The 72,089-nt window shown below is 33.0% G+C and overlaps 4 protein-coding genes and 1 non-coding gene across 5 annotated transcripts; 4 read left to right on the top strand and 1 right to left on the bottom strand.

Annotated features, from left to right (window-relative positions):
• Positions 1–594: 594 nt before the first annotated feature.
• On the top strand, positions 595–2,956 carry LOC131600348 (bidirectional sugar transporter SWEET1-like). Its single transcript, XM_058872524.1, has 6 exons — positions 595–793; positions 882–918; positions 1,096–1,191; positions 1,328–1,607; positions 1,946–2,065; positions 2,391–2,956. The coding sequence occupies exons 1-6, from the start codon at positions 760–762 to the stop codon at positions 2,568–2,570; spliced, it is 747 nt and encodes a 248-aa protein (XP_058728507.1). The 5' UTR covers positions 595–759; the 3' UTR covers positions 2,571–2,956.
• Positions 2,957–29,459: 26,503 nt separating this feature from the next.
• LOC131596027 (transcriptional corepressor SEUSS) lies at positions 29,460–36,854 on the top strand. Its single transcript, XM_058868581.1, has 10 exons — positions 29,460–29,796; positions 30,133–31,457; positions 31,543–31,662; positions 31,908–31,956; positions 32,071–32,285; positions 32,407–32,475; positions 33,188–33,285; positions 33,832–33,925; positions 34,829–34,898; positions 35,499–36,854. Exons 2-10 carry the CDS (start codon positions 30,399–30,401, stop codon positions 36,422–36,424), a joined length of 2,700 nt encoding a protein of 899 aa, XP_058724564.1. The 5' UTR covers positions 29,460–29,796; positions 30,133–30,398; the 3' UTR covers positions 36,425–36,854.
• A 16,797-nt stretch (positions 36,855–53,651) lies between these two features.
• LOC131600845 (small nucleolar RNA R71) lies at positions 53,652–53,758 on the bottom strand. The gene has a single exon (XR_009283450.1). It is a non-coding gene; the product is annotated as a small nucleolar RNA R71 (small nucleolar RNA).
• A 693-nt stretch (positions 53,759–54,451) lies between these two features.
• LOC131598349 (transcriptional corepressor SEUSS-like) lies at positions 54,452–59,849 on the top strand. Its single transcript, XM_058870962.1, has 5 exons — positions 54,452–55,177; positions 55,260–55,366; positions 55,738–55,790; positions 56,920–56,994; positions 58,182–59,849. The coding sequence occupies exons 1-5, from the start codon at positions 54,452–54,454 to the stop codon at positions 59,105–59,107; spliced, it is 1,887 nt and encodes a 628-aa protein (XP_058726945.1). The 3' UTR covers positions 59,108–59,849.
• Positions 59,850–67,058: 7,209 nt separating this feature from the next.
• Positions 67,059–68,312, top strand: LOC131598348 (small RNA degrading nuclease 5-like). Its single transcript, XM_058870961.1, has 6 exons — positions 67,059–67,356; positions 67,440–67,568; positions 67,644–67,705; positions 67,812–67,870; positions 67,974–68,004; positions 68,094–68,312. Exons 1-6 carry the CDS (start codon positions 67,059–67,061, stop codon positions 68,310–68,312), a joined length of 798 nt encoding a protein of 265 aa, XP_058726944.1.
• The last annotated feature ends 3,777 nt before the right edge of the window (positions 68,313–72,089 follow it).

The raw sequence follows: 72,089 nt of genomic DNA, 5'->3' as shown, positions 1-72,089 counted from the left end.
AGTAAAAGTTTTTGTGATTTCAGTTAATATATATGTTGTAAAGGTGATTGTGATTGTCGCGGTACAAATTAATCGCATTAATTCTTTATTATAAAAATAATCTAAATTCATTGATACAGTTTTATCGCGGTCGTTTTCGCGCGTTGTAGTTGCGTAAAAGTTTTTGTGATTTCAATTAGTATAGATATTGTAAAGGTGATTGTGGTCTACGGTATAAATTAATCGCAATTTGTTCTTTATTTTAAAAACGATTGAAATTTATCAATACAGTTTTGTCGTAGTTGTTTTCGCTTGTCGCAATTGCATAAAGATTTTTGTCATTTTGATTATTATAGATATTTTAAAGGTGATTATGCTCGTCGCGGTATAAATTAATCGCAATTCTTTCTTTATTATAAAACAATAGAAATTTATTGATACCGTGATATTAAAACCTTTCCCAATAGCAATTTTTTTTAAATTTAAAGACACACTTCATATCAACCTAATCAAAAAGATTAACCAAAAACCCTTCTCACAAGTTAGTTAGTTACCTTTCAATTCTTCATTTTTTCTGTATAAAATAATCTCCCCATTTTGCTATAAATACTCGCTATTCCAACTGCACATTACCACTCATTACTGTCAGTTTCTCTTCAATCACAAAAACAAGAAACCAATTCATTCTTTCTCAATTCTCCTTCCACTCTCAAAGGATATTTTCTCTAATATCCTTAAACCTTCATCATCATCATCATCATCATCATCATCAACAACATCATGGATATTGCTCATTTCATATTTGGTATATTTGGTAGGTTCATAACAATCCTCTCTCTTGATGTGTTCTTGTTTTTCAGAACTCTGTTTTCTCTGTTTCTCATTTTCTTTATGTTATGCAGGAAACGCTTTTGGCCTTTTCCTCTTCTTGGCTCCAATGTATGATCCATTTCTTTCAACTTTTCCACTCTATGAATCATTTTGCAATAACCCTTTTAATCTTTTTCGTTTCTGATTCTTTATCATGTATAAAAATTTGATCTTTTTCGTTTTGTTTCACATGGTTCAACTTCAAGGTTTGAGTAAGTGAAACTTATGTTGATTTTGCTTTTGCAGAATCACTTTCAAGAGGATTATTGTGAAGAAATCAACAGAGAAATTCTCTGGTGTTCCATACATTATGACACTTCTCAACTGTCTTCTTTCTTCTTGGTAACTAACTTTCTTTCCTTGTTCTTCTTTCTTGATATGATTTTCTTCATTTTTGCGGCGGTTATCTTCATCACTTTTTATTTTCTGCGGCGGTTATGTTATGTTCTGATTTGAGTATTGATTTAACAATTTTCAGGTATGGTTTACCATTTGTGTCACCACACAACATACTAGTAACAATAATCAATGGAACAGGAGCAGTGATTGAAATCATATACGTTTTCATCTTCATCCTATATGCACCAAAAAAGGAGAAGCTGAAAATAAGTGGCTTATTTGCTTTTGTGATAACAGTATTTGCAGCTGTTGTTTTCATTTCACTCTTTGCTTTGCATGGTAATTCAAGGAAAGTGTTTTGTGGTTTTGCTGCTGCAATATTCTCAATCATTATGTATGGTTCACCTCTCTCTATTATGGTAAGTTTTTTGCTCACACTTTTTATGTTAATTATTGCTTTTTTTTTAACTCTTTGAATAAGTCATATAAGTCAAATAAGTCAAAAAAAAGAGTCATTTAATCTGAGTGAGAAAGGTTAGATTAAGTGTTTAGCTAAATTAAGCATCATGCCTAATGCATGAATCTGTTTCTGTTTTTGGTAACTTAGTTTTCCTATTTGTTAATCATTGATTTCATTATTGTACAAACTATGTATGTTCTTTACTTTTATGTACAAAGTTGAATTTACAAATGTGCCCTTTTGTATAATTTGTTTTTGGTAAGTTTCTAATTTAATTTTTGATTTTGATGTGTGCAGAGATTGGTGGTGAAAACAAAAAGTGTGGAGTTCATGCCATTCTTCCTTTCACTATTTGTGTTCCTTTGTGGTACCTCTTGGTTCATCTATGGTGTTCTAGGCCGTGATCCATTTATCGCCGTAAGCACACAATAATCCCTTCGATCATATAAGTTTAGAATGTCTGGTATCTGACGCGTGTTTGTGTCTGATACCAACACATATCAATATCTTAAGTTAGAATATTTGATGTCTGACACAAACGCATGTCAAGATACATTTTCAATCATATTTTCATGAAAGTTAGACTGTATGATATTTGACATGTGTCAGTGTCGTATTTGGATTAGTGTCGTGTCCTTAGTGTCGTGTCTTTGATGTATAGGTTATGAATGATTGTTAGCATTTTTTGCAATGAATTTGGCAAGAAAGTGACAAAGTGATGGGGTAAATTTGTTATTTGTAGGTACCAAATGGTGTAGGGTCATTCTTGGGGACATTGCAACTAATATTGTATTTGATATATCGTGGGAATAAAGGGAATAATGCAAAGACAACAACAGAAGAAGAATCAATGGAAATGGGCACCGCAAAGCCAATGGGAGAAGAGGAACTCAAAGGGGACACGTCTAAGGACACGTGTTAGTTTGAAACATGTAGAACATTAACCTCGGTTATGTTTGTCACACACCAATCAAGTACTGTTTTATTTTGTATTCTAGGATCAATGGTTTGTTTGTATTTTAGTTCTAGAGTATTAGTTGAAAAAACCAGAAATGTATTTGTAATTTTCTAGTATATAGCACATAGTATTGCATAACAAGTTTATGTAACGTTGGTTTTGGTTGAAAAGTGAAAGAATCTAGAAAATTGTATTGTGTTGTAATGAAAGTTTTTGTCGTGAAATTTGAGGATGACATGATCCAAACAAAGGACAAAATGGATTAGATTGGGAAAAGTTTCTGTATATTCTAACCTATCACGTTATGGGTTTTGATTTGGGTATCTTACTCATAACATTTTTAATAGTGACGGTGAAAGAAGGATGTGATCCATAGGATTTGCGTATAGTGATAGATTGTGATTAGCATTGTGTTTATTGTGATGTAGTCTTTGTTGTATAAATTTTGGTTAGGAGATGTTTAAAATACACCATTAAAAAAACACTTACGGTTAAGATTTATTGTTACATAAAAAGTCAACTGAGTTTTGAGATTATAGATTTTGTTTAATGATGAAAATGTTTAAAGAAATATAAACAAAACTGTTTGATGTTTTTGAATGAATGAGGAATTTGTTTCTTATGTTTAATGTTGACTCTAGAAATAGCATTGGTATCAAGGGATTGATTATGCAACTTTGGTTTTTTTCTTTTTAAAAATGATTTTCATAGTGTTATATAATTTTGTAAAAAAAAAATTATAAATTTTTTTTTATAAAAATTTCGAATGAAAATTTTGTTTGAATAGTTATTCTTAAAATGTGATTTTAGGTATCCATCTATTTATGAAAAAAATATATCAAAATTTCAAAAAAATTATTTAATTTTGAAGCTATTTCAAATAAATTTTGAGGTTAAAGGTAGTGCACTGACGGTGTAATCCAATAGAAACAAATCGTTTTGTCATGTCATATAAACTTTTTTAAAATTACAGTTTGATTTATCCTGATACATGGTCGTGATTGGTTGACAGTGTAAAACTTTTTTAAACTGTCAGTGCATCACCTATTTTCTCATAAATTTTTATAAAAATTATTTTTGAAATATAACTTTTTTAAAAAATTGTGATTTTGACTAAATTTTGGTCTTTAATAACGTATGTTTATGTTATAGGATGTTAAAATTAGTGTTTCATTTTAGAAAAAACGAATATAAAAAAACTTGTAATATTTTAAAAAACGATTTTGAAAAATATAAAAAAAAAATCATTTTTTTAAAGCTGAGACGAATAGACTTTTAGTGATGTGAAAATCAATGGTGTAAATGTAAAATTTAGGATTAATGAAAGTTTTGGAAAGTATAGTTTTAATTTAGAAGTAAGAAGTCTTAATTTTCTTAATATCAAGTGTCAATTATAGTTTTATGGGCAATATCAAGGTCCAAAATGAACCTCAAATGAATTATTAGGAGAGTAGGATGATGTAGGATAGCTGTGATTCAATTTTTTTTTTTTTTTGGCTTTATACTACCGGTTTAGTCTGATTCGAGGGCGAGTTCTGACATCAAGTGGTTTCATCCTCCTCCCGATCGCAGTTGCGGCGGATCGAACCGTGGTTCTCCCTACCAAGTCTAACGCCAATCACCACTGGACCAACTAACGATTGGTGCTGTGATTCAATTATTTGAACAAACAAAAAAGCTATGGTTAAGTTAAATCTTTGGAATTAAATAATTACTGGTGCTATTTGTCATTAAGTCAAAAATGAATGTTGAGAATTTCGATTAACACTATAAAGTTTATGGAACAACAAGTATTTAGCTCCCAATTTTGCATTGACTTCTATCAACAAAAAAAAACATTATTAAGACACCTCATGCATGAATAAGGCGGTACTAATACCAGCAGAATGCAAGAAGGAACAAAATCCAGGTTAGGAATACAACCAGACCAAGTTTTGTTACCCTGAGATTTGCCAACACCCACCATATAGGGTGTGCTTGGTAGAGGAGAAAAAGAAGAGAGAGAAGTTGAAGAGAGAGAGAAGTTGAAGAGAAGAGTAGAACTTCTCTTGTTTGGTTTAGGGGTGTTCGCGGTGCGGTTTGGGCGGTTTTGACGAAAAAAATCATCCGAACCGCAAGAGAAAAAATAGTGCGGTTTGATTTGGTTTGGTTGGCTTTTAAAAAAAATCCGAACCAAACCAAACTAATGCGGTTTGGTTCGGTTCGGTTGGTTCGGTTTTTTACAAATATTTTATTGAGTCATACATACACATATAGATGACAACATAATTTTGTATTTAGACAATCATACACTAGCAAATAACAACAAAACTCGTCATATTTTCACAACAATTTTCCATTTAATATATAAAAATTAAATTAGACAAAAGTGGAATATTAAACATAAAATAATAGCATAAAATAATATAAAAATTATTACAATGAAAAAAAATAGAAGAGACGAAAGATTAGTGAAGGTGAAAAAGAAAAATAAAAGGTGTTGAGAGATTAGAGAAGAAGATGTGCGATAAAAACGAAACTGAAATATGGAACATTTACATAAAAATGAGAAGGTGAAAAAGAAATAATATAAGAGAGTAGAGATTATAAAAGAATAGGGAAGATGTATGTGGCAAAGAAGGTGCGATAATGTTATTAGAGATTTGAGAAGATCAGGACTGAAATTATATGTGTAAGGATGAGAAAATTGTTCGTAATCATAAGGCTAATGTATAATAGGTTTAAGTTTGGGTTGAATGTGAGTTAAGTAAAATTTAGGTTGTAACATAATGCGGTTTGATTCGGTTTGGTTCGGTTTACAAAATACAAACCGCAAACGGAATCGAACCGTGCGGTTTTGTTAAAAAATGACCCAAACTAATCCGAACCAAATGCGATTTTTTGCGGTTTCGGTTTGGTTTGGTTTGGTTTGCGGTTTTCTATTGGGTTGGTTTGATTTTGAACACCCCTAGTTTGGTTGAGGTGAGAAAGAGAAGAGAGAGAGCTATAATCAATGGGTCTCACTACTTTTTCAATCTTCTCATAATTTGAGAGAAATGAGAAAGAGTATCCATTTTCCAATTTTATTCAATTATTAAAATATTAACTTTTATCTATTTTTTAAATTCATGGTGTAATAATTTTGTTTAGTAAAGGATATTTTTGTCTTTTCAAAAATAGTTACATTTCTTTCTCTTCTATTTCTCTCATACTTCTCTTATAACAAACAATACACCAAATCTACTCTATTTCTCACATTTTTCTCTCTTCTCTCACTCTCTCTAACCTACTTCTCTCTTCACAACTTCTCTTCAAAACCAAACACACCCATAGTGAGCATCAGAGTTTCAAAATTTGCTAATAAAAGAAATTGAAACATTCTTGAAATTAGCTAACAAGTGTTTGCAGTCAACCACAATGGATTCCAAAATAGCATTAACACATATACCATTGATACAATTAACCACATTGAGTGCGTCTGATTGGAGAATAACGTTATCTAGGTGGAAGGAATGCATCATCGTAAGCGCCCACTTGATGGCTAGAGCTTCAGCCACAATTGGGGTAACCTGTAAAATTTCTCTCTTGCTCGCTGACAGAGAAACAGTAGCAGTCTCCGTCTTGAAAATGCATCCCATGACAACGAAACCATCCTCGAAACAGCATGCATCAACATGAACCAAAGTTACACCAGGAGCTAAAAGAAGCTCCTGCCCATTAACCGATATTTTATGTTTGGCCATGGCCTCTGGATTAGCCATATTGAAGTCCCTAACCACTTCAGCACCTCAAGGGCAATTCTAGCAAGATCAAGAACCTTGTTCTTGAAGACACAATTATTACGAGCAGTCCAAATTCTCCAAAGCGTTGAGCACTACAGTTGGATTGCCAGGATGTCTTAAAAAGCAAACTCTACGCACAAACTCACAGTCAAGGAACAGGTGATGAGCATTTGTAGCCGAGGAGTGACAAAGAGGGAAAGAGGGATCGAGAGTAATACCTTTTTTCTGCAAATTCCACCTCGCAGATAAGATATTCTTAGCCAAACACCACACAAAATTTTGCACCTTCACCTTTATGGGCAATTTCCATATCTTCTTCCAGAATTTTCCATATTGAAAGTTAGAGGGGCCTGCCAAATCCTTTCACTGCTCACATCCAATGAAATGGTAATCACTTTTAATAGAGTAGTCCCCCTTCTGCCTCAAAGTGCCATATAAACGTATCCGCGGTGATTCTCCTAGACAGAGGTATGTTAGTGACCTACACGACGTCCTGCGGATCCAAGGTTTCACTAAGAGCCAGCCTCTCCTAGCAGCCCAGGTCATTATCAATCAGAGAAGAAACTGTCTTGTTAACATCCACATCCCTCCTACGGATTAAAGGTTTGAAATCTGGGCTGGAAGGAATCCAGTTATCCCACCAGATTCTCACTTAGGATCTATCCCTAATCGTCCACCTTGCACCTATAGAAACCAAATCCTTAGCACTTAGTATGCTCCGCCACGCATAGCTAATGAAAAATCCCAGCTTAGCCTCCAACATATCACCTCTAGAAAAATACTCGCCCTTGAAGACTTTAACAAACAGAGAGTTCCCACCTTGAAGCAATCTCCAGCATTATTTACCTAGAAGACTAATGTTAAAATCTCCTATTCGTTCGTTTAGCAACAGAGATATGTTCCGAACTCATCCAATGAACTTTGTTTGATCCATTATTAGCACCCGCCAAAATTATGCGGGCATTGATTCAATCTCTTTACAAATTCCTTTAGGAAGCTTGTAACAACTCATGATATAGCTTGGAATCGCCTGAACCACATCCTTAATCAAGACTTCTTTACCAGCCCTTTTGAGGAATTTATTCTTCCAGCCCTTGATCTTCTTCCAAACATGCTCAACTACCAGGGAAAATATTTCTTTCTTGGATCTTCCAAACACGGTTGGGAGTCCCAAGTATTTATAATGGTTTTCCATGCTCTGAACCCCCAGCATGTTGCACACCGAAGTCTTTGCCTCAACACTCACATTTTTACTAAAAGATACTTTAGATTTGTTCAAGTTCACGACCTGGCCCGAGTCTGCTTGGTACATATGGAGCACCTGCAAAACTTGGTCAACTTATGTAGTTGTGGCCCTAGCAAAAACGAGTTTGTCATCTGCGAAGAAAAGATGGGAGATGATTGGTGCCTTTCTAGCAATCTGAAGCCCATGGAGGTTATGATTCTTATTCTCCTACTTCATCATCCCAGAGAGTACATTTGCACAAATAACAAATAAGTAAGGTGAAAGGGGGTCTCCCTGGCGGAGACCACGCTCAGGAACAAAAAATCTTGATTGGATGACCATTAACAAGGATTTGATACTTCACAAAGAAATGCATCGATCAATGAGTTGCACCATGGATATAGGGAACCGCATAGCAGCAAGTGTGCTGGTGACAAACTCTCACTCTAGTCTATCATAGGCTTTCGACATGTCCAACTTCAAGGCCATCGCCCCTTTTCTTCAACCAATGAAAGCATTCCATCGCCACTAACGCATTGTCTTTGATCAATCTTCCTTTGACAAACACCTCTGTTCTTCATCAACAATATCAGGAAAGATACTCTTTATTCTATTAGCAATTGTCTTCATGACCAACTTTATAGTAACGTTGCACAGGCTAATTGATCTGAAATTCTCCGGGTAGTTTGGCTTCTTCTTCTCCAGAACAAGAGCAGTAAAAGTGTTCTTCAAGGAACTTAGATCCGCCTCATTGTTAAGAATATCCCACCTGTTTACAAACATCACGACCGACGATGTGCTAGAATTGTATGACCAATGGTTTGTTTGTATTTAAGTTCTAGAGTATCAATTGAAAAAACCAGAATTGTATTTCTAATTTTCTAGCATAGCACATAGTATTGCATAACAAGTTTATATAACGTTGGTTTTGGTGGTCAACATGAGAGATCCTTGTGACATTAGTATAGTTGGCTGAAAAGTGAAAAGATGTAACAAATTTAAGCATAAGAATCTGGAAAATTATAGTGTGTTGTAAAGAAAGTTCTTGTTGTGAAATTTGAGGATGACGTGTTCCAAACAAGGACAAAATGGATTAGATTGGGAAAAGTGTATATATATATATATATATATATATATATATATATATATATATATATATATATATATATATATATATATATATATATATATATATATGTTATTTAAAGATAAGCATTAAAAGAGTTTATATAGAGTGACACTTTTCACTTTACCAACCGATTTTGTAAGGATGAGTTAGGTCAAACTCTAAAATGATATCAATGTCTATCGATAATGTTGGACGTGAAGGGTATATTAAGAAGATCCTAAAATTTTAGGTTGTCAGAATCAGGCTTTTAATTTTATAATCCTTATATGATATTGTTAAATGTTATAATTCTATTAAATCACGGTTTAAACCTAATTTATAATAACAATGCACTATCTTTATCCTCATTTAAAAAAAAAAGAGTGAATTATAATCTTGTAACAAGCTTTGATAATTAATTTACAAAACGTCTTTATTAGCTTTATAGTAGAATTTTAGAGTTTTGAAGATCTAGAATCTCTAGTTTTAACAAGTGAAAATGACAATATTAGAAGATCCTTTACAATATAACAAATTTCCTTCTTTTCATACTTTTTATGAGAAGTCCTCCTAAAACTAATTTATCTTAAGTTATGTGTACTAGAACTTCTCATAAATGACTGTCCTTAAAGAGCAAAATATTATTGGTGAATATATCCTCTAATGATTATAAGTCTTTTATCGGAGGTTCTATCTTGGCACCTTAAAATTGAATCTGGCACCCCTTATTCTCAAATTGTTCATGAATAAATTTGAGGGAATTGCAAAAACGAAATTTTCAATAGATTATTTAAAAATTTTGATAACAAATCAAATTTTCAGTAGTTTATTTTCAAATTGCCGGTATAAATTTATAAAAAAAATTAACACTATCAAAAATTTCAAAAAGTGTTATACTTTACCAAAAATTTTGAAAAGTACTGTAAGTGTAAAAAAATATTGGGTCGAATATGAGCTACCGATTTTTTTTTTGAAAATTTTAAAAAATTCCGATAAATGTGAAAAATAAATTTTCTTAAAAAAAATTATAAAGACATAAAAATAATAGCAGCCATTGTGGGAGGTGTTAGGTTCAATTTTGGGGAGGTAGCAAGTTAAAACCTCCTCTATCAATGTAGCTCTTGGGAATTAAATATCATATTAGTTCTAAATTAGTTGGGCCTTTGTCTAAATCGTAACAATTACCATAAAATCGCGTTGGTTGGTTGTGATTATGACGCGATTTGATCATCAACTCAAAAATGTAAACCACAATTGATAATGTTTGATTATTTGAAAATTAAAATAAAAAATCCATTAAACTTAATCTCGCTCTAAGTGGATGAGTAGCTCTCTCCTTTATTTTGTAATAGTTAAATTAAATTTTGAAGTATATAATAGATTTTGATATGTTTAAATTCAATCAAGTTAAATTAACTAATTGTCTTTTTGTAAGATAAAAAAGTAATTGCCTTTAAAGTAATTATAACTCGTTGTTTGAATTTAAAATATTTTTCTCTAAATTAATTTTTAATTTTGAAATATTTCTAAATCCACTTTAACATTTATATATCCAAATTCATGTTACTGCAAGTAAATTAAGTGGCTCGCTTCTGTATCATTTATTTTTTTATAGGCAATGTTAGTTTTATGTGATTTCTTTTCATTTGTTGCAGTTGAAGGTGTTTTTGATAGTTTGTGTGTTTCGGAGAGTATAGTTATAATTTGGGAGTATGATGTCTACTTTTCTTAATATCATGTGTCAATTATAATTTTATGGGCTATATCAAAGTCTAGGCCCAAAATGAACCTCAAATAAAATAGGGGTTACTAATCACACCTTATGTGCTACTCACACACCCTATAAATTTTTAACAAATAACTCTCAATTTCAGATTTTAAAATCCTGACACATTTAAAACACAAATAAAATCTGAAGATTGGAAATAACCCTCAAAGAATATGGTTGAAAAACTTCAGAGATTGAAATTCGAATGCGCCTAAAAGATAACATCCATAATAGAATTAGGACCACATAATTTTCAAACTAGACCGGATTCTAAAGTTCGGATGTAATCCGAAGAATGGACTTCGGGCGCTTCTGTTTAAGTAATCCATGACTTTCCATCTCCCTTCACATTTTCATTTCTATAAAAGAGCAAAAATAGAGAATACGAAAATAGGGTACCCATAAGCGATTACACTACCATTTTTCCTCATTTCCACGCTTTCTCGTAGTTGTTATCCATTGCATTGAAGTTCTACTCCACTAGATTGCACTTATTTGAGCTCCCCCTCATTGCATTGGCATGTTACTGATTCTTTATTCTTTTCTTTTTTTATTTCACATGCATGCATTACTAAAATAGACTATAAGTATGATAGTTTAGGCTTAAATAAAATAGAAATGTTTGTTGTGTTTGTCCTAAACTGCTTTGCATTGTATTTTTTTAGCATTATAGCTTATCGGGTTCATATGCTTTGTTCTATGGAGGCTGGTGTTGATGATGCACAAGTTGCATACCATAAAGCGTGTGCATTGAGGTCATACCTCTTAATTTTGGTCTGCACGTTCATTTTTATGGACAAAAATGTGACATATGTCGATGTTATCTACCTCAAGTATTTTATTCACTTAGAGATGATCATCGAGTATAACTAGGGGCTTCTTATTTTATGTACCTCTACTCAAAACTAACAGAGGGTAGTATGTGGAAGACTCGACAGTTAACTAAAAGCAATTATCTATTTACGATATTAAAAAAAATGCATCTTTACTTGTATTACCGTCATAATACCTATGCTACATTGTTTTGTTACTAAATTTCATCTAAATCATTTCAAGCATGGATACACCAATTTTTTCCATGTCTCGCCAACTGGACATATGTAGATGACTACTCGGAGACCTTGCCACGAGTGTGCTCAATCATCTCGCTCAAAGGGAGCTTGGCGACCATGTCGCTCTGATTTTCTCTTGATCGCATCGTGGAAGATAATATTAATTGGATGTCGTATGATAATCATCGTAAGACACGTCCTTTGGAGATGATAACATTGTACTATGGATGGTTGACATGTGAGTCTCGACTTATGTACCCTCGTCTACCTGAGTGAGTCATGCGTTAGTTTGGATATATCCAAGGTATACCTAGAGACCCCGGTGTTGTTGCTAATGCCATTGTCCTCCCTATGGATGTTGAAGAGGTCTTTGCAGCGTTCTTTGATCATCTGGTGCTAGAGGATGTACAACATGTGTTAGCTCCTCGTCCATGGAGTACGGTATACAGCTATATCCAATAGTTTTATAGAGTTTCACATCTTTTCCTGACCTTGTAGAGGGAGATCCTCTGAGGCTAGCTCATCTAGAGATCTTAGAAGAGGAACAAGTTAGACGAACCATGTCGTTCATGTATTACATGCATGTCACCGTATTATGGCCAATAAGAGATAGGCCATGGCCCTAGGCAAGTTTGTGGAGGGCTCCCCTCAGACAGTAGAGGAGGAACAATGGTGTACGATATACCCAGTAGTGGAATTTTATTTTGTGTATTTTTATATTTTTGTATTATAGTTTGTACTTAGATTGATTATTACAGCGTGACATTTTGAATTTAACATTTTGTCATTTGTATATACATAGTAGTTCTTTTATTTTGAACTTATTATTGAATGAAAAATGTGCTTGGTTTATTGTGAGATTGATTTATAAATGACTTATAATTTTAGTTTATTAAAAAATGTCAAATTTCCTTTATTTTACTGTCAAATGGTGGAAAAGAATTGTCAAAGAGTAAATCCATAAATTGGAATTTTGACCTATGATATGGAGATTGAAATCCAGACCAATATTGTGATAAAAATAGGGTGTCTTGGTCATTATGTGATTTTATTGATTAATGGATGAAATTGCATATCCCTAGGGGGTCTATTGCATGTCCCTAACACATTCGAGGGGAGCACCCCAAATACGATTATTTTGTTACTTGTCTGTTTGCTTTCGTTTATTATCATTTACTAATTCTCCTTCATGATTTCACATTTCTGAATCAAGTTCGAATCGATTCGTTTATTCATTTTAGCATGTATAAATCAATAGTTATATTTGAGCTTGATCATGATGCTTTTGGTCAATTGCATGAATTAGTGGAATAAGAACCATGTGTCCTATTGATTCACGATAGGTGGAAACAAAAAACTCAAAGTATTTTAAAAATAATGAAAAATTGAGATTTTGTGTATTTGATTCAAATCAAGCACATATTCTGACTCCAATCAAATTGAATAGAGGCACAATTTCTTTTTCAAACACTTTGATTCAAATCATAATTTACACCTGACTCGAATCAAGCATTTCTAGGTCACCTCAGTTTGATTTGATTCGAATCAAATTTACACCTGATTCAAATCAGATATTTTTTCCACATTTTTCTTTTGGCTCTGTTTAAATTGATTTGAATAAGGATTTAAACTTGATTCAAATCACGAGGCTTTTGATTTGAATCAGATTTTACACTTGATTCAAATCAGATGAGAATTCGGTAAAAATTCATTTTTTTTCTTATTCCACTTCACTTGCCCATTTGACTCGAATCATGAAATGTTCTTTGATTATAATCTAACTAACTTTTTCCATCCATTTTTGTGCATAATCTCAAGCACACATAAAATCATCTTGTCATCATTTTTTATTATGATTTTATTTGAAACCAACACCCTCTCACTTTTGAAAATTCAAAACCCTTGCAACGAAATTCTTTCATCTTTAACAACTAGTTTGATTTCAAATCTTGATAATGAAAGATTTGTAATTGATTGAGGGAGATGTCATCTTAAAATTAACTATTCTTGAAGATTTGGTTGAGATTTTCAAGTAGCTTGTAAGATTGAGGTTGTTGTCATTGGTGCTCACAAATTCCAGTGAAAAGAAGAAGGTTTTTCTTTCCATATTATCTTGGTAGTGACTGTGTAAAAGGCCAGGGACAATGTGGAGTTCTTATCAAATCTTCTGACCGTTTATCGCTTAGATTCGTTGCCATAGATTTATGTCATCTGGAGTTATTCCATAAGGATCCTTCGGGAATATACTCTCATTGCCATTAAAATGATGCTTCCTAAATAATGATGAATACCCCTGGGAAATATCCTTTTGAAATAACAGTAAACATATATGTTTTGCACATGCTTAAGGAAGCTGTTGAAAGAGTATACTGGAGTACTTTTCGTTTATATCGTATCCACAGGGATTATTGCAATATCACCGCCATTCTATAGCTTATTTTGTCTTGAGTTAAGGTTACTTTGGTTTTGAGTTTGCAAAAGATCATTCAATACTTTAGTAGCAAAGAGTAAATTAATGAAAGTTCTAAGTTAAAGAAAATGTATCAAGATTTGATTTCATCGACCTAACTTCGTATGTCAACCTATAAATATATATATATATATATATATATATATATATATATATATATATATATATATATATATATATATATGAACTTCTTAACGATCAATATAATTACGTATCGACGTCTATACCGTCCGTGTCCGCAACGATATAGTTAGATTTACCGTATTGTTTAACCGCCGATTTCTCCACCGTTTAAACAATACAAATAACGTTTTATAAACCGATACTAAGTAAATATCAAACGCTAAATCCATGTTTGCAATTTATAGTTTGATAGATAATGAAATTAGATCAAGGTACAAATATTGATGTCTCAAACATTTATACCATAGAAAAGCTTTAACAAACAAACTAAACCATTTATATTGATCATAACTTGTTCATACACATATATTCACAAGAAATACATACAAAAGTCAAGGAGGATTACATCTTATCTTGATACAAAAGAGATTTAGCTATCCGTGAAAATGGTAGCTTGCTCAAGAAGGTAAGGATGAAGAACAACAAGCATCTACGACGATTAATCGACGATCAAGGCTTCGATTCTCCAATTCTTCAGTTGCTACAGTAGTTTAGGTTTCTTTGAGCTCTTAAGATCATCCAACTTTGGAAAATATCAGACTTGCTCCTTAAATAGGAATTCTGTTTTCTGTCAAGGGCGCGTCGCGCCCTCTAGCGCGCATCGCGCCAATACACTTGAAAGTTAAACCGCCCAAGCGCGCATCGCGCGCTTCTCTCTACCGGAAGCTTCAGAAAATATCTTGCCCAGGGCTCGACGCGCCCTATTACCGTGCGACGCGCGCTATGCTCTGCCCAGCAGTCTTCAATCAAGGCCAAAACAAGCTCAAAACTTCCCAAAATGAGCTAAGACCTACAAAATCATAACTAAAATACATATTAACATAAAATGAAAGCTAAAAATTATAAACTATAAATAATTATCTAAAACTTCAGGGAATTGTACGAATACTCGATAAAAACGGTCGAAAGGTGCCACTAATTAAACTAAATATTAACACAATTTGGCACCTAACAACTCTCCCCAACTTAAACTCTTGTTTGTCCTCAAACAAAACAATGATAAATTACCGGGAACACAAAATATCTCAAATGAAACAACCAAGTGGAAACAAGAACACTTGAATGGTTCAAATTCCAAAAGTACACAAAGATCAATCCTTACCAATTTCAATCAAAGTACCATGATAACAATGCTAATCCTACATACAAATTCTATGTCAGAAATTCCACAAGCAAAAGAAGTTCAAGAATGAATCACACCTACGCACTTCTCTATTGAGAGAATAAAAATGGAGGATCCTAACACTCACCAGACAATGACACAAACATCCAGAATTGATTATGACTCATCTAAACAAAAGATATATAAAAAGCGTAAAAGCAAGAATCACAAAGACTTTAGGGTTGCAGCTTGGCTTGGTTAACAAGGAAATGTCATTTCTCAAGGCCATTGAAACGAATGTGTCAATACCTAAGAGAGCATTCAATATCACATTTACATCCACACATCCCTATCAACCGATCACACACTTTTATTGCTGAAGAGAAACTAGCTATATACGTTTCTTTTCTTTTCTTTTTCTTTTCTCTCTTGAGCAATCACTTATTTTCTTCTCCACACCAATTCAACCATTTGTTTTTTATTCTCCCCACCTTGAATATTACCACCACATAATCCCGAATGCTCCCTATTCTAAGGCGAAAAGGAATCAATCCTAACCACGTTTCATGGTACTCTTTAAGGTTAAAAGAAAGTCATCAAGATTCAGATCAAAAATCGACAATTATAAACAAGGAAATGATACCGATTGAATCTTGGCAAAGCGGCTCAAAGTGGTTAGCAAATACTCACACACTCACCGGGTAGGTTATATTTGGTAGAGAAGTTATACTCGTAATGCGAAACAAAATGCTTTGGTCACTTTCATGCTTTACACAATTTAATAAAAATGTAAGATTAATCATAAGGAAAACGAGTTAAAACGCACATTGCTGGTATCCAGCACAATTATATATATATACAGTGGAAAGTCTCCTCACAACTAAATCTGTGCTAAAGTGATTCACAATTGAACTAATTTTACCAACAGAAATTAATGACAACTAATTTGTACAATTAAAAGCATCAGAATCAAAGGTACTTGATAAAAAAACGATAAAGGATGTACCTTGCACGTACAGTTTTCAACTTATATCATCACCACTCAAATTGTATTGCATCACCCACTTTCATCGTGACAACAGAAAGTCGTGTTCCAACTAATTAATCATCAGGACAACAATCAAACACCATTATTTCTTCAACATAAACACTAAAATAAAACTACTTAAAATTAAATGCGATAATAAAATAAACTGAACTTATATATATATATATATATATATATATATATATATATATATATATATATATATAAAACCACACCAAACGGTGTTAACTATCCAAAGGCGTAAACTTAGCCTTTCAAAGTACCTCATCCAAAAGGATGGAACAAAATTAAAAACAAAGTACTAAAAATTGTTCTAACATAAAAACTAAAAACAACAAAACATAAAAAACAACAAAAAATCTACTCCTCATCGGAAGTCTCCTGATCATCCTGCTCCATCCCCTCCTCAGGATCTGGCCTGCCCTCAGGCCATGAAGCATAAGCAGACAAATCATCCCTGGAACCAACAGGCTGCTGCAGAGATAACTGCCAGATAGAATCCTGCAAAAACATAAATGCTCTTTGATGCGCCATGTGCATCTGATAGTTCCAATCACTTGCATCACCATATTGAGAACCAGCAGGCGGTGCAGCAGCAACCGGAACAGCTCGAGCAGCATCAGGAAGATCAGGTGCATTAACAGGTACACCATGAGGACGGCCACCAGGAAGACAATACATGTTAGCAAAAATATCATCTATAATGCCATCCATGGGAATCATTGCCCCAGGTGGAAACCGGACTCCAGCTTTCCTGCACAAACCCATAATCAGTCCAGGAAAAATCAATCTACACTTAACCCCATCGCCATGACGAGTCCCATTCAGGGCGACTCTCTTCAGCTCATTCGCCACAATCCTCGACACATCAACATTATCGCCATTTAAGATACACTGAACCAGGCCTGCAATATCAATGGTGATGGAGGAAGTGTAGATTGATTTTTCCTGGACTGATTATGGGTTTGTGTTGGAAAGCTGGAGTCTGGTTTCCACCTGGGGGAATGATTCCCATGGATGGCGTTATAGATGATATTTTTGCTAACAGGTACTATCTGCCTGGTGGCCGTCCTCATGGTGTACCTGTTAATGCACCTGATCTTCCTGATGCTGCTCGAGCTGTTCCGGTTGCTGTTGCACCGCCTGCTGGTTCTCAGTATGGTGATGCAAGTGATTGGAACTATCAGATGCACATGGCGCATCAAAGAGCATTTATGTTTTTGCAGCATTCTATCCGGCAGTTATCTCGGCAGCAGCCTGTTGGTTCCAGGGATGATTTGTCTGCTTATACTTCATGGCCTGAGGGCAGGCCAGATCCTGAGGAGGGGATGGAGCAGGATGATCAGGAGACTTTCGATGAGGAGTAGATTTTTTGTTGGACCGACCTCAAGTCCTTTTGAAGAGACCTTGTGGCCAAGAATTATCCCATCCGTCACCATGAAAGTACACTTCTCCCAGTTGAGAACCAAATTTGTTTCAATACACCACTCCATCACCACATCAAGATTCTTTAAGAACAAGTCAAAAGACGACCCGTACACAGAAAAATCATCTATGAATACCTCGATGCTCTTTTCGATCAAATTCGAGAAAATAGCTTGCATGCACCTTTGAAATGTTGCAGGAGCATTACATAGTCCAAATGGCATTCTTCGGTAAGCAAAAATGCCAAAGGGACATGTAAAAGCAGTTTTCTCATGGTCCGCCGGATTCACAGTTATTTGATTGTATCCTGAATAACCATCTAGGAAGCAATAGAAATTTCTTCCGGCTAACCTCTCTAACATTTGATCCATAAAAGGTAATGGAAAATGGTCCTTTCTTGTGGCTTGGTTCAACCTCCGATAATCAATACACATACGCCACCCGGTCACCGTTCTCGAAGGAATCAATTCGTTCTTTTCATTTCTCACAACTGTCAATCCACCCTTCTTCGGAACTACATGCACCGGACTTACCCATTCGCTATCAGAGATAGGATAAATCATCCCAGCCTCTAATAACTTCACAACCTCTTTTCTAACAACTTCTTTCATGGTTGGATTCAATCGCCTTTGAGGTTGTGCCACGGGCCGAAAATCATCTTCTAACATAATCTTATGCATACAATAGGCCGGACTAATACCCTTTAAATCGGATAAAACCCATCCTATTGCTTCTTGATTTTTTATCAAGATTTCCTTCAATTGATGCTCTTCCTTGCTAGACAAACCACTATTAATGATAACCGGCTTAGTGGAATTGTCATCGAGAAACACGTATTTCAAGTGAGACGGTAACACATTCAACTCCACCTTTGGCTCTTCAACTTTAGGCTCATCTCTCAATTCTTCAATTTGAGTTTCAAATGGATTCATCTCATCACAAGCCTCAAGATTTCTCAAGCAATCTTCAATTTCTTTCTCTTGATCTTTGGTGAGCACTTCAAGAGCTTCCATCAAAGTTTTCTCAAGAGGAATAGACAAGTGCATTTGATTCTCCACTTTCATAATAGCTTTTTCTGTAGCATCGATTCTAAAACAATCATCATCATCACTCGGATGCTTGATGGCTTCAAAGAGATCAAGACATAATTCCTCGTCTTGGTACCGTAATTTCATTAAGCCATCATCAATGTCTATCATCATTCGGCCCGTCTTCATAAAAGGCCTTTCTAAGATCAATGGTATATCAGGATCTTCTTCCATGTCTATGACGGCAAAATCAACAGGAAACCAAAATTTGTCAACCTTAACAAATAAGTCTTTTGCAACTCCATGAGGATGAGCTGTGGACTTATCCGCTAATGATAACGTCATTCTAGTCGGCTTCGAGTCATTAATTCCTAACCTTCTCACCATAGACAATGGGATCAAATTAATGCTTGAACCGGTATCCACCAAACCTTTGCCTATATGAACATTTCCAATAGACACCGACAAGGTTACCCATCCAGGATCATTTGATTTAATCGGTGTAGTGCGTTGAATTAACGGATTGCAACAAGAGCTCACCGTTACTACCTCCGGATCCAAGAATCTTCTCTTTTTGGTAATGATGTCTTTGATAAATTTCGAATACATCGGCATTTGCTCTAATGCCTCGGAAAAAGGAACATTTATTTGCAACTTACTAAAAATGTCCAAGAACCGAGCATAGTGCTTTGCATCTTCTTTCTTTGATGGACCGGGAGGGTAAGGTGATTTTTTTACATGAATTGAGTTCTCTTTCATCTTCCCTTTTTCACTCACACTGAATTTTTTTCTTCCTTTTTCCACTTCTATTTCCGGATTTTCTTTTTCCACTAATTCTTTCTCTTTCTCATTTTCAACTAAATCACCCTCAACATTTTTTTCTACTTCAACCACTCTATCTTTTTCACTTTCAACAATTTCTTCCTCAACTATTTCTCCTACACCCATATCAATATTTCTACCGCTACTAGTTAGAATGGACTTACAATGCTCACGAGGATTCTCTTGAGTAGTGACCGGAAAAGGACCTTTGTTTTGATCTGCAAGTTGTTTTGACAATTGCCCGACTTGAGTTTCAAGATTCTTTATGGCCGCATCCGTGCTCTTTTGGCTTGCAATTTGCAATTGCATGAAATGGCTAAGAGTTTCCTCCACTGAAAGTTTTGTTTGTTGAGGTTGTTGATTATAACCACCTTGATAAGGATTTTGACGATTCGATGGACCCGCATTCGGTCTCCATCCTTGTTGATAACCTTGATCATCTCTTTGTTGGTAACCTTGGTTATTGTTGTAAGGTTGTTGTTGTCGCCCCACATATCCTTGATTAGGATTTGAAACGTAATTCACTTCTTCACCAGGTGAAAGACAAAAGCCAGTTTGATGGTCACCCCTACATAATTCACAACACATCACCTGTTGATTTTTAGAAGGGATCCCATTTATCTCTTTGATTTGTTGAGGGAGTTTTGACATTTGTTGAGTAAGCAATTCTACTTGTTGAGTCGATAACTTGTTTTGAGCAAGAATTGCATCACTAGTATTCAACTCAAGAACTCTCGGTTTTCTTTGCGATGCACTACAGTTGTGTTGCCCTTGATGATCATTCAAAGCCATCCTATCAATGATAGCAATTACTTCTGCAGCAGTTTTTGACATCAACGAACCACCCGCGGTAGCATCTAAGAGTGTTTTTGGTTGAGGTTGGAGTCCATTTCTAAAGATATGGATTTGAGACAATTCATCAAATCCACGCCCTTTGCATTTTCTAACCATAAACTTTAACCTCTCCCATGCTTCATTGAGAGATTCATTCGGACCTTGAGAGAACACCACAATAGAAGTTTTCGCTTCCATGAACCTATTGTGAGGAAAGAACCGATCCAAGCATTTCTCTTCTAACTCGTTCCAATTAGTCATGACATTGTTTGGTTGATCAAGGTACCATTCCTTAGTTTTTCCAATTAAGGAATGAGGAAATAGTCTCTTGAACACCTGTTCTTCTTCGGCCTCCGGAGCACCAATGGTTCCGGCGATCTCATAGAACACTGTTAGATGAGTAAAAGGATCCTTGTGATCTGCTCCTGTGAAAGGATTCTGGTATAATAATTGAAGTAACCCCATTTTCATTTCGGAGTTCCTTCCATTGGCTTGATCACGAGTAAATTGTGCATTCAGACGATGGCTATTAACGCAAGGCCCTCGCGGTGGAACATTAGGATCCGCAGCCATTTCTTCCTCAACTGAGTTTTCAACCGGAGTTGAAGAAGAAGATGCTTCTTGTTGTTGTCTTCTTTCCCTAGCTAGCTGTCTCCGTCTACGAGTTTTGTTATTCTCTCTACACGCAGTCCTTTCAATCTCGGGATCAAAAAGGAGTTGATCTGCAGGTACACGTCCTCGCATAAACTGTAATCTGAAAAACTAACCAAGAAAATTAACAAACACAAGGGATAAGAGCTAAGAAATAAGAGTATTAATTATAAGACTCAATACAAAACAAACTATTGCAATGCTTGCAATATCTATACAAAAGTCCCTGGCAACGACGCCATTTTGTTGAAAGAGTATACTGGAGTACTTTTTGTTTATATCGTATCCACAGGGATTATTGCGATATCACCGTCGTTCTATAGCTTATTTTGTCTTGAGTTAAGGTTACTTTGGTTTTGAGTTTGCAAAAGATCATTCAATACTTTAGTAGCAAAGAGTAAATTAATGAAAGTTCTATGTTAAAGAAAATGTATCAAGATTCGATTTCATCGACCTAACTTCGTATGTCAACCTATAAATATATATATATATATATATATATATGAATTTCTTAACGATCAATATAATTACGTATCGACGTCTATATCGTCTGTGTCCGCAACGATATAGTTAGATTTACCGTATTGTTTAACCGCCGATTTCTCCACCGTTTAAACAATACAAATAACGTTTTATAAACCGATACTAAGTAAATATCAAACGCTAAATCCATGTCTGCAATTTATAGTTTGATAGATGATGAAATTAGATCAAGGTACAAATATTGATGTCTCAAACATTTATACCATAAAAAAGCTTTAACAAACAAACTAAACCATCTATATTGATCATAACTTGTTCATACACATATATTCACAAGAAATACATACAAAAGTCAAGGAGGATTACATCTTATATTGATACAAAAGAGATTTAGCTATCCATGAAAATGGTAGCTTGCTCAAGAAGGTAAGGATGAAGAACAACAAGCATCTACGACGATTAATCGACGATCAAGGCTTCGATTCTCCAATTCTTCAGTTGCTATAGTAGTTTAGGTTTCTTTGAGCTCTTAAGATCATCCAACTTTGGAAAATATTAGACTTGCTCCTTAAATAGCAATTCTGTTTTCTGTCAAGGGCGCGTCGCGCCCTCTAGCGCGCATCGCACCAATACACTTGAAAGTTAAACCGCCCAAGCGTGCATCGCGCGCTTCTCTCTGCTGGAAGCTTCAGAAAATATCTTGCCCAGGGCGCGACGCGCCCTATTATCGTGCGACGCGCGCTATGCTCTGCCCAGCAGTCTTCAATCAAGGCCAAAACAAACTCAAAACTTCCCAAAATGAGCTAAGACCTACAAAATCATAACTAAAACACATATTAACATAAAATGAAAGCTAAAAATTATAAACTATTAATAATTATCTAAAACTTCAGGGAATTGTACGAATACTCGATAAAAACGGTCGAAAGGTGCCACTAATTAAACTAAATATTAACACAATTTGGCACCTAACAGAAGCTCATTTTTCTCTTTTAAAATTAGATAAATGAGGGATATACAGGAACATTTATGACATGGTAGGATATTTCATCGTGAATTTTCTTGCATATAGAGAGAGGGGGAGGAGAGAGAGAGAGAGAGAGAGAGAGAGAGGAAGAGATTGCAAGTATTTCAAGTTGACTACGGTTTATCGTCTCAGGGAAGATCTTATTTTCATACTCCGCCTAAAATTGAGCCTCATGCATTAGTTCAGGCTATAACTCCAACAATGGAAGGATCCTTTTGAAGTGATTTGAAGGCCCCTGGAATGATCCTTCCAAAAAAATTTCCCGCTACTATTTAAAGAAAAATGAAAAGATTCATCAAAGAAAAGAGATATATAGTTGTATTATCTATAATTTTGAACAATGATGTTTATGGTGTCGAAAAATATATTACTTGTTTGCTAAAAATAAATATTTTAAGAAAAATGTAAGATTTTTGTGAAGGTTTGAGATTGAGTGTTGGATTAACATACACACACACAGACAGAACTCACTTACGCGCGCACAATACATCACACACATATCTAACAATCTCTCCCGTGTTAAGCCACAACCACATCCTATTGCAAGGAAATGAAATAGAACTATGTTCAACAAAATTTGTAACCAAAATTAAGCCAATAAAAAAACTTTAAATAAAAATATTTAAGATTAAAAAACTTAAGCCAATAAAAAATACTTTATGAGAATCATGCTACAACTTTTAAACCCTTGCTAAATAAATATCACAGTGCAAGCAAGATACTATATATCCCTATTTTTAATATTAATCTAACTAAGATTTTCTCTTTCGATTATAAATTTCCTTTTTGAATAGTATTATTTTTCTATTTAATTTTAGTATTTTTTAAAATAGTTATACGTTACGGTGTGTTAAAGATAAGTCAGGAGACCAATTAATTTCATCAAGGTCACTTTGTCAAATTGTTCTCTCTTCTTGATGTATGAGGGATGTCTGCGCATATCGAAGGAAAATCCGTGCGTCAAAACGTTTCGATTGTATTTGTGCAAGTTTGGCATCCGATGTCAAAATTACTCGTATTATACCTTTTCGGAAAGGGAATCGGTTCAAGAATTTAACTCACTACTATGCACTAACATATGTATTTTTAAGCCATTTAACTTATCTGACAGGTTTTTCTATTGCAAACTCTGGGTTTTTATTATAGGTTTGACGCTTGCTATTCCTTTAGGGCTTCTGACTGTGTCAGTTGGTATCTGAGCAGGTTTCTTCTGTTCTTTTCGTAATTTGACAACCATAGCGGATCAACCAGCGACCAGAGCAGATCTTGAGGGAATTACCGCGGCTTTTATTGTGACCCTAAATGCTTTGATTGAACAAATGGCGAATTTAGAAAATCAGGTGAAAAACGTCAACATCTACGGGAATCAACGAAGAGACAGGAGAGGAGGACATGTTAGAGGTGGAAAACCTTGGATAATCGAATTTATGTTCTACACCCACCATCCAAAATAGATCAAACAATGCATCAAACAAGGACAATAAAATCATCATGGATTAATCATGAAAAAATTACCACGAATTTGTGTTGTAACCCTTCTTTCACACTCTTAAAGACGATCTTGCTTTTTAATTTAGGAATTCTTAGATTTTAACCATTTCATCTTCCTTTATGAGCACAAGGAAATATTATTATGTTCAAGTGTAGATGTTATAAAGTATGATACGACGACAAAGACAAGTTCATGTCACCATAGGAGTCATTAATTGCAACATAGATTTATGAGTGATGTCACACTGGCTCTGCAACAAGAAGCACCACCATCATAGAAATTTATTTAGTTAGAGGAAAAAATGAGAGTTTTATGCACCATCATTTCATGGTTATGGTTGTTTGTACTTTCCAAGAACAATAAGCGTTCCATTGATACTCACATGACCACGTGGCACACCATTACAACTTGACATTATATACATATCATTTCTTAGTGTAGTCTATGAGAGAACCTATGTTTGTTCATCATTTGTATCGTAAGTCGTCGCCCCTAAAGTTTGACATTAGTCGGCATGGTCAACATGATCAAGATAATCGAGTTGGACTTTGTCTCTTTAAGTTGAATTTTATTTGTTTCGTTCTTGTCTGTTTCATTTATTTCCAAATTTACAAGGTGACCTTAAAGTGATAGTGAACTAGTGCTTTGGTTTCATTATTGTGTGCTTTATTTTATTTAATGTTGATATATTTTAATGAATTTAGATTCAACGGTGAGAGGTGGTTTCTATGACAAATTTAAAATTTTAGTAAATGATTTGTAAATCTTGTGTATAGATTGGTTATTGATAGGCTAAGAATTGGTAATTAGGAGTTTAAAAGTAATAAATTATCTTGATTTAGAAGATAATCATTTTCAAACACACTCACCTGCGCGAATCTTGATCTCATGGACATGAAGTTTTCATTTTTTTCACTCGTCTATGTGAGGTGATAGGTTACATCTAAGGAAAGGAATAATTTTTTTTACCATAATGAAGAATGGGTGCGGGGCAGGGATGGAGTGGCAGAACCCACGCTAAAATCCGCTTTGTTGCCATACCCACTCTGAATGTTGCATCACTTTTCATAGTTTTTCTCCAAATAACTTCTTACCCACACATAGTCAAAACACGTAATATAATTCTTTTCAAAATTACTAAATTTCAATGTTTGCTTCTAAAACTATAAAAAATCCTGAATGATCAAAATACCTTAAAAATACACCAAATTTAATACTAAATGTCCATTAATTTAAGTTTAGTTATACTAAATAAATCTTTATTTTAAGGGTTATCACAAACCAACATGTTAAAACACTTTTTAATATTCTCGAGTTTGAGGTTATTCATACAAATTATATCACGAGGTGTATCACGATCTATAATATGTTACGTTAGTTCATTACTAAATTTTTTTGCGTAATTTGTGTTTCTACAAGGTATTTGGGATGTTATAGAGTTTTTTTAGGGGGTGGAAAATGAGGAGGTTTGTCCTGTTTAAGCTTGTCCACTTAAGCCCGCTGAAGTGCGAGACGAAACGAGTATATTTTATGAATTTATGTGCTTGCAGATACAATTGTCAGCAAATGTTGGATGATTATGAATTCATGATGGGTTTGATGATGACAAAACCTTATGACAAACAAAATTATGTGAAGTCTTCATCTGCCAAGAAAGTTCAACAATCAACATGTTTTATGTAATATCAAAACTTTTTTTGTGAAATCAAATATCAAGCCATAACAACACCTTATGTCAAATAGTGTTCAGTAAAGACTTTGATAATCTCTGGTCGAACAACCTTTGATGAGGGAGTATGATCAAATAAATTATCTCAAGCTTCATCAGCTAGAAAAGTCAAGTTTCAGATAAAGTACTAAGTCAATGTAGAATAAGTAAAGGAACTATAAGCTTCAAGGTTGTGAATAACATGAAGTGTGAAAACTTGTCTGGTCCCTTAATTAACGTGTGTCTGAGTGATAAGTTTAGTATAAACGTATACGAGTAATTATCTAGATGCTTAGGATGCTCTCATACACACTTAAATATATTTTGAAGTACCCCTCATTTGATATAACACGTGGAAAATATTTTTATATGTGCTCTTGATTGAATACTGACTTGCTTAAACAATTAGGAGTGCTTTTTACATTGGTTAATCGATTAGCATAGTAAGGTTAATTAATTAACGCATTTGTAATGCCTCCAAATTGATTGAGGAAGCCATTAAACAATTAATGACGACGTAATTAAAAAATCTTCCTCATTTAGCTTATCTAATCGATTAACAACTATGGTTTATAGACTAAAACATTAAAAAAACATGGATCTTTTTCCTTTTAGGCAAATTCTTTTCCTATAAATAGATGGCTCATCTTTATTTTACTACACATAAGTAATCAAATTTAGAACTATTCTTTCTTACTTCATACTCTATTCTACTTCATCTTTTTCCTATTCCTCACCGAAGACCTTAATGCTTTGAGAATGAGAAATATATGTGAGAGTTTTGTTGTACTAGTTTTGTGATTATCTTGTGCTTTACTCAAGAGGGTGTTGTCTTTTGTGTAATATCTTTAATATGAGGTGTTGTCTGGTTCTTGAGATTAACCAGTTAAAATTTTTGTTTGGTTCTTAAACTCAACCTATAAAATGCTCTGTTTGATTTGGAGATTAGTCAGTCTCTTATTTAATTTGGAGTTTGGCTCGGTAAAATATCTTGTTTGGTTTGGAGATCAACATGTTAAAATCTCTTACGTGGTTTGTGAGATCGACTAGTTAAAAAGTCAAAGTTTAATTGCAAGGTTTGCAGGCATAACATGTGAAAACTCACATCTCTAGTGCAATTGTCAAGAGAAAACTCCTAGGGACGGGAATAGGCCAAGTGGACAGGCAAAATTGTATAAATTTATGGTGCATGTTCTCTTTCCCTTATCTATTTATTTTCCATTGTTTTATTTTTTTTACGCCTTATTTCTCTATCTCTACCTCTTATTCATTATTTCTTTCACTTAATCTACTGCTTATTGTTTATTTGTTTTATAAAATTTACTTAACCGTTTTTTATAAACCAAATTTTTATAATTGGACATCATTTTTCAACCAACCCAATTCACCCCTCTGATCTTGTGTTTGAAGTAACTTGATCAACAAGTGACATTCGAACGTAACTCTTGTTATAAGACTAATTATTCTAGGAGGGAGCATAAATGCTTTAAACACTTCTTCTTTTTACAAGACTTTTCATGAATACACCTCCATCATTTGATGAAGGTAATTGAAACATTTTTTGATTCAATTGATTGTGGTTTTTGGAGTTTCGTTTTAAACGATCCTTTTGCCCTTATTCATTTTATAAGTAATGAAGCAATAGATAAACCAAATTATTTGTGCACTACAGAGAAAAAGAGAAAAGTGCAACTTGGTTTCAAACGAAGTACTTGATGATAAATGCATTAAACACTAAAGAGTTCTTTCATGCTATTGAGCGTAACACGTCCAAAAAAGTGTGAGACACCCTTAAAAAAATCCATGAACTTTCAACTAAGATAGAAAGGGTGAACACACGTGTTCAAGAAAATGAGATATCAAAGACCAAAAAAGATGATTCTCATATTGAATTTAATCTTTAAAAATTTGCTTATAATATATATATATATATATATATATATATATATATATATATATATATATATATATATATATATATATATATATATATATATATATATATATATATATATATATATATATATATATATATATATTCAAAAAGAAGTATTAGAAGGAAATCTTCATGAAGCTTAGAGAATTAATACAAATGCTTTAGGATGAGAAACTTAACTCAAATACATCTAAAGGATTTTCATCATCCAAAGAAGAAGAAGAAAGTTTTAAAAGATCATTACCAAAAGTATCATGCAAAAGAAGAATCACTATACATGAAGGATCTTCTAAAGAGCCATCATCAAAAAAAGTCTTATGAAGAACCAATATATTAAAAGTTCAATCCAACATATAAATTTTTTGAAAAAATTGAGACAACATATAAAAAAAAACAACTGGAGAAACTTCTAAAAATTTCCACAAAGAATCGCGTAAAGATTCATTCAACACCTCATCAAAAGATTTTCACGAAACATCTTCGAGAAGATTACATTAAATTTTTAAAAATAGTTATGAAATGTTTGAAAATAAATTAATTAATATTAGAAAACAATCATTAACAAAGAAAATTTAGATTTCATTTTTTTTTATCAAAAACACAATTATACCATTCCATTAAAAATTAAAAAAAATCAATGCAACTTAGGGTACATAAAATATTCTTGAATTTATAAATAGTCACCTTAACAAGATTACACTAGTGGACTTTAACCAAACAGTCAAGATGAGTGAGTCCACATGTTTTTGGATTTAATACGTTACCAATGTCAACCATAGGTCTACAACCTGACTCACATTTTTCAATCCAATGAAACACTAATTTCATTTTCTTTTTGGTTTTTATTCAATCCAAGGTAAAGTAAGCTACCCATTACCTCAATGCACACCATGCATTAATGTAGATATGTCTAGGCTTATATAATGCTTGCGCGGCTTAACATTTTCTGGAAAAGGACAGCATCGACATTTCACTTAAGAAAATTAACATTTTACTATGTTTTAGTAAAGTAACTACTCCTCCTAATACTTTGCCTTATTCCTATTTATTTAAGAGTTAATAAAAAAATTTCCTTAAAAAGAAAATAATATAACTTTTTTTTTTTACGTAAATTAACTCAGACTGTTGATTTAGACTGTTGATTTTGTTGATAACAAATTAATTCGCACGCCAATAAATTATTAGTTTAATTTTTCGTTTCTGATATTAAAATCTCTTTAAAAGTTAAATATTTTTATAAATATTTTATGATTTTTATAAATATTTTATGAGTCTTAAAATATGCTTTAATTATGATGATTTTTTTGGAGTCCAACTCCTTTTAACTTTTTCTTATAAAAAATTAAATTTAATAATAATTTTAAAATATTATTTAATTTTTTATGTTAATTCTTCAATTTTAAAAAGTTTATGATATTTATATATTTGTTACCCGTTTTATTCGGGTCTCATATTTCACGTATCTTAATGATATTATAAACATCAAATGACCCATACAATATAAACCATACATGCCACATAGGCATATGATGCATGTATGCTGTATGGTTGAATGCAAGCATGGTAGTAATGATTAATGATGACTATGCATGTTACCTTTTTAATCATGAGCATCAAATGACCCATACATAATGAATGGTGATGCATGATGTATGATGGATGGTATGGCATGATACATGTCCAAAAGACAGACAGGCCACAAAGAAGAATAAGATTTGACTTGTTTTCAGAAGACAGAGTGTGTGCAAGTGTTACATTAACAACAAAACAAGACGAAGAAGAAGAAGAAAGAGAAAGCGAAAAAAAAAAGCAAAAAATCAATCAGATCCAATTCTATTTTCAAGTCCGCTACACATAACTTTCTCTCTCTATCTCTCTCTACTTTCTCTCTCTAGAAAAATAATCTCTGCGAGATAACAGAACCATAGGGTCCCTCATCTTCACTAGTAAGAAGAAGAACAAAAATAACAAACCCTAGATAAACTCGTTACTCGTGAACTCGGAAACTCGAACTCATTCTTCTTCAACTCAATTCAATTTTTTTTTTCTCTTCAATTTCAACTTCTGGTAAGTATTCTTCGGTTCAACTCGTTTGAGTCATGGATCGTTGAATTTTACTCGTCTAGAACTCGATCTTTAGCTACTATTTTTGTTTATCTGTTTTGATTTTACGAACTCAACAGTTTTTTTTTTTAATTTATTGTTTTTTTTTCATGTTTTTTTTTCTTCAATTGAGCTTAAACTCGGTTGAGAAATAGAAGCTGATTTTTAAAGTAGTAGTAGCTGATTTGGTATTATCTTGAAAGAAACTTTTAAAGTTTTGGTTTTTGGTAATTATGTATATAGTGACTTTGTGGTATTTGGTTGATGATTTGGATCTGTATTTTCGTTTGTTTTATGCAGAGATTCATTTTGAAGTTGTTTGAAGATTGAAGATTGAGCATTTTACTGGCTGAGATAGTGTAATTTTGGATTTAGCTTTATTTTGGAGGCACAATAAGGCTTGGATTTTGGGTTTAACTTTTTTTTTTTTGTTATTGTAATTTTTGTGTGTACGTGTTTGGTTATCAAGAGTTTGGTGTGATTTGTTACTTGGGTGAACTCATGTATAGTTTACTTGGGTATTTTTTGTGTGGTTAGTGTTGTTGAGTGATTGTTGTTTGTGAAGAATGGTGCCTCCGGGGCCACCTACTCCGATTGGTGGTGCCCAATCTGGGACTCCTTCACTTATGAGATCGAATTCGGGGATGATGGGGGGTCAAGGTGGACAAGCTTCGTTTCCTTCGTTGGTTTCTCAGCGAAATCAGTATAATAACATGAACATGTTAGGGAACATGTCTAATGTTGCTTCTATGATGAATCAGTCTTTTTCCAATGGGATTCCAAACTCGGGACTTGGTGGATTGGGAAATAGTCAACGGGGTGGTATGGAGGCTGGGGCTGAACAGGACCCTTTGTCTGGTGTTGGCAATGGAATGGGATTTGGTAATCCTTCGTCGTCGTTTGGGCAATCAAATATGGCTAACCCTGGTTCATCTGGTCAAGGACAAGGTCAAGGTCAGGGTCAGCAATTTTCTAACCCTTCTGGTAACCAGTTGTTGTCGGATCAACAGCATTCCCAACAACATGATGTTCAGAATTTCCAACATGGTCAGCAGCAGTCAGGGCAGCAGTTTTCGGCTCCAATGAACTCTCAACAACAACAACAACATCAGCAGCAGCAACATTTTCAATCAATGCGAGGAGGTATAGGTGGTATTGGACCTGTGAAGATGGAGCCTCAAGGAAACAACGATCAGTTTGGGCAGCAGTTGCCATCACCGAGGAATCTTGCTCAGGTGAAATTGGAACCACAACAACTTCAATCAATGAGAGGTATGGCACCTATTAAAATGGAGCCCCAGCATAGTGATCAACCATTTTTGCATCAACAGCAACAACAGCAACAACAACAGCAGCAGCAACAACTCCTCCATATGTCAAGGCAAACCTCTCAAGCTACTGCTGCACAGATGAATCTTTTACAACAACAGAGACTAATGCAATATCAACAACATCAGCAGCAGCAACTCTTAAAGTCAATGCCTCAGCAGCAACGGTCCCAGCTACCCCAACAGTTTCAACAGCAGAATATGCCTATAAGGTCTCCTGTAAAACCAGCATATGAACCTGGGATGTGTGCTAGGCGGCTGACACATTACATGTATCAGCAACAACATAGACCTGAAGTAATAATTATTCTTACTACTTTTTGCTCTTCTAAATATGTATACTATATTATATTAATATACATTTGCACTTGATTTTTTGTAGGATAACAACATTGATTTCTGGAGGAAATTTGTCGCCGAGTACTTTGCTCCTAATGCCAAAAAGAAGTGGTGCGTTTCCATGTATGGAAGTGGCAGACAAACAACTGGAGTTTTCCCTCAGGTCTGCTGCAAGACTAAACCATATTTAGCGTCATCTAAGTTAGTGTCTTGATTATTAAATGATGTCCATAGTCCGATCTCCTCTGTACTGTACTCATTTATTAACGTCTTCATTTTATTATAATGGCCATAATGTTATATCTCAAGCCACTATTGTTTCAAATATTCTATTAAGGTGCGGTAATGTTAAGTTCAGAAAACAAGCATTTATTCAAGCTAACCTATTGATTTTTGAGATATTTTCAGGATATATGGCACTGTGAAATATGTAATCGTAAACCTGGTCGCGGGTTTGGTAAGTTCTTTCTGTTATTTTATCTACTTTTGGTGTTATAAATGTTCAAACTTGTTGGTAGGTTTAACTCATGAACTAATGTATTAACCTATTTCTGAAATTTTGTATTTTCAGAGGCTACTGCTGAAGTTCTTCCCAGGCTTTTCAAAATTAAGTATGAAAGTGGTACTTTAGAAGAGCTCTTGTATGTTGACATGCCTCGTGAATATCATAATTCCTCTGGCCAGATTGTTCTAGATTATGCCAAAGCAATACAAGAAAGTGTTTTTGAACAACTCCGCGTTGTCCGGGATGGCCAACTTCGAATAGTTTTCTCCCCAGATCTGAAGGTTATGGATATGAAAGATTATTTTGAGCTTTTAATCGAATCTGAGCTTACATTGTTATCGATGTTTTAAAAATATTATATCCGACAGGATTTTTAGTTGACATTCTTTTGCTCATTTGCAGATATGCTCTTGGGAATTTTGTGCTCGGCGTCATGAAGAGCTCATCCCCAGAAGATTGTTAATTCCTCAGGTTGCTGATTAAATACTTTCTGTTTATCTTGATTTTGTATCAAATATCAATATCAATACATGCTCACTAAATATTATGCGGTGATGGCTGCTATGTTATCAATCTCGGAAAGCGGCACGGCATGGCCATCTCTTAAAATGGAACAGAACGGGAGCGGGAAGCAGAACGGCCGATATTTAAGTGATGCGGATACTAATATAGTTAATATCAATAAACTCATAATTCATCAAAATTCCTGAAGTATTCATATTTAAAAATAAAATAACCTTGTTATCTTTAAAAATTTAAGAGTAATATCATTTACGACTGACGCGGCATCGTTCTGAATCCAATCCCATTATCGTGCTCATTCCAACCGAGTCACCCATATGTGATGGAACGGCACGGCCTGATGCAGTTTTCTTTATTTTGCTGTTCCGTGCAGAGATAACGGCCGGAGCGGCCGAGTTTAACAAATGGCTGACATATTTTATTTTGAGTTAACCAAGTTTTATATTTTTGTATCATATGGCACTAGCATATTTTCATACAGTAATATATATGCCAACCACCACCCGTACAATCTATATATCCTTATTTGACAGTTATATCATTTGCCAGTAATGACTTATAGTGGTTTTAACAAATTAGTACTTTTGGAATTAAATTGTTGTTTCCAATGAAGTGTGTTATACATTATGCTTATATATGCTTTTATTAATTCTTGTATCAGGTTAGTCAGCTTGGAGCAGTTGCTCAAAAATATCAGGCATGTACACAAAATGCAGCACCCAATCTATCCATTCCAGAGTTGCAAAATAATTGCAATTTGTGAGTCCCTTTTTTCATATATTTATATACTTATTTCTGATCTGGCGTTTTTTTCCTAAATTATTTAATTGTGAAACTTTTATGATAGCCAAATGCCACTTTTTAAAAGTTGAAAGTTTTGTTTGTTAATTCTCTTGTGATTTCTTTTTCCGGGATGATGGAATAGCCCTAGGTTAATTTTCCCTTTAAGTAGGGATTTCATATGTTAAATTTCAATTTACCTACCAATCTCTTAAATTTTAAATCTGCAATCTGTTTTGTTCTCTTTTAACTTTTAGTCTGCAATCCGTTTTGTTCTCTTTTCAACCCTTCTTTTTGGCTTGATCTTCTTGGATATACATCTCATAGTGATGCTTCATAGTAGTTTCTGATGAAATCTTATTTTTAATTTGTTTATCACTTAATGAGTTGCATGCTCTGATGCCGTCATTTCTCATTTATTGTACCGCTTTCATGATCTGTGTGTATTCTAAATTATTTTTATTTGTTTCAGAATTCTTTCTTTTTCGTTTCCTAATTTTATTTGCTGCATTGCTGCTTTTCCAGGTTTGTTGCATCAGCCCGTCAGCTGGCAAAAGCCTTAGAAGTTCCATTGGTTAATGATTTAGGATACACAAAGAGATATGTGCGGTGCCTACAAGTAAGCTCTAATTATTGAAACCTGTTCTTTAGCACTTTCTTTCTCCATATTATATAGTGTCAAATTTCCACATTACGCGGTGTAATTATAAAACCTTGTACGACATGTAATACGAGACAGACGGAGTAATTACTAATTAGTAGTTGAATGCTATTGTGACTCTACTGAAACTAAATAGACTGGCAGGTTTTACTTAGATGTGTCACAAATATTTCCACATTACGCGGTGTGTCACAAATATTTTAATGTCTGTTGTGCAGCATCAATTTGCAAAATGATTTATGCCGGGTTAAAACTCTAATCTCAATTATATAAATTTTTGTACCAATAGTTCCTGAACCTATTATTAAGAGTTTTTTTTTTTTAAATTTTTTTTTCCTAAATATTCCTGCAATTCTGATTCATGTAGTTTTAGCACATGGATAGATTAATAGGGAATAGGCTATTCTTTTATTCCACCTTTTTAAGGGGACCAAAATGTACTACTATTAAGACTTGTGTCCTTTTCTGTTTTTGAAATGCACCAAACATAAATCAGAACACATGTTTTGTCCGGCTCTACCAAGCCCTGCCTTCTAGATTCTAACCTAGTTCTTCAAATAAGATTTGTTGAGTAGTTTGTTTGGTAAGTGTATTTAGTATAAATGTAACGTCCAAGTTCGTACTCTGTAACTTCCAGTAGGTAGCTATAGTCCCACCCAGTTAGCTAGTTACCCCATTAGTTGGTACGATGAAATTAGCTATATTTAAATAGTTGGATAATGATGACAGTGTATATAAATAAAATTGAAAGATAGTTAACTTTAAAGTTTTTAATTTCTTTAAGTATGATATCCGTTATTTTTTAAAGTAGGGTCTGCTGAGCTTAACTTGACAAGTTATTTTTTCTTCTTTATGTTGCAGATATCAGAAGTGGTAAATAGTATGAAAGACTTGATAGATTATAGCAGAGAAACAGGAACTGGACCTATGGGTAAGTTGATCTGTTTACTTTTTTATACATATTTGTGAATGGATATGAGCTTAACTTCACTGTTATTATCTGTTTATGTTAAACTTTAGGGTAAATTACTTATAGTCCCTATAATTTCATTCTAAATAAAAATTCTGTTTTGCCCTGCAACTTAAACCGATTAACAGATTCTTTAGTTTCCAATCTATAAATAGTTCTTGCTGTCAGATTTCATTCCGTCAGATGTTAAGTTGATAATTACACTGTCGTTTAAATGTAAAATATCATCAAATGATGATACAGTTGTCAAACATAATAAGTAGTTTTAATGACAGCGGTGGAAAAAGTGTCCCTTCCCGTCCATGAGTCATTTGTGATCATTGATTGGATTATTTTTTCATGAATGCCAAGGTGAACTGGCATATTGTATAACTCTTTGCCACGAAGTACTAAAATGTTGTTTTCCACGTGGTATTGCTGTTTGCTTATTATTTTCCATGTATACACTTTGGTTTGCACTCAATCAAACTATTTACAGTTTCAGTCAACTTAATATTGTTATCTATTTGATTGTAATGATTTGCTAATAATGGAATGTTCATTTTTCTTGCATTCTCTCAGACAGCTTGTCCAAATTCCCTCGGAGAACAAATAATTCATCTGCACTTCATAGTCAGGCGCAACAGTCTGAAGATCAATTACAGCAGCAACAACAGCATATGGCGTCCCATAACTCAAATGGTGATCAGAACTCTGTGCAAGCTGCTGCCATGCAAATTCCTTCCAACAATGGTGTGGCAAGTGTAAATAACAATGTCAATTCAGCATCTGCTTCGACTACCACAAGCACCATTGTTGGACTTCTCCATCAGAACTCTATGAATGCTAGGCAGCAAAATTCAATGAACAATGCAAGCAGTCCATATGGAGGTAATTCTTCCCATGTTCCATCCCCAGGTTCATGCAATAACACAGTGCCACAAGGGCAACCAAACTCGTCCCCTTTTCATTCACCTACACCGTCCTCATCTAACAATCCTCAAAATTCTCATCCGGGTATACCATCTGCAAATCACATGGGTGCAGCAAGCTCACCAGCTAATATTTCCTTGCAACAACAACAAACATCTATTTCCGGTGAAGCCGACCCAAGTAACGATGCTCAGAACTCGGTCCAGAAAATCATTCATGAGATGATGATGTCCTCTCAGATGAACGGAACAGGTGGAATGGTAGGTGCTAATTCTCTTGGAAATGACATGAAGAATGTAAATGGTATCCTACCAGGGAGTACTAATACTGGCCTAAACGGTGGCAATGGCATGATGGGTAATGGAGGCGTGAACAATAATCCTGGTGTTGGGGTTGGTGGTTATGGCACAATGGGTCTTGGTCCATCTGGTTTACCCAATGGAATGAGGCCAGGAATGGGAAATAATTCAGTCATGAATGGAAGAGTAGGAATGTCATCGATAACTCGGGAACAGGCTATGAATCATCAACAGGATTTGTCAAGCCAACTGCTTAGTGGGTTTCAATTTGATTAGAGCGTTTACAATGCCAGTTTGTGATCACATAACCGAGCCTTCACTCGCCACTGAAATTTCTTGCTTCTGAAAAACTACAGTAAAAATGCCTACGGACGCTGGATTAAGTATCGCAACGTGCGTCCAAACTTAAGCAGTATCTTTTGGATAGAGAGTGGTTCTTAGGCAGCTTCCTGTGCAGCATGAGGAAGCTAGATTTGCTTTCAGAACCCTCCTGATGATGGCAGAATGCAGTCGGGTAGTCATAGGTCTTTGTACTAATCTGTTTTTTTTCTCTTCTTTTACATATATAATATATATAAGAAAATGAAAATTTGTTGGCTGGTTGTTTGGCTGATGGGGCTGATTTTCCTGTTGTATTCAGTTGTAACTTTTACTTTTTTGTATTTTTAAAATACGTTTATGACATACACAACCTTATCAGTTGATATTTTGGGGTGCAAACTGCAACTGTTTGGGAGCATATGTTGGGACACATCAATGGTGGATAAGTCTTGCATAGGGCTGATTTTAAAGCAAGAGTATTTGATGGGTGAATGATGGAAGAACAAGCAGTGTCGAAGAAAAGTGGAACTGAATAGTTTCCAGTTCCCTCATCAGGAATTTACACAATGTAATCTTTACAAGTTTACATGTTGAGAAAAGTATCAAAAAGGTTTGAAAATTTCTAAAAAAATTTAATTTTGCCTAAATATCGGAATATATTTTTACTACATATTTAAAAATGTGAAAATTTTTATTAGTTATATAAAAAGTGTTCATTTAGTTATGGTTCAGCTATGATTAAATATTTTAATTAACAAAACTTTTGAAGCCGGAACTCTGTGCATTAGTTAGAAGTTTCAGCTATTATACATCATGTTTGGGTGGCATCAGCTATTAACAATTTCAGGATTTTCCTTTTGTGGGAAAAGAACAATTTTTTATTTTATCTAAATGCAGAATATTATTGCAAATGTAGAAATTATTTTTTAAAATTCGGGATAAATGTTTGTATTGTGTTTTTTAACAATTTATTAAAAGTGATGAATTTTGAAACTTTTAAAATATTTGGAATGGAAAGTACATACGTATAAGTGGCAGATATATTGCTTACGTCATCATTACACATGTATACAAGTATATTTTCGATGTACAATTGAATCTCTGAAAAACTCTTAAATACACTCAATACACAGTAAATATCCAATATTTTTCTCAAAATATACCAAACGAATATTAATATTCAAATACACTATTTAACATAAAACAAATATTTTTTGAGTTAAATGGTAGTGCACTGACGGTGTAAAAAATCTTTACACTGTCATCCAATAGAAACATTTTATTTTGCCATATCATATCAGTAACTTAAAATTTACAGTATGACTTGGCGCTTAACAAGGTCGTGATTGGTTGACAGTGTAAAATATTTTTACACTGTCAGTGCATCACCCCTTTTCTCATATTTTTTTCCTCTCCATTCAGTAATATTTGAAATCAAAAGAGTAAATAGCACATACATGGTTAAGAAACAGACTTTGCTTGAAAACTAGTCAAGATCTTTTAACTTCTACTCAAACTAATTTCTTTAATCAATTTTGGTCTTTTATTTCTCACATTTGAAAAATATTCAGTAAGTTTCACATCTTCATTCTTATGATTATAATGCATGCACTTTCTTCCTAATTTTTAATTAAATTACATTATATTCCATCTATTGTCAATGTTCTATTATTTTTTGTTCAAGTTCGTTTTTGTTTAAGTCTGATAAATTTGGAGGTTAGGGTTTATGCATGGTATGAAGTCTGGTGCAAATTATACTGATATCAAACATAGAGATCAAAGTCGGAATAAGTTATATAAAGTTAATCAATGGAAGACAAGACAAAATGACAAGAAACAACTATGTATTTAAGGTAATTTACATATATGTTAATTATTAATTTAATAGTACTTGTACTTTTATATTTATGTATTTATAATCCTATGTCGTGTGCTTAAAAATGATGTTTGTCATGTGCTTCAAAATTATTTTGTTTAGGTTCTAATTCATGTGATTGCCTTTTGATATGCTTACTTATGTTGACTATTTTGTTTTATGATTATAGAAAAACGACTCACGAACAACCGAGGTGCTGACGTGGTCGGTTATCTTATCATGCTTCAATGCACAAAGAGAAAGTTAAATTTTCCTATATAGTTAGATAATCATCTGGGGTTGCTGAGGGATCGTCATATGATCACAAATATATGGCTCATGACGATACATTTGCTGCTGCCATACATACTTTTGACGTACATCCTCATGCTAAACCTGCTGCTGGCACACTTCAGGGTTTTTCTGGAGGCTCTGATGATATGTCACTAATCCACCGATGTGTAAACCGTGTCGCTACTCACATGTGGAAATAGATGCAGGAATTTTTATTTATTATGCTTTTAAACTTCTATTTTATGATAATTATACTAATTGAACCGTCTCACATTGATGTATTTATGTTTGTAGCATCATGAGACCCTGAAGTCTATAAACAATGGTAGGAAGATGTCAAAACTGCCATAGTCTGATGAACTATAGTTTTGGGAAGTATTAGAAGCATTTGGACTATAAGCCTTTTGTAGGAGGTATATGGTTACATTGACCATGGTCTTCTGCCGACCTTTGTTGAAAGATGAAACTCAAAGACGACATCATTTCATCTTCCATTGGTGAGATGAGTATTACTCATTATGATGTATCGTGCATCTTCTATCTCCCAATCATAGGAAGAATGTTGAATCACTTTTCAATTTAGAGATTTGAGGCACTAGACTTAATGGTGACATAATTAAGAGTTGATCCAGATGATGTCTACAAGGAAATTCTAGATACTTGAGGAGCACGTACCGATTTTCATATCTAAAGAATAATTACATAAACCAATTAACTGTCACTATATATATATATATATATATATATATATATATATATATATATATATATATAGTTGGCCCCCATGTTTGTGGAGAAAATCTATGTCTGCGTTGTCTATATTAACGACTACTTCATAGACTTAGAGAAGATTCATGAGTATAAATGGGGGATATCTTGTTTAGTTTACCTGTACTCTAAGTTATAAGAAGTTAGTCAATGAATGACAAGACAAAATGACAAGAAACAACTATGTATTTAAGGTAATTTACATACATGTGAATTATTAATTTCATAGTACTAGTAATTTTAGATTACTAATTTTTATTTGAACCATTTTCAGGACATGGATTCTCTAACATTTCCTGGTATCAGCAGATGGCAGTATGCTCGACTACATTGAGAAGTTAACACATGCGTTCTCGATTATCGCACTCAGGAGGAATTCGACGACTAAGCTTTATTAACATGCTCTTGACTGCATTCGCGAGGATGATATTTGTGTCACACCATATAGTGACCATCGTGAGACAATTCCATTAGAGGTGATATGGTGGTACTTTAGATTGATGGCTTACATATCTTGAGATATATACCCACATTTACCTAAGCTAATGCTAAGAGAGTAAGAGTGTTTGGGTATATGTAGGATATATTTTGGGACCCTACATTGGATTCCTTTTCTATGGTCTTCTTTAGAGATGTTGATGCGCTATTTGCATATTACCATGAGCATTTGGTATCAAAGGATGTACGTAATGTGTCACGTCCCAGTCGGAGTCGGAGTGCAATATATGGTTTCATTCAATGATTTTATAGAATTTCACATCCTTATTTAAAACAAATGCCAACATGAGATCCTCAAGCCCATATCATCAGGAAATATTAGAGGATGAATAGGAAAGAGCACACCATGTCGTGGATGTTTTACCTAAATATCATTGTATCATCACTATTGGAGAAGGTGCCGTAAGTAGAGGAAAGTCTTAGGAAGTCAGCGCCAATGCGCCAGTTGGACACCTTATAGGCGATATTAATAGATGCACAAGACACACTCAAGTATAGGAGGTCGAGGAGAAACAGGATTGTGTAGCATATCCAATAGTTGTATTTTATGTAAATATTTTGAGTTTTAATTTATGTCACTTATGTATGACTGATAGTTTAATATATACAATTTTATTTTGTGTTGAAATATTGAGTATTTTCAAATATAAACTTAAAAAAATTGAAATGAGGAAGAAGAATAGTTCCGACTTATATACCAACACAACCATTAGAAGAAGAGTTCTGATTTCCATTGTGAAGTCTCGGCCACGACTCTCCCTATCGAGCTTTTCCCTATCTCTCGTCGAAGATGATGATTCTATGCCTAACAACAAATGTACCAATTTTTGATTGCGTAAAACTTCACTTCTATTCATGTTTTTTCTCCTGTCATATATTTTATGTTTTCTGTTATGTACCTGGTGACGTAGAGATGCCATTTTAAGGAATCAATAAATTTAAGCTCCAAAAAGAACAAAAATAATTAAGAATAATGATCTAAAATTTGTAGGCCCTAAAATTTAAAAGGGACCATAAGACCCAAGTTAATAATTTTTAATAAAAAGACTTAATTTAAAAAATAAGATTCTAAAACAAAATTTTAAAAAAAATTTCTATTAAAAAAAAATCCTTTCTCCCAAAGTCACCTTAATAGTTTAAAATTTAAATATGTGCATAAAATTCAATATTATCATTCATCTCAAACTGCATAACCTATAATCAAACTCAAAAAATAATTTTATTCATTTGACGAGAAATTCATATCTAAGTCATAATTATAAATATTTCATTCCATGCAATCAATACAATATTAAATATGAATTTCACATTATTGATATACATATTTTTTTCTTAAAATGCACTGTACTTTCCACATTTGCATGAAATACATATTTTCAATGGAATAAGATGAATCTAAAATCAAATTTGTAATATCATTAAACAGTCTAAAAACTCACAAATTCTTTTCCCCTTTCTCATTCCTCATTAGATGAACACCGAGTTTGTAATAGCTCATATCTGTCGTCCTATAAAACTCAAAAGCTTTTCTATATTTGCAAGACACTTTTAAGCAGCAAATATGTGTTATTCAATCTAGTAGACACCTCAAATCTTATACTACTATTTACACTTATCCATGCATCATCAACATAATCTTTAAACTTAAGCATCCTTCCATCAAATCTTTTAACATGCTTATACTCTATCTAATTTTATGGAGGGACTTTTTTGACAATTTTTAAACCCTTTTGGACAATTAAGTTGAGTACGTGCCAAACATCTAATATGAAAAAATTTACCATCACACATTAAATTGCCTTGTACTCGAAGACGAGTATTCAAATAATCTTGCATGATATCTGACAGAGGCATTATCCAAGATAACAGTACATATGTGGTTTCATTAGAAGAAAGTTAAGAACACGTACAAGGCCGGCTAAGAAGCTGTGCAAACAGACCAGTTGCACAGGGCCTCACCTTTATTGGGGCCTCAATTTTTCAATTCTTTTTTGTAATCTTCTATTAATTATTAATTAATAATGATAGTAATATTATTAGAATCACATCCTCACATATATTTAATAATGATAACGTTACTACTTTTATTTTATTTTTGTTATTAATGGATTTTTAAGGCAAATGAGCAAATGCTATTATAACCACTTTAAATATAATTTCCATATACAGTTCTAAAATCTAAAATTAAGTTAATAGCTATTCTCTAAATATAAGATACTTTTTAAATTTTCATTATTATTTAATGTATATTAAATTTCTTTAAAATTGTTTATGATACTCACTATTTTTTATAAAATGTTTTTAATAATTATATATATAAAATTATAAATTTATTTTCTTTATTTTGAAAATTGGTGTGAGCATTACAAAGGATAAAATAATAAAATAGTGTGATTAATAGTTAAAGAAACATTTTTAGAGAAATGATGTACACTATTCTTATATTTTATTATTATTAATTAAATTAAAAAAAATTGTTTATTAAATATTAACAACTCTTTTTAATTCTCATACAATTCTTTGTTATAATGAGTATACAAAATTTTATGTACCATTTAATTAATCTAAAATTCTAAAAGGTTTTAAAAATTTAATGTTTTTTGACCTAATTAAAATCTAATTATCATATAATTAAAAAATGTATATTTAATTATGTTTGTGACACTTTTCTCTTACTTGATCGATTAGTTAGAATAGTACTTTTTTAAATAGTTAGAAGATTAAATTAGCTTAAACTTATATTTTTATGTCATTTATAAGATTATATGTTTTTTTTTTATATTATTGATGGCATTTATAAGTTTTTATTTATATAACTTAAATAAAAAATAAATTTATTTTTTCAATTTTTGTGTTCTTTTATTAAGTCCAAACTTTAACATTAGAACAGGGCCTCCAAACATCTTGAGACGACCCTGAACACGTATTTTCATCAACAAAATAAATTGTTAAACAAATATAGCTCACTAGTAGATATTGTCCAAACAACCGAAGTTAGAGAAATTTGGCTTCTCCAATTTTTATGTAATGGGAAATGAACATGTACTTGAACCCCATATTAGAGGGTTCGATTCTCACGAAAGGCAAAAATTTTATTAAAGAGGGGTAAAGAAAATCGTGAGGCCAAATAAAGCATGCTGCGTGATTTGGTTGATTGAGATTAGGCTAAATAATTCGTCCAAACTACAAAGACTCAAGTAGAAACTTTTATAAATAAATACATGACGACTTAGATGCAAAGTTCTATAATTTTAACAAGACTTGGAATTTTTTCCGATGGTAAAATCCGTGCTTCAAAAATTGCACACAGCTCTTTCAATGCCATTTTCATCTTTGCCGATTTTAGTAAAATTATTCTAACGTATTGAAAATATTTTCTTACGAGTTTCATCTTGATCTTGTGCATCCAAACTCATAACTATTGGATTCCACAAAGCAGAGTCTTTTCTTTATTTTTTGGCCTGAAGTTAACCACTTTATCTTTAGTTTCTTTTTGACAGATCCGAGAAAGAAATTATGCAGACAGTAAATAACTCCTAGATTTGCTAAAATAAATAATCTTAATTTGCTTTTTTTTTTTATAAAAAACTCCATACCAAAAGTAATTAAAGCTTCATGAATTTACTTGAATGAACCCTTCCTGTGTTATACTATCTCTTTGAGTAATTTCCCTATTTAGCTCTATGTATATTTTGCATGTAAATTTGTAACATATGTGAAGGATACAACATGATATAGAAAGTTTCCCACTGATACTGTACAATAGCTTAGCCCTATAACTAACTGCAACTAACTGTTGGAATATTAATATTTGTTTTGAATTAATATTTGTTTTTAGTCAGTTAATAAAACTCCTATTCAAAAGGAGTATCTAGGTTAAGACCTATTCTTTAGCATAGTGTGCTGAAAAATAGGAAGTTCAGTTTATGTAAGACTACTTATGCAGCCAGCCCGTCTTTCTGTTTTTAATATGGGTTTTTCTAACCTATGCAACATTGCATAGGATAAGAGACCATTAATACACCACTTTTTAAATATAAATTACCATATTAATTATTATTTATGCTGATCCATTAATTGGGTGAGAGAGAGAAACTATACCACATTACTTTTCAAAAGAAAAATAATTAATATGATACTTTATATGGAAAGAAATAATATAGTAATTGTCTTTATCCTATGCAAGGTTGCATAGGTTAGAAAAACCCTTTTAATATTAAGCAAAGTACAATTTCAATTACTTGCATTCTTACCTTGTTCAACACTAACTGTCTAAAACCGTTAGAAGCAGTTATAACAAGTCTAACTAATTGTAACAAACTGACTGACATCTGTCACCCAGTCTCAGCATTACCTGCTATAGCAAGTCATCAAAAGGATCTATAAATTGATCCAATGCAGTGTAATCATTAACTATTTCAACAGATTCAGTCTCATAGAATCCAAAAAATTCATGACTAATATTCAAGATTCTAACCTCTCATCATTTGCTGAATAAAGCTCTTATTCACAAAATGGTTATGCTCTATATGCCAGGCCTCGATGCAGCATTGTACTTGTCACCGTTCACAGTACTTCCTAATTTGAAAAATTCATGTGGCAAACCAAGACCAGTAGTCCTTGCTCTCAGGTTTGTTGAAAATGCTTTCAGTTATTTCTTCCTTCACAATGTTGCATCTCAGCACTCGATTCTTTTTTTTCTTTTGGTTAGCCGTGTATCGGATGGTATGCAGACAATAGATGAGCTACTAACATGCAATCAGAAAAGAAAAAGGGATCAAAACGGTTCATTTACTCTGAATTCTCAATCAGGTCTGCAGAATAACTTTTTTGCATCAGTTTCATTTTATCAGTTACATTTTAAAGCACTTAACACAATTTTCATCTTTGTGCAGAAGATGACTGGGATGGCACACTCAATCTATCATTCACGGAGCTTACAAAAGACATACGTTTCCCTGTGAGAGACTATACACTAACCGATACAGAGCTGGATGAGAATAAATATCCTGTTGATAAGCCAGGTGATTTTAGTTCTTTTACCAATTTTATGTTAATCTTTATGACCATTTTGCTTACTTAAAAGTTTTTTTTCTTAGCCAATTTTGTACCGGTTTTGAGTCTACATTTCCTTACGACTCGGGCGTCCTTTTCATTGAATGTTAGCAATTGATTGAGAGATGGTATTTTATAGTAATAGTATTAATGTAATCTTTGTTTGTTCTCTTTTTTGCATGGTTTTTGACTTATCCTATTTTTCTGCATAGTGCATAACAAGAAAGGGGTTTGAACTGACTAGAGTCACTTTGTGGATCTCCAAGGACAGGTTGTGTTAGATAAATTAGTCGTATAATTAATTACAAAACAAGGTAATTTGTCGAGTTTTTTCTTTTATTTGATCAAAATATTGATGTCGCGCAGATTTAGTGGAACAACGGCTGAAATATTTCAGGTTGTGCGTTTTTTACAATGCTAAGTTATTTCATATGAAATTATATACTCATTTTTGTTGACACAACTTCAACTCTTTCTCTTGTTTAGGACGAATTTGTGAAACTTGTCAAGAAAGAATGTTGGACACTCCTTGGAACATGATTTATCATCGTTGAATATACCACATGACTTGGTCATTGACATGGCGGTATTATACAAATACCCCGAGGGTCTTCTCATAAATCTGCTCGGTGGTCCAAATCTGCTGGGTCTTCGCGTAAACATTCTCTACGGTATCTTGCTAAAAGATTTCTTTTAAGGGAGATACAGCAACCGCTTACACTTGAATAATCAAAACATTCATAGAAACATCATAAGCAGTGTAGGATAGTCGAGTAGTTAGACGTCGAAAAAGATCAAGGAAAACTCAGTTAAACCATCAAGAAAGGTTTCAATTTAAATATTATATTGATTCATGAAAGGACATTTTAGCAAGTCATTTGATCAATGAAACAAATCTTTGCTGTTTGCTTCTTTCATTTTTTTTCTTTATTTTTGGAATAAAATGGTGAAAGCCTAAAAAGAACTACAAATCTTTAACAATTAGAAATATTAACTTATATCCGTCTAGTCTTTGGAAGTAATATTTTTATACAAATGAAATATTATTGAGATTATATATATATATATATATATATATATATATATATATATATATATATATATATATATATATATATATATATATATATATATATATATATATATATATATATATATATATATATATAGGGTTGTCTCAAAATGTTTGGAGTGTTAAAGTTTGGACTTAATAAAAGAACATAAAAATTGAAAAAATAAATTTATTTTTTATTTAAGTTACATAAATAAAAACTTATAAATGCCATCAATAATATAAAAAAAAAATACATATAATCTTATAAATGACATAAAAATATAAGTTTAAGCTAATTTAATCTTCTAACTAATAACATAATTAAATATACATTTTTTAATTATATGATAATTAGATTTTAATTAGGTCAAAAAACATTAAATTTTTAAAACCTTTTAGAATTTTAGATTAATTAAATGGTACATAAAATTTTGTATACTCATTATAACAAAGAATTGTATGAGAATTAAAAAGAGTTGTTAATATTTAATAAACAATTTTTTTTAATTTAATTAATAATAATAAAATATAAGAATAGTGTACATCATTTCTCTAAAAATGTTTCTTTAACTATTAATCACACTATTTTATTATTTTATCCTTTGTAATGCTCACACCAATTTTCAAAATAAAGAAAATAAATTTATAATTTTATATATAAAATTATTAAAAACATTTTATAAAAAATAGTGAGTATCATAAACAATTTTAAAGAAATTTAATATACATAAAATAATAATGAAAATTTAAAAAGTATCTTATATTTAGAGAATAACTATTAACTTAATTTTAGATTTTAGAACTGTATATGGAAAATATATTTAAAGTGGTTGTAATAGCATTTGCTCATTTGCCTTAAAAATCCATTAATAACAAAAATAAAATAAAAGTAGTAACGTTATCCTTAGAAAATTCAGTAGCCTCTATTTAATGATTAAATATATGTGAGGATGTGATTCTAATAATATTACTATCATTATTAATTAATAATTAATAGAAGATTACAAAAAAAAAATGAAAAATTGAGGCCCCAATAAAGGTGAGGCCCTGTGCAACTGGTCTGTTTGCACAGCTTCTTAGTTGGCCTTGTATATATATAAATTTTTTTATTTTTAAATATCATATTACTTTCATAAAATTATAAGGATAAAATTATAGTTGATTAATAAAATCGCTCCCCTCCCCATTTGAATCAAACATATTTTTAATTAAAATTTTCCCCATCCCATCTCTTTTCCCCATCCCATCTCTTTTGATTCAAATACATATTTGATTAAAAAAAAATTCTCACCTCCCATTTTTTCCCTCCATTAAAAATCCTCTACTCCACCCCTCTCCTCTCATTTGAATCATAATGACCTTAAATATTAATATTATTATTGTTAAATAAAATATGAGAAAATGCTAACGAGTACTCCATATACATTCTTTAAATAAGTGATAAATTTTTTAAAAAACCAGTAATAAACCCGTGCGTTCGCACGGGTTCTGGTACGAGACGCGCATTTGTTTCAAATGTATATTTTTTAATAGAAAAATATCTGGTATCTGTGAAAAAATAATAATTGAATGTATACAAAAATGTTTGGTACCTGTAAAAAAATAATAATTGAATGCATAGAAAAAATAATAATTGAATGTTTAGAAAAATGTCTGGTACTTGTGAAAAAATAATAATTGAATGTATAGAAAAATGTTTGGTACCTGTAAAAAAATAATAATTGAATGCATAGAAAAAATAATAATTGAATGTTTAGAAAAATGTCTGGTACTTGTGAAAAAATAATAATTGAATGTATAGAAAAATGTTTGGTACCTGTAAAAAAAATAATAATTGAATGCATAGAAAAAATTTCGGTACCTGTGAAAAAATAATAATTGAATGTTTAGAAAAATGTCTGGTACCCGTGAAAAAAATAATAGTTGAATGTTTAAAAAAATGTGTGGTACCCGTGAAAAAATAATAATTGAATGTATAGAAAAATGTCCGGTACCCGTGAAAAAAATAATAATTGAATGTTTAGAAAAATGTCTAGAACTCATGAAAAAATAATAATTGAATATATAGAAAAATGTTCGGTACCCGTGAAAAAATAATAATTGAATGTTTAGAAAAATGTCTGATACCCGTGAAAAAATAAAAATCTAAATATATAGAAAAATGTCTGATACCCGTAAAAAAATAATAATTAAATGTATAAAAAAATGTCAGGTACTCGTAAAAAAATTTAAATCAATAAGATTTTTTAATACAAAATACAATTTTATTATAAAATATGTGAATAATAGAAGCTAAAAAAATGTAATAAAAAATAGAAGAAAGCAAATATTAGAAGCAAATAGAAACTAAATATTTGCCTTTTTAAGATGGAAGATTTTTAGTATTTTAGATTATATTTGTCTTTCCAAGAAAAGAATAAAAAAATATTTGGCAAGTATTGATATTATATTTTCAAACATTCAGACTTTATCGTCATACTACCATTTTTATTTATTACTATTAATTAAAAAATAATAATTTGAAATTATTGTTTCTTTTTTTTTTGAATACAAAAAGGGCCTAAGCCCAAAGAAAGGAGACACTACAAAACAGACACACGAGAGATAGCTTCTCCCAACAAGTCATTAGATAACAAGGAAAGAATACTATCGCTACAAACTTGAAAGACACGAGGTCTAGGGTCGTGTATGGAACTTAACTTGGCCATAGCGCCAGCACATCTATTAGCCTCACGGAAAATATGAGTGAAACTCACTCTAACCTCGTCTGTGATAAGAACCTTTATGTTTCTCAGCAGTCCATTGGCTGCTCCACTTTGACTACTTAAACCATTAAGCTTCACAACGATGTTTTTGTTGTCTGATTGAAGCTCAATACGATTGAAACCCTTCCCAATTTCTAGCTTGATACCTTCTAACATTGCCCACAATTCTGCCACTTCAATACTATAGAGGCCAATGTATTTAGAGAAATCCCTACCCAACAGCCCTTGTCATCACTGATAATACCTCCACACGAAGCAGACAGATTTTTCGTGACAGCTCCATCAACATTAACACCAATCCAACCAGGGGCAGGAGGTTTCCACCTGATGTCGATGGTAACAGATTGCTGAGTTGTGAAAATCTGATGCATCACTTCACTAACACCATACTCTTTGGCTTTCGCAAGTACCTGCTTATGAAGATTATTTGGCATCACAAAGGCCATCATGGATCCTCTTGTTCCTCCAATACCAAAGAAAATGACATGTTGTTGCCCAAATGTCACACCAGCTAAGGTCATCAAACTTATTATACTCCTTCGACATATTGGCTTGAATCTACCCCTGCAAGTTTAAAGCAACAAATTCCTGCCAATGATCCAGGCTAACCAGGTGTCTCCAAACATTAGAAGCAGGTTCGCAATCCCTCCGCACATGGATAATGTCTTCAAATTGATTATGACACAGCTCACACCAAGGTGCCCCAATTGTCAATATGTGCAGATAAACATTAGTAGGTTCGCAATCCCTTTGAATTGTGAGAATTCCTCAAAATGCAAATGTCTTCTCCAATCTCCTCATTAGGTGGATGAATCGCCTAAATTTCATTAACTGTTCGCTGATTGAACATGCTGCTAATAAGCGCCAGATTCCAATCGTTATCATCACCAACCAAATCCACTACATTCTGCATGAGTATTCCCATTGTACCTGCTGCTGGTAGCTTGGATCAAGCCCGAATTAAGCTAACAATCATTCCAAATATTAACTCGCCTATCATTTTCAATATCCCATCCTCTGCTCGCATACAGCATTGGCCACAACTTGACGATATTCTTCCACAGGCTCGAATCAGACTCCTTGGCAATCACATTGACACGAAAATCCATCCCTCTCTCATATTTGCTCAGCACTACTTGGCACCACAAATCATTATTACCTTCCATCAGCTTCCACCCTAGCTTTGAGAGACAAGCCTGGTTCATATGCCACAGATTCCTAAGGCCCAAGCCTCCCAAGGACTTTGGTCGGAGAATTGTGCTCCATCTAACCGCATGAATGTGCCTTTTGTCCTCACTATCTCCCCAAATGAAATTCCTTTGGATTTTGTGAATTTCTTTGATGCAATCCTTTGGTAGCGCACATGTCATCATCGTGTAGGTCGGGATAGCTTCAATAACAGATTTCGCCAGCGTCGTTCTACCTGCAAAAGATAAAATTTTAGCTTTCCAGCTCGTTAGTTTTAACTTAATGTTGTCAATGATGTGGTCGAAGTCCTTCTTCTTTGGGCTCCTCCCTGTGATAACGACCCCCAAGTATTTACCCAAATCCTTGGTTGAACACAGATAAATGGAAAAGCTCGCATCTCGTGTGTCTCGGGGTATTGGTGGAAAAGAGGACCCTTGTCTTCTCGTTACTCACTCTTTATCCTAACATATCATAGAAAGTATCTAGCGCATCTTTAACACATAGCATTTGATTTGCAGTTGCCTTACCAAATAAGAGCAAATAGTCGGCAAACATCAGATGAGATATAGCATGACATTTCCTCCCCGCCTTGATCCCTATTCAATTTCCACTATCAACTGCATCCATAATCAAGTGAGAGAGTTTGTCCATACAAAGAACAAAAAGGTAAGGAGAGATTGGATCTCCTTGCCTAATTCCTTTTGCAGAGTCAAAGTAAGCCATTTGCTTCCCGTTCCAGTTGATACTCATAGACACAAATGTAATGGCTTGCATAATTACATGAATGGGCTTTTGCGGTAGGCCAATTTCTAGCAAAACTCTCTGAACAAACTGCCAGCTCAAGTTATCGTAAGCCTTTGTCAAGTGATAACACGTAATTATATCGTATATTTGGCTCGATTATAATATAAATCATTTCGTTATTTTATTATAATTATATTTTATTACGGTATTATGCTGGTATTTTCATTGTTTCAGGTATTACGTTCATGCGAGAATTATTTAACAAAAGGAGAAGAAATTGATTCTAAAATTAAAAGAAATACAAATAGCAAGATGGGAGGTAAGAAGAAGAAAAGAAATAAAGATATTGGAAGAAACAAAGCCCAATCCATGAAAATAGAGGGAGATGCCCATCTCCAAACGGAGACGCCCATCTCCAAACGGAGACGCCCGTCTCCAAACGGAGACCCCCGTCTCCAAACGGAGACCCCCGTCTCAAAAGTTGAGATGCCCATCTCCAAAGTTGGAGGACCCCGTCTCCAAAGGCCCAAAGCCCACGTCAAAAATGGAGACGCCCGTCTCACCACTTGAGACCCCCGTCTCAAGACTCCTTCAAACGTTCAAATTGAAGACCCACGTCTCCGTTTTATTTGCCGCACGTTACACTCCACGAACCAAGTCAAAAGAATTTAACCTTCCTATATTTGTGGAGAAAAAGGAGGAACGAGGGGGAACTCAGTAAAAGGGGCAGTTACACAAGACATTATAAAATGAACATGAGAGACCAACGAAAAGGGGGTTAGTGATTGCACTGAATCGCACTATGTTTCTGACTCAAATATCACATGCTTTCCTTAGTTTTTATTATCATTTTCCTGTATTATGCTTCTATTTCTTTTGTTTTCTGGATTCTTGACCTTTCAGAGCCTTCGGTGAAGAAACGAGCCAAAACGCCTAGAAAATAGTTTTTCAAGAAGATTTGCACTTATGGTGTCCAGCACCGCGCCGGCTAGAGGGGACGCTATGAGGTGGCCCACTTCACCCAGGGGCCAACTTCCACGTTCCCAAGATCTCCTCCATTTGCACACATTGCGCCCGCGGTGAGGCTGTCGCGCCTGCGGCCTTCACAAACCTCTTCGCGCTCAGAAGGAGTTGAGGGGCACTCCTGTCTTTACGCACCTCTAGAATCCTCTATAAATAGATTTCGTTTTTCATTTTGCAGTTTCATCCAAGCTTAGTACAATCTTAAGCCATATACTATCAGTTTCTGTAAAGTAGTAATCTCTTCACATCGGGGAGTTATTACGGTGTAGATTGAGTTGTAATCAAGTCTTGGAGCACTTTGGTTGAAGTTCATCATACCGCTTTTACATTTCCGCAATTTGTACCCGAATCAAAGCCTCCTCTTGGAGCAGGTTCTATTCAATTGCATTTCTTTATTTATAATTGCTCTTACCATAGTCTACACGTTTTATAGACTTTAAATGCTCTTACCATAGTCTACACGTATTATAGACTTTAAATGCTCTTACCATAGTCTACACATTTTATAGACTCGCATCTTTTTACTTACTCGCTCTTACCATAGTCTACATGTGTTATAGAATCGCACTTATTATGTGTGGATAAATTATAAAGGTTTGGATGTAATGATTGTCATCATGATCGTGTTCGGATTATCATGCTAGTGAGAACACTTTGGGGATGTTTTGTTTTAACTTAAGTCAATTATGTTTAAATGTTTATTGGGTAAGATCGAAAGCCGTCCATACTAATGATATGACTTGATTATTATTTAACCAAACAAAAAGAGCGAAAGCAGTTTGGTTGGTCAAATAGGAATCATTAACGCTTTTTAGAAAACGATTTTGAAACTATTTTCGGACGCGTTTGTAGATTTGAAATCCGACTCTTGGTCAAAAGCCGAAAGTCTCTTTAAGTTAATGTTTCCAAGTCAAAATTACTTTTCTGTTAAGTCAAAACTATCAATTTCTTAAAAATAGGTTTACCTCTTTAACGCGGAAGGCACCCTTTATATGTGACAATAAAAGAATTTAATTTAAAGAGTAAACTCGGATCTTAGTAGCAAAAGCTACAAGTTCCCGTTAAATTGGTTCTTTGCTATAGATAGAAAATACTGCCCCATAAGCGATTTCATTTATGCATGACTGGACCATAGTTTGATTTCATGATTTATATTCCAACCTGTTGCTTAAACTGTTACTTACTTCGCTTACTTACTTTGTTGCACTGCACTCGCATCAATATTCTTGTTCACCTTAGATAAGCACCTTAGCAATAGAGTTGATAGATTGACGATTGGTCTCTGTGGTTCGATAATCTTATATATTACTTCGATAGGTTGTGCACTTGCAGTTCTATATTTAGGCTATACGTAAATAACCCATCAAGTTTTTGGCACCGTTGTCGGGGACCAACTTCGTCAAATTTCGTACCCTATTGTTATCCCGTTTAGACTAAGGCTATTCTAGCCGGTAGATGCATAGAAATCGTAGCACCGGTAACCTAGTGAACCCTTTAATGGAACCCGAACGTTACGCCCGAGCACGTCTATTTATCCTTAAGTTAAGGAAAGCTATGACCGAAGATCGTAACCAAAGACCGCTTAAAGAGTTTGCTCAACCATCTAATGAGGAGCCTAGTTCTAGTATAGTAAACCCCGCTATAACAACCAACAATTTCGAACTTAATCCCTCACGATTACAACTAGTACAACAAAACCAATTCGCTGGTCTCGCTACCGAGAACCCGAATCAACATCTAAAGGTATTTATCCAGTTGGCTGACACGCTTAAGGCAAATGAAGCCACACCCGAAGCCATCCGCTTAAGATTGTTTCCTTTTTCCATTAGAGGTAAAGCCCATGACTGGTTAGACGCCCTTCCAACCAACTCAATAACGACTTGGGAAGCCCTTAGGAGAGCATTTATTGCCAGATATTTCCCACCGAGTAAGACCGCTGTCCTTAGGAACCTGATCACTAGTTTCACTCAAAACCAAGGCGAATCACTTTTTGATGCCTGGGAAAGATATAAAGAACTTTTGAGAGCTTGTCCACACCATGGCCTGGAGCAATGGTTAATCATACACACCTTCTATAATGGACACCATTACAACACAAAGATGTCCATAGATGCTGCCGCTGGCGGAGCATTGATGAACAAACCTTACCCTGACGCTTGTGCCCTGATAGAGGACATGACCCAAAACCACGCCCAGTGGGGAATAGAACGAGCGAAAGTTGAGAAAAAGGAAAGCCATGGAGGAAAGCATGAGATAAGTTGCATGGACATGATGAATGCCAAGATGGATGCCCTGGCCTTGAGAGTTGAGAACATGTCTCAAAACCCTACCACAGTGGCAGCAATCCAATCGGAGTGCGAACTCTGTGAAACTCAAGGACATCAAACAGTTGACTGTAATCTTTTGAACGAATCTAGCTCGACCAAGTTAACTATACCCAAGGAAACCCTTTCTCGAACACGTACAATCCTGGATGGAGGAACCACCCAAATTTCTCTTACAAAAACAATAACCCCATCCAAAATCCCGGATCCTCGAGACCCTGAGGATTCCAAACGCAAAAACAAAACCAACCTATGCAAGTTGTGCCACCAAGACCAAACCTTAAAGAAACCATAGACACCTTTATTCAGACTCAAACTCAGCAAAAAAAGGAGTTTATGAATCAACACATTCACACAAACGAACTAGTTACTCAACTGGCAACCAAGTTTGACAAGATGATGACCCACACCAAAATGCTTGAGACCCAGATTTCCCAAGTGGCACAAACCACCTCTGCACAAGTTGTACCTGGAGGACAATTCCTTGGACAAACTCAACCCAATCCCAAAGGCCAAGCAAATTCTATCACCTTAATAAGTGGAACCGCTTATGAAGGGCCTAAAAACCGTAACCTAAGCACACCAGAAAAACCTAAGGAAGATGCTGCACCCAAAGACCAGGTAGAGGAACCAGAGAAACCTAAAAAGCAATCAAAACCAGAAGTAGGGAATCACACACAACAACCTTACAAACCACCTATTCCGTTCCCACAAAGGTTGAAAAACACCAAAACAGAAAACCAATCAATGAGAGGTATGGCACCTGTTAAAATGGAGCCCCAGCATAGTGATCAACCACTTTTGCATCAACAGCAACAACAGCAACAACAGCAGCAGCAGCAGCAACAACTCCTCCATATGTCAAGGCAAACTTCTCAAGCTACTGCTGCACAGATGAATCTTTTACAACAACAGAGACTAATGCAATATCAACAACATCAGCAGCAGCAACTCTTAAAGTCAATGCCTCAGCAGCAGCAACTCTTAAAGTCAATGCCTCAGCAGCAACGATCCCAGCTACCCCAACAGTTTCAACAGCAGAATATGCCTATAAGGTCTCCTGTGAAACCAGCATATGAATCTGGGATGTGTGCCAGGCGGCTGACACATTACATGTATCAGCAACAACATAGACCCGAAGTAATAACTATTCTTACTATTTGCTCTTCTAAATATGTATACTATATTATATTAATATACATTTGCACTTGATTTTTTGTAGGATAACAACATTGATTTCTGGAGGAAATTTGTCGCCGAGTACTTTGCTCCTAATGCCAAAAAGAAGTGGTGCGTTTCCATGTATGGAAGTGGCAGAGAAACAGAACGGCATGGCTGCTATGTTATCAATCTTGGATAGCGGCACGGCATGGCCATCTCTTAAAATGGAACAGAACGGGAGCGGGAAGCAGAACGGCCGATATTTAAGTGATGCGGATACTAATATAGTTAATATCAATAAACTAATATAGTTAAATTTTAGTCTGCAATCCGTTTTGTTATCTTTTCAACCCTTCTTTTTGGCTTGATCTTCTTGGATATACATCTAATAGTGATGCTTCATAGTAGTTTCTGATGAAATCTTATTTTTAATTTGTTTATCACTTAAATGAGTTGCATGCTCTGATGCCGTCATTTCTCATTTATTGTGCCGCTTTTCATGATCTGTGTGTATTCTAAATTATTTTCACTTGTTTCAGAATTCTTTCTTTTTCTTTTCCTAATTTTATTTGCTGCATTGCTGCTTTTCTAGGTTTGTTGCATCAGCCCGTCAGCTGGCAAAAGCCTTAGAAGTTCCATTGGTTAATGATTTAGGATACACAAAGAGATATGTGCGGTGCCTACAAGTAAGCTCTAATTATTGAGACATGTTCTTTAGTACTTTTTTTCTCCATATCATATAAAGTGTCACATTTAGAATGATTGTATGTCTTATATTAATTGTTATCAATGAAACATTAGTAACTGTTTCCACTAACACCCTTATTTATATTACCTCAATCCACTTAGTTACTCCACTAATTACTTTAATTAATAAGGCTATTTTAGTTATTGAAGCTCATTTTATCATGGAAAAAAGAACACTCAATTTTTTTCCAAGTGTAAGTAAGTATAAAACCTCGTACGACATGTAATATGAGACAGATGGAGTAATTACTAATTAGTAGTTGAATGCTATTGTGACTCTACTGAAACTAAATAGACTGGCAGGTTTTACTTAGATGTGTCACAAGTATTTCCACATTATGCGGTGTGTCACAAATATTTTAATGTCTGTTGTGAAGCATCAATTTGCAAAATGATTTATGCCGGGTTAAAACTCTAATCTCAATTATATAAATTTTTGTACCAATAGTTCCTGAACCTATTATTAAGAGTTTTTTTTTTTTTAATATTTTTTATTTCCTAAATATTCCTGCAATTCTGATTCATGTAGTTTTAGCACATGGATGGATTAATAGGGAATAGGCTATTCTTTTATTCCACCTTTTTAAGGGGACCAAAATGTACTACTATTAAGACTTGTGTCCTTTTCTGTTTTTGAAATGCACCAAACATAAATCAAAGCACATGTTTTGTCCGGCTCTACCAAGCCCTGCCTTCTAGATTCTAACCTAGTTCTTCAAATAAGATTTGTTGAGTAGTTTGTTTGGTAAGTGTATTTAGTATAAATGAAACGTCCAAGTTCGTACTATGTAACTTCCAGTAGGTAGCTATAGCCCCATCCAGTTAGCTAGTTACCCCATTAGTTGGTACGATGAAATTAGGTATATTTAAATAGTTGGATAATGATGACAGTGTATATAAATAAAATTGAAAGATAGTTAACTTGAAAGTTTTTAATTTCTTTAAGTATGATATCCGTTATTTTTTTTAAGTAGGGTCTGCTGAGCTTAGCTTGACAAGTTATTTCTTCTTCTTTAAATATACCAGAGAAACAGGAACTGGACCTATGGGTAAGTTGATCTGTGTACTTTTTTTTAACATTTGTGAATGGATATGAGCTTAACTGCACTGTTATTATCCGTTTATGTAAAAATTTAGGGTAAATTACTTATTAGTCCCTATAATTTCATTCTAAATAAAAATTCTGTTTTGCTCTGCAACTTAAACTGATTAAACAGATTCTTTAGTTTCCAAAAGCTATAAATAGTTCTTGCTGTCAGATTTCTTTCTATACATGTTAAGTTGATAATTAAATTGTCGTTTAAATTAAAAATATCATCAAATGATAATACAGTGGCAAATATAATACGTAGTCTTAATGACAGTGGTGGAAAAATGTCCCTTGCTAGTCCATGAATCACTTGTGTTCATTGATTGGATTATTTTTTCACGAATGCCAAGGTGAACTGGCATATTGCATATTGCTGTTTGCTTACTTATCATTTTCCATGTTTACTTATCATTTTCCATGTATACACTATTGGTTTGCACTCAATGAAAATTTAAAAAAAATTAAGGGGAAATTATTATTAATAATGGTGGCACTAATGAGCCATTTTAAAGCTGTCTCTCTCATGAGAATTGAGATATAAACTCTGTTGAGAATAGTATGATTTATTTGAGTGCATAGTTAACGACCACAAATAGCCGTATAGCAATTGACCTAAAAAACTATAGTAAGATATCTAAATGCTGACGAACTAAAGTGATACTCAATATTCATGAAAGATGAGGTATGACTCTTAAGAAAAAGATAGAAGTAACAACCTTAGTAAGTCAATAAAACAAACAAGTTTAAGCATCTACGACTTAAAGTTACTGAACGTTAAAATTCAAATTAAAAATATAGCTAATTAAACAAGGATTTTCTGAAGCATTAGCTGCTATGAATAACTGTGATTTTGAAGCAGCAATAGCAAATCAGCAACCGGTAATGCGCTGTTGGTAATGCTAATGCTGTGTATTTTCATTGTAAAAGCTGAGGGATAAAACTGTGCATCTCTTTTTTCACATTTGACTTGGTTTTAAGAGGTCGAACTATTTACAGTGTCCTGTCCCTTAAATTGAGGAAAGTTTTATTCTTTGAAATCACTTGAGTCGGACATTGTCACTGTGTTCTCAGTCAACTTAATATTGCTATCTATTTGATTGTAATGATTTGCTAATATTGGTGTTTATTTTTCTTGCATTCTCTCAGACAGCTTGTCCAAATTTCCTCGGAGAACAAGTAATTCATCTGCACTTCATAGTCAGGCGCAACAGTCTGAAGATCAATTACAGCAGCAACAACAGCATATGGCGTCCCATAACTCAAATGGTGATCAGAACTCTGTGCAAGCTGCTTCCATGCAAATTCCTTCTAACAATGGTGTGGCAAGTGTAAATAACAACGTCAATTCAGCATCTGCTTCGACTACCACCAGCACCATTGTTGGACTTCTCCACCAGAACTCTACGAATGCTAGGCAGCAAAATTCAATGAACAATGCAAGCAGTCCATATGGAGGTAATTCTTCCCATGTTCCATCCCCAGGTTCATGCAATAACACAGTGCCACAAGGGCAACCAAACTCGTCCCCTTTTCATTCACCGACACCGTCCTCATCTAACAATCCTCAAAATTCTCATCCGGGTATACCATCCGCAAATCACATGGGTGCAGCAAGCTCACCAGCTAATATTTCCTTGCAACAACAACAAACATCTATTTCCGGTGAAGCCGACCCAAGTAACGATGCTCAGAACTCGGTCCAGAAAATCATTCATGAGATGATGATGTCCTCTCAGATGAACGGAACAGGTGGAATGGTAGGTGCTAATTCTCTTGGAAATGACATGAAGAATGTAAATGGTATCCTACCAGGGAGTACTAATACTGGCCTAAACGGTGGCAATGGCATGATGGGTAATGGAGGCGTGAACAATAATCCTGGTGTTGGGGTTGGTGGTTATGGCACAATGGGTCTTGGTCCATCTGGTTTACCCAATGGAATGAGGCCAGGAATGGGAAATAATTCAGTCATGAATGGAAGAGTAGGAATGTCATCGATAACTCGGGAACAGGCTATGAATCATCAACAGGATTTGTCAAGCCAACTGCTTAGTGGGTTTCAATTTGATTAGAGCGTTTACAATGCCTGTTTGTGATCACATAACCGAGCCTTCACTCGCCACTGAAATTTCTTGCTTCTGAAAAACTACAGTAAAAATGCCTACGGACGCTGGATTAAGTATCGCAACGTGCGTCCAAACTTAAGCAGTATCTTTTGGATAGAGAGTGGTTCTTAGGCAGCTTCCTGTGCAGCATGAGGAAGCTAGATTTGCTTTCAGAACCCTCCTGATGATGGCAGAATGCAGTCGGGTAGTCATAGGTCTTTGTACTAATCTGTTTTTTTTCTCTTCTTTTACAAATATAATATATATAAGAAAATGAAAATTTGTTGGCTGGTTGTTTGGCTGATGGGGCTGATTTTCCTGTTGTATTCAGTTGTAACTTTTACTTTTTTGTATTTTTAAAATACGTTTATGACATACACAACCTTATCAGTTGATATTTTGGGGTGCAAACTGCAACTGTTTGGGAGCATATGTTGGTACACATCAATGGTGGATAAGTCTTGCATAGGGCTGATTTTAAAGCAAGAGTATTTGATGGGTGAATGATGGAAGAACAAGCAGTGTCGAAGAAAAGTGGAACTGAATAGTTTCCAGTTCCTTCATCAGGAATTTACACAATGTAATCTTTACAAGTTTACATGTTGAGAAAAGTATCAAAAAGGTTTGAAAATTTCTAAAAAAATTTAATTTTGCCTAAATATCGGAATATATTTTTACTACATATTTAAAAATGTGAAAATTTTTATTAGTTATATAAAAAGTGTTCATTTAGTTATGGTTCAGCTATGATTAAATATTTTAATTAACAAAACTTTTGAAGCCGGAACTCTGTGCATTAGAAGTTTCAGCTATTATACATCATGTTTGGGTGGCATCAGCTATTAACAATTTCAGGATTTTCCTTTTGTGGGAAAAGAACAATTTTTTATTTTATCTAAATGCAGAATATTATTGCAAATGTAGAAATTATTTTTTAAAATTCGGGATAAATGTTTGTATTGTGTTTTTTAACAATTTATTAAAAGTGATGAATTTTGAAACTTTTAAAATATTTGGAATGGAAAGTACATACGTATAAGTGGCAGATATATTGCTTACGTCATCATTACACATGTATACAAGTATATTTTCGATGTACAATTGAATCTCTGAAAAACTCTTAAATACACTCAATACACAGTAAATATCCAATATTTTTCTCAAAATATACCAAACGAATATTAATATTCAAATACACTATTTAACATAAAACAAATCTTTTTTGAGTTAAAAGGTAGTGCACTGACGGTGTAAAAAATCTTTACACTGTCATCCAATAGAAACATTTTATTTTGCCATATCATATCAGTAACTTAAAATTTACAGTATGACTTGGCGCTTAACAAGGTCGTGATTGGTTGACAGTGTAAAATATTTTTACATTGTCAGTGCATCACCCCTTTTCTCATATTTTTTTCCTCTCCATTCAGTAATATTTGAAATCAAAAGAGTAAATAGCACATACATGGTTAAGAAACAGACTTTGCTTGAAAACTAGTCAAGATCTTTTAACTTCTACTCAAACTAATTTCTTTAATCAATTTTGGTGTTTTATTTCTCACATTTGAAAAATATTCAGTAAGTTTCACATCTTCATTCTTATGATTATAATGCATGCACTTTCTTCCTAATTTTTAATTAAATTACATTATATTCCATCTATTGTCAATGTTCTATTATTTTTTGTTCAAGTTCGTTTTTGTTTAAGTCTGATAAATTTGGAGGTTAGGGTTTATGCATGGTATGAAGTCTGGTGCAAATTATACTGATATCAAACATAGAGATCAAAGTCGGAATAAGTTATATAAAGTTAATCAATGGAAGACAAGACAAAATGACAAGAAACAACTATGTATTTAAGGTAATTTACATATATGTTAATTATTAATTTAATAGTACTTGTACTTTTATATTTATGTATTTATAATCCTATGTCATGTGCTTAAAAATGATGTTTGTCATGTGCTTCAAAATTATTTTGTTTAGGTTCTAATTCATGTGATTGCCTTTTGATATGCTTACTTATGTTGACTATTTTGTTTTATGATTATAGAAAAACGACTCACGAACAACCGAGGTGCTGACGTGGTCGGTTATCTTATCATGCTTCAATGCATAAAGAGAAAGTTAAATTTTCCTATATAGTTAGATAATCATCTGGGGTTGCTGAGGGATCGTCATATGATCACAAATATATGGCTCATGACGATACATTTGCTGCTGCCATACATACTTTTGATGTACATCCTCATGCTAAACCTGCTGCTGGCACACTTCAGGGTTTTTCTGGAGGCTCTGATGATATGTCACTAATCCACCGATGTGTAAACCGTGTCACTACTCACATGTGGAAATAGATGCAGGAATTTTTATTTATTATGCTTTTAAACCTCTATTTTATGATAATTATACTAATTGAACCGTCTCACATTGATGTATTTATGTTTGTAGCATCATGAGACCCTGAAGTGTATAAACAATGGTAGGAAGATGTCAAAACTGCCATAGTCTGATGAACTATAGTTTTGGGAAGTATTAGAAGCATTTGGACTATAAGCCTTTTGTAGGAGGTATATGGTTACATTGACCATGGTCTTCTGCCGACCTTTGTTGAAAGATGAAACTCAAAGACGACATCATTTCATCTTCCATTGGTGAGATAAGTATTACTCATTATGATGTATCGTGCATCTTCTATCTCCCAATCATAGGAAGAATGTTGAATCACTTTTCAATTTAGAGATTTGAGGCACTAGACTTAATGGTGACATAATTAAGAGTTGATCCAGATGATGTCTACAAGGAAATTCTAGATACCTGAGGAGCACGTACCGATTTTCATATCTAAAGAATAATTACATAAACCAATTAACTGTCACTATATATATATATATATATATATATATATATATATATATATATATATATATAGTTGGCCCCCATGTTTGTGGAGAAAATCTATGTCTGCGTTGTCTATATTAACGACTACTTCATAGACTTAGAGAAGTATGGGGGATATCTTGTTTAGTTTACCTGTACTCTAAGTTATAAGAAGTTAGTCAATGAATGACAAGACAAAATGACAAGAAACAACTATGTATTTAAGGTAATTTACATACATGTGAATTATTAATTTCATAGTACTAGTAATTTTAGATTACTAATTTTTATTTGAACCATTTTCAGGACATGGATTCTCTAACATTTCCTGGTATCAGCAGATGGCAGTATGCTCGACTACATTGAGAAGTTAACACATGCGTTCTCGATTATCGCACTCAGGAGGAATTCGACGACTAAGCTTTATTAACATGCTCTTGACTGCATTCGCGAGGATGATATTTGTGTCACACCATATAGTGACCATCGTGAGACACTTCCATTAGAGGTGATATGGTGGTACTTTAGATTGATGGCTTACATATCTTGAGATATATACCCACATTTACCTAAGCTAATGCTAAGAGAGTAAGAGTGTTTGGGTATATGTAGGATATATTTTGGGACCCTACATTGGATTCCTTTTCTATGGTCTTCTTTAGAGATGTTGATGCGCTATTTGCATATTACCATGAGCATTTGGTATCAAAGGATGTACGTAATGTGTCACGTCCCAGTCGGAGTCGGAGTGCAATATATGGTTTCATTCAATGATTTTATAGAATTTCACATCCTTATTTAAAACAAATGCCAACATGAGATCCTCAAGCCCATATCATCAGGAAATATTAGAGGATGAATAGGAAAGAGCACACCATGTCGTGGATGTTTTACCTAAATATCATTGTATCATCACTATTGGAGAAGGTGCCGTAAGTAGAGGAAAGTCTTAGGAAGTCAGCGCCAATGCGCCAGTTGGACACCTTATAGGCGATATTAATAGATGCACAAGACACACTCAAGTATAGGAGGTCGAGGAGAAACAGGATTGTGTAGCATATCCAATAGTTGTATTTTATGTAAATATTTTGAGTTTTAATTTATGTCACTTATGTATGACTGATAGTTTAATATATACAATTTTATTTTGTGTTGAAATATTGAGTATTTTCAAATATAAACTTAAAAAAATTGAAATGAGGAAGAAGAATAGTTCCGACTTATATACCAACACAACCATTAGAAGAAGAGTTCTGATTTCCATTGTGAAGTCTCGGCCACGACTCTCCCTATCGAGCTTTTCCCTATCTCTCGTCGAAGATGATGATTCTATGCCTAACAACAAATGTACCAAATTTTGATTGCGTAAAACTTCACTTCTATTCATGTTTTTTCTCCTGTCATATATTTTATGTTTTCTGTTATGTACCTGGTGACGTAGAGATGCCATTTTAAGGAATCAATAAATTTAAGCTCCAAAAAGAACAAAAATAATTAAGAATAATGATCTAAAATTTGTAGGCCCTAAAATTTAAAAGGGACCATAAGACCCAAGTTAATAATTTTTAATAAAAAGACTTAATTTAAAAAATAAGATTCTAAAACAAAATTTTTAAAAAAATTTCTATTAAAAAAAAATCCTTTCTCCCAAAGTCACCTTAATAGTTTAAAATTTAAATATGTGCATAAAATTCAATATTATCATTCATCTCAAACTGCATAACCTATAATCAAACTCAAAAAAAAATTTTATTCATTTGACGAGAAATTCATATCTAAGTCATAATTATAAATATTTCATTCCATGCAATCAATACAATATTAAATATGAATTTCACATTATTGATATACATATTTTTTTCTTAAAATGCACTGTACTTTCCACATTTGCATGAAATACATATTTTCAATGGAATAAGATGAATCTAAAATCAAATTTGTAATATCATTAAACAGTCTAAAAACTCACAAATTCTTTTCCCCTTTCTCATTAGATGAACACCGAGTTTGTAATAGCTCATATCTGTCGTCCTATAAAACTCAAAAGCTTTTCTATATTTGCAAGGCACTTTTAAGCAGCAAATATGTGTTATTCAATCTAGTAGACACCTCAAATCTTATACCACTGTTTACACTTATCCATGCATCATCAACATAATCTTTAAACTATAGCATCCTTCCATCAAATCTTTTAACATGCTTATACTCTATCTAATTTTATGGAGGGACTTTTTTGACAATTTTTAAACCCTTTTGGACAATTAAGTTGAGTACGTGCCAAACATCTAATATGAAAAAATTTACCATCACACATTAAATTGCCTTGTACTCGAAGACGAGTATTCAAATAATCTTGCATGATATCTGACAGAGGCATTATCCAAGATAACAGTACATATGTGGTTTCATTAGAAGAAAGTTAAGAACACGTACAAGGCCGGCTAAGAAGCTGTGCAAATAGACCAGTTGCACAGGGCCTCACCTTTATTGGGGCCTCAATTTTTCAATTTTTTTTTTGTAATCTTCTATTAATTATTAATTAATAATGATAGTAATATTATTAGAATCACATCCTCACATATATTTAATAATGATAACGTTACTACTTTTATTTTATTTTTGTTATTAATGGATTTTTAAGGCAAATGAGCAAATGCTATTACAACCACTTTAAATATAATTTCCATATACAGTTCTAAAATCTAAAATTAAGTTAATAGCTATTCTCTAAATATAAGATACTTTTAAATTTTCATTATTATTTAATGTATATTAAATTTCTTTAAAATTGTTTATGATACTCACTATTTTTTATAAAATGTTTTTAATAATTATATATATAAAATTATAAATTTATTTTCTTTATTTTGAAAATTGGTGTGAGCCTTACAAAGGATAAAATAATAAAATAGTGTGATTAATAGTTAAAGAAACATTTTTAGAGAAATGATGTACACTATTCTTATATTTTATTATTATTAATTAAATTAAAAAAATTGTTTATTAAATATTAACAACTCTTTTTAATTCTCATACAATTCTTTGTTATAATGAGTATACAAAATTTTATGTACCATTTAATTAATCTAAAATTCTAAAAGGTTTTAAAAATTTAATGTTTTTTGACCTAATTAAAATCTAATTATCATATAATTAAAAAATGTATATTTAATTTTGTTTGTGACACTTTTCTCTTACTTGATCGATTAGTTAGAATAGTACTTTTTTAAATAGTTAGAAGATTAAATTAGCTTAAACTTATATTTTTATGTCATTTATAAGATTATATGTTTTTTTTTTATATTATTGATGGCATTTATAAGTTTTTATTTATATAACTTAAATAAAAAATAAATTTATTTTTTCAATTTTTGTGTTCTTTTATTAAGTCCAAACTTTAACATTAGAACAGGGCCTCCAAACATCTTGAGACGGCCCTGAACACGTATTTTCATCAACAAAATAAATTGTTAAACAAAAATAGCTCACTAGTAGATATTGTCCAAACAACCGAAGTTAGAGAAATTTGGCTTCTCCAATTTTTATGTAATGGGAAATGAACATGTACTTGAACCCCATATTAGAGGGTTCGATTCTCACGAAAGGCAAAATTTTTATTAAAGAGGGGTAAAGAAAATCGTGAGGCCAAATAAAGCATGCTGCGTGATTTGGTTGATTGAGATTAGGCTAAATAATTCGTCCAAACTACAAAGACTCAAGTAGAAACTTTTATAAATAAATACATGACGACTTAGATGCAAAGTTCTATAATTTTAACAAGACTTGGAATTTTTTCCGATGGTAAAATCCGTGCTTCAAAAATTGCACACAGCTCTTTCAATGCCATTTTCATCTTTGCCGATTTTAGTAAAATTATTCTAACGTATTGAAAATATTTTCTTACGAGTTTCATCTTGATCTTGTGCATCCAAACTCATAACTATTGGATTCCACAAAGCAGAGTCTTTTCTTTATTTTTTGGCCTGAAGTTAACCACTTTATCTTTAGTTTCTTTTTGACAGATCCGAGAAAGAAATTATGCAGACAGTAAATAACTCCTAGATTTGCTAAAATAAATAATCTTAATTTGCTTTTTTTTTTTATAAAAAACTCCATACCAAAAGTAATTAAAGCTTCATGAATTTACTTGAATGAACCCTTCCTGTGTTATACTATCTCTTTGAGTAATTTCCCTATTTAGCTCTATGTATATTTTGCATGTAAATTTGTAACATATGTGAAGGATACAACATGATATAGAAAGTTTCCCACTGATACTGTACAATAGCTTAGCCCTATAACTAACTGCAACTAACTGTTGGAATATTAATATTTGTTTTGAATTAATATTTGTTTTTAGTCAGTTAATAAAACTCCTATTCAAAAGGAGTATCTAGGTTAAGACCTATTCTTTAGCATAGTGTGCTGAAAAATAGGAAGTTCAGTTTATGTAAGACTACTTATGCAGCCAGCCCGTCTTTCTGTTTTTAATATGGGTTTTTCTAACCTATGCAACATTGCATAGGATAAGAGACCATTAATACACCACTTTTTAAATATAAATTACCATATTAATTATTATTTATGCTGATCCATTAATTGGGTGGGAGAGAGAAACTATACAACATTACTTTTCAAAAGAAAAATAATTAATATGATACTTTATATGGAAGGAAATAATATAGTAATTGTCTTTATCCTATGCAAGGTTGCATAGGTTAGAAAAACCCTTTTAATATTAAGCAAAGTTTACAATTTCAATTACTTGCATTCTTACCTTGTTCAACACTAACTGTCTAAAACCGTTAGAAGCAGTTATAACAAGTCTAACTAATTGTAACAAACTGACTGACATCTGTCACCCAGTCTCAGCATTACCTGCTATAGCAAGTCATCAAAAGGATCTATAAATTGATCCAATGCAGTGTAATCATTAACTATTTCAACAGATTCAGTCTCATAGAATCCAAAAAATTCATGACTAATATTCAAGATTCTAACCTCTCATCATTTGCTGAATAAAGCTCTTATTCACAAAATGGTTATGCTCTATATGCCAGGCCTCGATGCAGCATTGTACTTGTCACCGTTCACAGTACTTCCTAATTTGAAAAATTCATGTGGCAAACCAAGACCAGTAGTCCTTGCTCTCAGGTTTGTTGAAAATGCTTTCAGTTATTTCTTCCTTCACAATGTTGCATCTCAGCACTCGATTCTTTTTCTTCTTTTGGTTAGCCGTGTATCGGATGGTATGCAGACAATAGATGAGCTACTAACATGCAATCAGAAAAGAAAAAGGGATCAAAACGGTTCATTTACTCCGAATTCTCAATCAGGTCTGCAGAATAACTTTTTTGCATCAGTTTCATTTTATCAGTTACATTTTAAAGCACTTAACACAATTTTCATCTTTGTGCAGAAGATGACTGGGATGGCACACTCAATCTATCATTCACGGAGCTTACAAAAGACATACGTTTCCCTGTGAGAGACTATACACTAACCGATACAGAGCTGGATGAGAATAAATATCCTGTTGATAAGCCAGGTGATTTTAGTTCTTTTACCAATTTTATGTTAATCTTTATGACCATTTTGCTTACTTAAAAGTTTTTTTTCTTAGCCAATTTTGTACCGGTTTTGAGTCTACATTTCCTTACGACTCGGGCGTCCTTTTCATTGAATGTTAGCAATTGATTGAGAGATGGTATTTTATAGTAATAGTATTAATGTAATCTTTGTTTGTTCTCTTTTTTGCATGGTTTTTGACTTATCCTATTTTTCTGCATAGTGCATAACAAGAAAGGGGTTTGAACTGACTAGAGTCACTTTGTGGATCTCCAAGGACAGGTTAGATAAATTAGTTAAACGTTCAAGTCGTATAATTAATTACAAAACAAGGTAATTTGTCGAGTTTTTTCTTTTATTTGATCAAAATATTGATGTCGCGCAGATTTAGTGGAACAACGGCTGAAATATTTCAGGTTGTGCGTTTTTTACAATGCTAAGTTATTTCATATGAAATTATATACTCATTTTTGTTGACACAACTTCAACTCTTTCTCTTGTTTAGGACGAATTTGTGAAACTTGTCAAGAAAGAAACCATTCTTGTTGGACACTCCTTGGAACATGATTTATCATCGTTGAATATATCACATGACTTGGTCATTGACATGGCGGTATTATACAAATACCCCGAGGGTCTTCTCATAAATCTGCTCGGTGGTCCAAATCTGCTGGGTCTTCGCGTAAACATTCTCTACGGTATCTTGCTAAAAGATTTCTTTTAAGGGAGATACAGCAACCGCTTACACTTGAATAATCAAAACATTTATAGAAACATCATAAGCAGTGTAGGATAGTCGAGTAGTTAGACGTCGAAAAAGATCAAGGAAAACTCAGTTAAACCATCAAGAAAGGTTTCAATTTAAATATTATATTGATTCATGAAAGGACATTTTAGCAAGTCATTTGATCAATGAAACAAATCTTTGCTGTTTGCTTCTTTCATTTTTTTTTCTTTATTTCTGGAATAAAATGGTGAAAGCCTAAAAAGAACTACAAATCTTTAACAATTAGAAATATTAACTTATATCCGTCTAGTCTTTGGAAGTAATATTTTTATACAAATGAAATATTATTGAGATTATATATATATATATATATATATATATATATATATATATATATATATATATATATATATATATATATATATATATATATATATATATATATATATATATATATATATATATATATAGGGCTGTCTCAAGATGTTTGGAGTGTTAAAGTTTGGACTTAATAAAAGAACATAAAAATTGAAAAAATAAATTTATTTTTTATTTAAGTTATATAAATAAAAACTTATAAATGCCATCAATAATATAAAAAAAAAATACATATAATCTTATAAATGACATAAAAATATAAGTTTAAGCTAATTTAATCTTCTAACTAATAACATAATTAAATATACATTTTTTAATTATATGATAATTAGATTTTAATTAGGTCAAAAAACATTAAATTTTTAAAACCTTTTAGAATTTTAGATTAATTAAATGGTACATAAAATTTTGTATACTCATTATAACAAAGAATTGTATGAGAATTAAAAAGAGTTGTTAATATTTAATAAACAATTTTTTTTAATTTAATTAATAATAATAAAATATAAGAATAGTGTACATCATTTCTCTAAAAATGTTTCTTTAACTATTAATCACACTATTTTATTATTTTACCCTTTGTAATGCTCACACCAATTTTCAAAATAAAGAAAATAAATTTATAATTTTATATATAAAATTATTAAAAACATTTTATAAAAAATAGTGAGTATCATAAACAATTTTAAAGAAATTTAATATACATAAAATAATAATGAAAATTTAAAAAGTATCTTATATTTAGAGAATAACTATTAACTTAATTTTAGATTTTAGAACTGTATATGGAAAATATATTTAAAGTGGTTGTAATAGCATTTGCTCATTTGTCTTAAAAATTCATTAATAACAAAAATAAAATAAAAGTAGTAACGTTATCCTTAGAAAATTCAGTAGCCTCTATTTAATGATTAAATATATGTGAGGATGTGATTCTAATAATATTACTATCATTATTAATTAATAATTAATAGAAGATTACAAAAAAAAAAAAGAAAAATTGAGGCCCCAATAAAGGTGAGGCCCTGTGCAACTGGTCTGTTTGGACAGCTTCTTAGTTGGCCTTGTATATATATATATTTTTTTATTTTTAAATATCATATTACTTTCATAAAATTATAAGGATAAAATTATAGTTGATTAATAAAATCTCTCCCCTCCCCATTTGAATCAAACATATTTTTAATTAAAATTTTCCCCATCCCATCTCTTTTTCCCATCCCATCTCTTTTGATTCAAATACATATTTGATTAAAAATAATTCTCACCTCCCATTTTTTCCCTCCATTAAAAATCCTCTACTCCACCCCTCTCCTCTCATTTGAATCATAATGACCTTAAATATTAATATTATTATTGTTAAATAAAATATGAGAAAATGCTAACGAGTACTCCATATACATTCTTTAAATAAGTGATAAATTTTTTAAAAAACAAGTAATAAACCCGTGCGTTCGCACGGGTTCTGGTACGGGACGCGCATTTGTTTCAAATGTATATTTTTTAATAGAAAAATATCTGGTATCTGTGAAAAAATAATAATTGAATGTATACAAAAATATTTGGTACCTGTAAAAAAAATAATAATTGAATGCATAGAAAAAATAATAATTGAATGTTTAGAAAAATGTCTGGTACTTGTGAAAAAATAATAATTGAATGTATAGAAAAATGTTTGGTACCTGTAAAAAAAAAAATAATCGAATGCATAGAAAAAATTTCGGTACCTGTGAAAAAATAATAATTGAATGTTTAGAAAAATGTCTGGTACCCGTGAAAAAAATAATAGTTGAATGTTTAAAAAAATATGTGGTACCCGTGAAAAAATAATAATTGAATGTATAGAAAAATGTCCGGTACCCGTGAAAAAAATAATAATTGAATGTTTAGAAAAATGTCTAGAACTCATGATAAAATAATAATTGAATATATAGAAAAATGTTCGGTACCCGTGAAAAAATAATAATTGAATGTTTAGAAAAATGTCTGATACCCGTGAAAAAATAAAAATCTAAATATATAGAAAAATGTCTGATACCCGTAAAAAAATAATAATTAAATGTATAAAAAAATGTCAGGTACTCGTAAAAAAATTTAAATCAATAAGATTTTTTAATACAAAATACAATTTTATTATAAAATATGTGAATAATAGAAGCTAAAAAAATGTAATAAAAAATAGAAGAAAGCAAATATTAGAAGCAAATAGAAACTAAATATTTGCCTTTTTAAGATGGAAGATTTTTAGTATTTTAGATTATATTTGTCTTTCCAAGAAAAGAATAAAAAAATATTTGGCAAGTATTGATATTATATTTTCAAACATTTAGACTTTATCGTCATACTACCATTTTTATTTATTACTATTAATTAAAAAATAATAATTTGAAATTATTGTTTCTTTTTTTTTTTTTTGAATACAAAAAGGGCCTAAGCCCAAAGAAAGGAGACACTACAAAACAGACACACGAGAGATAGCTTCTCCCAACAAGTCATTAGATAACAAGGAAAGAATACTATCGCTACAAACTTGAAAGACACGAGGTCTAGGGTCGTGTATGGAACTTAACTTGGCCATAGCGCCAGCACATCTATTAGCCTCACGGAAAATATGAGTGAAACTCACTCTAACCTCGTCTGTGATAACTGATAAGAACCTTTATGTTTCTCAGCAGTCCATTGGCTGCTCCACTTTGACTACTTAAACCATTAAGCTTCACAACGATGTTTTTGTTGTCTGATTGAAGCTCAATACGATTGAAACCCTTCCCAATTTCTAGCTTGATACCTTCTAACATTGCCCACAATTCTGCCACTTCAATACTATAGAGGCCAATGTATTTAGAGAAACCCCTACCCAACAGCCCTTGTCATCACTGATAATACCTCCACACGAAGCGGACAGATTTTTCGTGACAGCTCCATCAACATTAACACCAATCCAACCAGGGGCAGGAGGTTTCCACCTGATGTCGATGGTAACAGATTGCTGAGTTGTGAAAATCTGATGCATCACTTCACTAACACCATACTCTTTGGCTTTCGCAAGTACCTGCTTATGAAGATTATTTGGCATCACAAAGGCCATCATGGATCCTCTTGTTCCTCCAATACCAAAGAAAATGACATGTTGTTGCCCAAATGTCACACCGGCTAAGGTCATCAAACTTATTATACTCCTTCGACATATTGGCTTGAATCCACCCCTGCAAGTTTAAAGCAACAAATTCCTGCCAATGATCCAGGCTAACCAGGTGTCTCCAAACATTAGAAGCAGGTTCGCAATCCCTCCGCACATGGATAATGTCTTCAAATTGATTATGACACAGCTCACACCAAGGTGCCCCAATTGTCAATATGTGCAGATAAACATTAGTAGGTTCGCAATCCCTCTGA

The sequence above is a fragment of the Vicia villosa genome, linkage group LG4 (genome assembly GCF_029867415.1).
Source record: "Vicia villosa cultivar HV-30 ecotype Madison, WI linkage group LG4, Vvil1.0, whole genome shotgun sequence".
NCBI lineage: Eukaryota > Viridiplantae > Streptophyta > Magnoliopsida > Fabales > Fabaceae > Vicia > Vicia villosa.
Note: the sequence above shows the minus strand (reverse complement) of the source record. Positions and strands in the feature narration are given on the sequence as shown.

Excerpts from the sequence above, each read along its gene's own strand:
- LOC131600348 (XM_058872524.1), top strand. The coding sequence starts at position 760 with ATGGATATTGCTCATTTCATATTTGGTATATTTG. Across the intron at positions 1,192-1,327 it reads AACTGTCTTCTTTCTTCTTG|GTATGGTTTACCATTTGTGT; the intron begins GTAACTAACTTT and ends AACAATTTTCAG. Across the intron at positions 2,066-2,390 it reads GCCGTGATCCATTTATCGCC|GTACCAAATGGTGTAGGGTC; the intron begins GTAAGCACACAA and ends TGTTATTTGTAG.
- LOC131598348 (XM_058870961.1), top strand. The coding sequence starts at position 67,059 with ATGGTTATGCTCTATATGCCAGGCCTCGATGCAGCATTGTACTTGTCA. Across the intron at positions 67,706-67,811 it reads GGGCGTCCTTTTCATTGAAT|TGCATAACAAGAAAGGGGTT; the intron begins GTTAGCAATTGA and ends TTTTCTGCATAG. Across the intron at positions 68,005-68,093 it reads CAACGGCTGAAATATTTCAG|GACGAATTTGTGAAACTTGT; the intron begins GTTGTGCGTTTT and ends TCTCTTGTTTAG.
- LOC131598349 (XM_058870962.1), top strand. The coding sequence starts at position 54,452 with ATGCTTGAGACCCAGATTTCCCAAGTGGCACAAACCACCTCTGCACAA. Across the intron at positions 55,367-55,737 it reads AGTGGCAGAGAAACAGAACG|AATTCTTTCTTTTTCTTTTC; the intron begins GCATGGCTGCTA and ends CACTTGTTTCAG. Across the intron at positions 56,995-58,181 it reads AACAGGAACTGGACCTATGG|ACAGCTTGTCCAAATTTCCT; the intron begins GTAAGTTGATCT and ends GCATTCTCTCAG.
- LOC131596027 (XM_058868581.1), top strand. The coding sequence starts at position 30,399 with ATGGTGCCTCCGGGGCCACCTACTCCGATTGGTGGTGCCCAATCTGGG. Across the intron at positions 31,957-32,070 it reads TAAACCTGGTCGCGGGTTTG|AGGCTACTGCTGAAGTTCTT; the intron begins GTAAGTTCTTTC and ends TTGTATTTTCAG. Across the intron at positions 33,926-34,828 it reads GATATGTGCGGTGCCTACAA|ATATCAGAAGTGGTAAATAG; the intron begins GTAAGCTCTAAT and ends TTTATGTTGCAG.